At 37.7% G+C, this 72,089-nt stretch overlaps 1 long non-coding RNA gene across 1 annotated transcript; it reads left to right on the forward strand.

Annotated features, from left to right (window-relative positions):
- Positions 1-15,300: 15,300 nt before the first annotated feature.
- On the forward strand, positions 15,301-51,111 carry LOC123598895. Its single transcript, XR_006712863.1, has 3 exons — positions 15,301-15,507; positions 32,890-32,973; positions 51,055-51,111. It is a non-coding gene; the product is annotated as an uncharacterized LOC123598895 (long non-coding RNA).
- Positions 51,112-72,089: the final 20,978 nt, after the last annotated feature.

The following is a 72,089-nucleotide window of genomic DNA, read 5'->3' on the forward strand; positions in this document are numbered from 1 at the left end:
ATGCCCACTTCTGGAAGTTCTGTGTACGGTTTTGGGAGAGAGTCATTCATCATTGCCTCCTGTCTTCTGATGTACTCTCTCCTTTCTTCCCTCCCCTCCCATCCATCCTACCTGACTTTTCTGAGCTCAGATTTATTAGAATTCTGCTTTGCAGATTGTTTTTCTTCTAGACTGCAGTTCCTTGTGTATATATTCTAGGATGTGGTTTCTGTTCATACGACTCGTCTCCTGTTCTGTTATTGCAGGTATATATATTGTATTGTGTTGTTCTTTAGATATGCATTCTCCCTACTTTTTGACATCTCTCAAGTCACAATGTTCTCAATTGATGATGTTTTAAAATAGTTTAAATATGTATATTACCTTTAAAAAAAGTGAGGTCTTAGGTACATAAGCAATTAACGCACATGCTTTGTGTCATATTTTGAATCAAGCAAGTTCCTTTGGTTTCCATGTTTTGAAGTTCCTAGCAAAACAGGTAGCCGTGTATTCCCAAGTCACTCTGCTTGTGACCTTTGTCATAAGTAAGGGTTAACATAGCATCGTACGTTTAGCACTTTTTATGTTTTTATTTATGAAGGAGTTGAAGAGAAGGAACTATAAAAATAGTAGTAGAATATTATGTAGGAATTACAATTACTAATGTAATTAATTGAATAATGATACTATGTGGAGAGTACTCATGCAGAAAATGACGAAAATTTAAATGAATGAATTGAAGGAAAAACAATTATTTCTCCTTGTTAGTATGATGTGTGTATTTTATGTGTTGGGACAGACAAATTCTTGGGAAGTCCCAATCAGTGTTCCATGGGCTCTTACTCCCTAGAGCTGCTGTATTTCTGCATCTCTCTCATTCTCTCTAATTTTCTTTGTGAAATAAGTTTGAGAAACATGGCACGTGTTTGTCTTGGAAGGTCATAAAATTCATTAGCATGTTAAAGGCTGAAAGTCTGATAGTTACGACACCCATTAACATTGCTTAATCCAGTGTATCCCAACTTTTTGATTATAGAAATTAGTTGTTCTGACATTACATTATAATCCCACAATAAAATTCATGTTTCAAGAAACATCTTTGGATAATGCTGATATAATTCAATAAGTAAACCTTGGTTTCTAGGCATGATCCTGGCATAAAATAATAGGCTTTTGTCTATAGTTTATATTTTGTCCCTGTTTCTCACTCTGCTGATTGGAGTTTATTCTCTAGACTCTAAATCTAGACTCTCTTGGAGATCTCTTTTTTTTTCTTATTTTCCATTTTTCCTATCCTATCTATCACGTTAGAATGATTTCCAGAATTCTCTGTGTTTGTCCTTTGCTACTTAAAAAAAAAAAAAATCTCTTTAGATTTTTTTTCCCACTGAATTCATCAAACATTTCCATTTTGCCTTGCTTAAAGAATCCTACGTTTTGGGAAGTATTTAAATATGCTAGTCACCTAAAATAAATCAGTAGGCAGTGTTTCCTTGCTCAATTTGTTTTCTATTAAAAAAGAGAAAATGGGTGAAACAATGCAAACAAGAGATATGCAATTACATGACCCCTGTCCTCTTTCTGTCTCCAGCAGAGAAAAGTATCCATTTTGTTGCTTTTTATTTTCTGAAAAGGTATTAAGACCTTTGCCTCAAAGGTGTAACATCAGAATGACAAGACACCCTCTGTTGACTTCAGAGTGACCTTGGCTGCATATTCTCTTCATCCTTTAGGAGAGTGAGCTAAATAGGCTGCTACATATTGTTCTCTATTAGGAGATACTTCCTGGAATCCTGTAGTAAGCTTTCAGAGGGAAAAGGCAACTAAAGTCAAATTTCCCTGTGGAATGCTGAACACAAGAAATATGTTAGTAGCACTTTTGACTTTTTTCCCCCAGAAATTTATCAGTTATTGAAGTAGACACATTATGCTGTCTTTCTTTAAATTGTTAATTATTCTCAATTATTCCCAGTGATGTTGGGCTGAATTCATTTTAACCAGATTTCTTTAAAACAGAAAGAGGGAATGCTCTCCCTTCTCCTAAAAAGAACGGATTCTAATGTGGCCTTAATTTCTTGTCTTCATATGTGAATGATCAAAGTGATTAGTGATCATAAGCGATTCCATCATCCATCATGTGAAGTTAACAAACAATAGGTCAGAATGTGACAGAGTAACTTATCTGCCATTGAGTAGCAATATTTTTCTGCTATGGTTACATTGTGAAGCAAACTAAAATAAGCAAATCTTCATGCCAGGGTCTTAGTTAATGTCATTTGGCTTGGCTGAGAAAATCTGAAACATCTCTGAGAAGACATATTTTAAGAGAGCATTAGGACATGCATATTTTTAGGATGGTAATAGAGCCTATCACCCTCTTTGGTTTTAGCTGCCAGAAATTATGATTCATCGTTCTTGATAGCATAGAACAGAAAACATTGTAAAGCGAAAGAAATTCTAACAGATTGCTTAGGAATGATTTCTAAGTGTCAGTTAATCAAACATTTCTATTTCATCCCTTCAGGAAAATGCACACTTCTGTTTTGAAAAATGGATCTAGAAAAATATTTATTTTTGCTTTCTAATAGCCCACAATTATTGGTGAATTCTTAGTAGTATTAAGAAAACAGGATGGTGAAAGAATATTTAGAGTTATAATGATTTATAATAATAAAATGACATAGCTGAAAAGTTGCCTGTGAAGAATGTTTCAAAGGAACAAAGGGTGTGTGTGTGTGTGTGTGTGTGTGTGTGTTAAAGATTCCAGAAAACACCATAATATTATGATATTACTCCTACTATTTTTGTTACTGTTCTAGAGAAAAAAGCCAATTATAGAAGTATTTTTTAAAATTTAAAGTTTACGTATTTATTTTGAGACAGGCAGAGACAGTGTGAGTGGGGGAAGAGCAGAGAGAGGGAGAGAGAGAGAACCCCAAGCTGCACTGCCAGTGCAGAGCCCGATGTGGGGCTTGAACCCACGAAACTGCAAGACCATGACCTGAGCCAAAAGCAAGAGTCCAATGCTTACCCAGGCACCCCAAAGAAGCACTTTTAATAAAATTTTAAAACTTACTTTGAATGCAAAATTTCAAAATATGTGGCAACAATCTAAGTCCATTGTGTTATGTTAGAAAGTTTTGGAGTAATTTATACTGGGGGGTTGAAAGAGAACTACTTGCTATTATTATAATTGATAGTCAAAGTGTCCCGCATCAAGAAACAACTGCAGAAATCCTAAGTTATGCATGGTTTTGATTGTGGTTATATATTTTCTGAAGCTACTGGTTCTTTATTAAGGTTGACCTTACTTATGACATAGTTTTCCCTCAAATTCTAGTTGTTTGGACTATTATTATTACCTGTTCACCTTAATAGATTTCTACTCCCCATTACTTATTACAGCACATTTTGAAATATATCGGAATGTGAAGAGAACACTATTGCCATTGACAAACTTGCGGTGTGATGGTTATTTAGCTTTTGAATGGGCTTTTACATAAAAGTAACTGCTTTGTGGGAATTTTCAGGTATGAGAACATGTCTTACTGACAGAAAAACCCCCTTTATCCAACTGATCAGTGGGCATTAAAAAAATGCATGTGTGGGATAGTGCAGACTGAAGTGTGCAAAGCATTTGCGTGTTAATTAAAATTTTAGAGGCAAAACTCATTCACATGAATTAATAGCAAGATTTTTAGCAGGTTGCATAAACGGTGACAAAATTTACATCTTTGTATTCAAGAAGGGTATGGAGTTACTTGGTGAAGATCACTACATATGTTAAATCCTTTCAACATGTGCTATAAATATTAAAGATCTGTGGCGATTAAATTACGTGAGAGCAAATGACTCATGAGTAATTACAAATACCTGTTCTGCTTCTACTTATCACTTATTTTATGAAAAGTAGCATGGGAATGAAATGCAAACATAACATAAAAGAGTATAACTTCCTGTTAAATGATGCTTTATCATATAATGCGATATTACTGGCTAATTCAGTGCAGGACTAAACCAACATTTGAAGAAAAGGAGAATTCCTGAAGCTTGGGAGCCTCAGGACTCTGAAGTGCATGCCATTTGCATGTCTCTCTAAAAACTTCTGTTTTCTTTTTTAATTGTTCCTGTAGAATAGACAAAGATTTTAGATTAAAATGGATTTCACAAATCATAGAAGTCCAAAGAAGCAAGAGTGTAGAAAATAGCAAAAGGCTTGTACAAAAACTGCCTACAGAGCTGATGAATGAAATGAAATAAAAGTTGGCTCTGTCACAGTTTTTATTATCAATCAAATATATCCTTGGTAATTATTATCTTTTGTCTTTTAAGTAGGGGGAAGGGCAATGATCCTTATCCCCTCACCTGTTGCTTTTTGCTTTTCTTTCTTTCTTTCTTTTTTTTTTTTCATCTGACATGGATAAACAATGAGCCTGCTTCCTTCAATCTGCTGTCAAAGGAAAGCACCACTGACTGATGCTTGGACACACGGACACTTTGTCACTAGGAAGTGAGGGTGACAGAATGTTGGAAATGAAGAGACTGCTCCTTTAGAGCCTCAAAATTCCAGGCCTCCCCAAAGGTCACTTAGCTATCATTGCTTTTATAGACTGGCCTTCCAATTCAGATCCTGTTTGAAAAATGATCCCACTGCTTAGAAAAGACCGCAGACTTCCAAGAGCATATTGTCATTTTGTAGGTGAAGAACTACCATCAATGACTAGAGAAAGGTACCGAGATGCTAAGGGGCCTCACACTTTTCAAGGTACACAAAGTTGGAAGTGACCTTGGCAAACTTCTCAGGAAGAATAAAACTCATGCTTTTTGATGACTTACAAAACATATTCTTTTTTCATTATCAGGCTTGATCCCTAGCGGAGATCAGACCATTCACCAGAACACATAGTAAACGAGTAGTGTGACCAGGAAGGGACATGAGCTCATTTTGAAACCTAGGTCCTGTTCAGGGCTATTCCTGGTAAGCCAGCGTATGCCATATTCATCACTCCTCCTGGAGTAGGAGCAAATTACCTTATCTGAGGGTGACAGGGGCCTGGTATCTGTGGCACTTGATTCCTATCTGAATAGAGCAAAATTAAAAGAAGATAAACAGCGGGGATTCCGTCCCTGTCTTCCTGCCTGCCTTGGGTTGCCGTGAGGGAGTGATCCTGATGGGCTCCTATGCCTTTAAAACCTACACTTTTCCTCCACTGAGCTTTCTTTTCCTAAGGCTAGAATGGGGATGGCCTGTGGATCCTAGGGAGTGTTAGCCAGACTTTAGACCACAGATCTGAAGCCCACCTCTCTAATCAGCCTTATTGATCTCTGGCAGGCTGGGTTTTGTTTGTTTCTTTTTTTGTTTTGTTGCTTTGTTAGATTTTTTTTTTGTCTTATTTTTCAATTGATTGCAAATCCCAGGGGAAAGAAAGTGGTTACTTACTTAACTGTCTAAAGACCCCAGATTGTATCATATAAACATAACAACAAGGGTAGGAAAGACTCCTCAAAGAACTAGATAATACAAATGCTACCTCAATCTGCTCTTCAAATTTACTTAAATTTTCAGCGAATTCACACTTCCCTGACCACTCAAACTAAAGTTCCCCTTTTTCTCCACTGTTCTCCTTTGTAACACTCTGTTCTTTTATCACATACCACTTGTCAACATCTTCAATTTATTTGTATATTTACTTGTTTGCTTTTAACTTGAAGAAAGCTCATCTCAAACTATTGATTAAGTAATTGTGTTCAATTAGCTAACAGGTAAGAATATTTAGGTATGGATACAGGTATTATACTTAATTAACTTAGGTGTAGTTATGGCTGTAGCAAATATCTTATGGTAACAGTTAACTCTTACTGTCTAGAGTACTACTGAAATTCTTAGGAGTAAACAGAGCGGGATCTAGGTCTAGACCAGGTCCTCTTCTTTGTCATCCTGGTGTTATGCCTGCTCTGCTTCCAAGTCTTGCCCCATCGCAGATCAGAGCTAATGTCATCTACATCTATCAGCTCTGACCCAGTCACAACCTGAATCAGAGCAGTAGTCACTGTTAGAAAGGTCTCGGGCTTTTGGCTTCAGTTGCGCCAGGACGAACTGTTCAAATATAGGGATTTCTGTTATCTGCCTATTGCGCTGGACATTATGTTCTTATTCCTCAGTGTAAAAATTATACATTACTGAAAGTGTTAGTGGCGACACTCTCTGCCAGTGCCTTCTGCAAAATCCCTGTTGCCTGTCAACACCCAGGAATCCAGGAATGCTTGTGGGAGAGAAGGTTTACAGTCCTTCCTGATTTGGGGTATAAAGAGGGACACAGTTCTGGAAAGCTCTCTTCATTAGTTTAAATACTTTTCCTCTGTGAGTGGTTCTTATCCCCTGAAAACCAATGTTACTCTGCATATAACATTTTCCTTACCTGAGACCACACACTTAGGATAGGAGTTTCTGCTTAACAATTTCTGGCCTATGTTGTTGACTTATTTTTAAAAAGATATTTGGGAACCAATGTCCTAAATCAAGATAAAAATTGCCTCAATGCACGCATGCGTGATATTGTCCAAAAGGCTTGTTTTTTGCAGGCAAATGCTGAGGCTTGTGAGGTGAGATATTATTTTGTTGTTAAAAGCTAGCACTTTACTTATTTGTTTATTTATTTTTGGTAGAAAACGAACAATTTCTTAAAGATTAACTCTGTTCTAGGAACGGTGCTAAGCATAAATATTAAAATGTAATGCTGATCCCAGGGAGGGAAGAAACACGTCTGTCCAGGTGCATTGGCAGAAGTAGACTCAGCTTTATATTTTAGTGAAGCTTCCCTTTCTTTATAAAGTTGTGTTAAAACCTAATGTCTGTAAAAGTTTCAAACTGAAAAAAAACAAAACAAAAGAAAACACATAGCTAATGGTTCCCGATGTCTTTTTCCAACATGTCTTGATGATGGGCACATACTGGGGGGAATTGAATGTGGTCCAGTCTGGTCCTTCATCTCCCACTCTCAGAAGCCTGATTTCAATTACTCAAGAGTGAATCCGTTTTTCAGTATGACTGATATGGAATCAGAATGCCATCTGATTAGTTTAGAGTGAAAAATGTAACTCACAGACCAGCCTTATAAGCACGCTCCCTCACTTTGGGCAGCTCTACCTGGGCATCTATTTATTGACAGAAGTGTGCTTGGTGAGCCTAGAATGAGAAAAAGATGAATCCAATGGTAAGTGAATTTAATTTAGGTTGACATATCTACCTCACAATAGAATGGGAATTTCCAAGCTTTTGGCTAAAGCCTTTCATAGACAGAGCCGGAGAGCATTGTCAATACGAGCCTCTGTAACTTTTCTAATGGTTTGATGGCGACCGACTCACTTTTGAATGTGCACTTTTCCCCCTTTTGTTTGTTTCATTTTTTATCTCTTAAAATGGTCCATTCAACTACAATCAGTTCCTGCAGAACTTGCAGTCATTTCTTCCCGTCGGTGGCTATATATGTCTTATCTGGTAGATCGTATATAATACCAGATTAAATTTCTCAGAATTAAATCTGGATTTCAAATACTAATAACACTATTCTTAAGCATATTGTGCAGGGGCACCTGGGTGGCTCAGTTGGTGGGCGACCGACTTTGGCTCAGGTCATGATCTCGCAGTTTGTGAGTTTGAGCCCCACGTGGGACTCTGTGCTGACAGCTGGGAGCCTGGAGCCTGGAGCCTGCTTCGATTCTGTGTCTCCCCCTCTCTCTCCGCCCCCTCCCCTGCTCACACTCTGCATCTCTCTGTCTCTCAATAATAAATAAATGTTTAAAAAATTATAAAAAAAAGAATATTGTGCAGATCAGCATTAAATAATCATTTGTAGGCTAGCTGGTTAATATTAGATTTCAGCCAATCGTAGAAGGACAAAAAGCAATGTTGGCAATAACAACCGAGAAATTAGAAAAAGAGGAAGATGGGGCTAAAAATAAGGATTGTTGTTGTTCAAGTGTACCTTCTTAGGTTCTATTTGCAGGAGTAATTGATGCTCATTTGCTTGCTTCTTGCTTAGCCTGCACAAATTCGCTGGTTTGCTACAAATTTGTAAAGCTGAGCTGCTCTTTTTTCAGATAAAGTACTTTATATCAGAGCTCTTGATTTCAATTTTGGGTGGGAAGTTTTAAATTGTCTATTAATGTTTATTTATTTATTTGTGATTTTTGTGTTTCAGCTGGCTAGCCCACATTAAACGCGAACGTTACTTGGCTGACACTCTACTTTGTTGTTCCGCTACCTGTACAGAAGCCCTGTTGGAGCTTCCTTCCTATGCACTTGTCTTCTCATGGGTTGTGTTTTTCACATCAGGGGAGGGGAACAAAAAGCTGCAAGATTACCTTTCCGTATGAGCCATTCTGAGGACCTTCTATTTCTTTTCTACAATTTCACAGAATTCAAAGTCTGAGATCACTATGCATGTAGGGCACGGGAAAATTGGGGGCAATTCATGTGTGTGAGATCATTATTGGGAAAGAATGGAAACAGATCGATTAAGAAAGAAATATTTATTTACAGAACCAATGAAGCTATTTTTATTCCTTATTGGAGATCAAAGGACTGCTAAGAAAAAACTGAAATAAACGAAAAATTAGACCATTTACAAATAACTTAAAATCTACAGTTTAAATCTGGAGTATGCTCAGTTGCAGGATGTTTTCAATGTTTTATATTGAATCAGATGATTGTTGTTCAGGTTTTCAAAATAAAATACTTGCCTTAGAGTTAACAATCTGAATGTCATGGTGAAGGCAGAAAAACAAGATCATCGGGTAGAACTACCTGTCTGTCCTACAGACACACGTTTCAGTTTTAGTAGTATATATTTATCATTTATTAGGAAATTTATCTTAGGCATGGCAGATCAGAGGCTTATACTATTATGGACTATGGAACATGAGCAAGGCAATTTTTATTCCCATTGCTCCGAATGTCATAATAAAAGATCTTGTAAGATAGGGGAAACTTCCATGTTTTGGCTAAATATATAAAATAACAATTATATACAAATATACAAATCATACACACTTTGTTCTCTTCCATTTAATTTCCATACATTATGGAAAAACCTTAGTTTATAAGACTAACCAGCCATAGATTCTTATTCTGAATCTTAGGGGTTAGGTGCTGGGTTAAAGGTTGCTGCCCGAAGTTTTGTTTAAAACAAAGTACCACTACTGCTACTACCACCCCTGATACTACCACCACCACTACTACCACCACCACCACTACTACCACTACTACTACCGCCACCACTACTACCACCACTACTGCTACTACCGCCACCACTACTACTACCACTACCACCACTACTACCACTACTACTACCGCCACCACTACTACCACCACTACTGCTACTACCGCCACCACTACTACTACCACTACTACTACCACCACCACTACTGCTACTACTATTACTACTACTACCGCCACCACTACTACTACCACTACTGCTACTACCACTACTACTACTACTACCACCACTACTGCTACTACCCCTCCCACTACTACCACCACTACCACTACTAACACTACCACTACTACTACTACCACCACTACTACTACCACTACTGCTACTACCACCCCTGCTACTACCACCACCACTACTACCACCACCACCACTACTACCACTACTACTACCGCCACCACTACTACCACCACTACTGCTACTACCGCCACCACTACTACCACCACTACTGCTACTACCACCACCACCACTACTGCTACTACTATTACTACTACTACCGCCACCACTACTACCACCACTACTGCTACTACCGCCACCACTACTACTACCACTACTACTACCACCACCACTACTGCTACCACTACTACCACCGCCACCACTACTACCACCACTACTGCTACTACCACCACCACTACTACTACCACCACCACCACTACTACCACTACTACTACTGCCACCACTACTACCACCACTACTGCTACTACCACCACCACTACTACTACCACTACTACTACCACCACCACTACTGCTACTACTATTACTACTACTACCATCACCACTGCTACTACCACCACTACTACTACCACTACTACTATTACCACCACCACCACTACTACCACTACTACTACCACCACCACTACTGCTACTACCACTACTACTACTACTACCACCACTACTGCTACTACCCCTCCCACTACTACCAACACTACCACTACTACTACTACCACCACTACTACTACCACTACTGCTACTACCACCCCTGCTACTACTACCACTACAACCACCACTACTACCACCACCACTGCTACTACCACTACTACTACCACTACAACCACCACCGCTACTGCTACCATTATTGTGACTACTACCACCACTACTATTCTTCCTCCCACTACTACTATCATTACTACAATGACGTCTACCACTACCACAACTGCTACTACTACCACTACTATTAGTACGACCACCACTACCACTACTGACACTACTACAACTACTACTACCACCACTACGACTACTATTAAAGAAAACTCTGGCATTGCACTGATGGTAATCTTTGAGGGAAGTGACTCTTCTGATGTTGCTTGTGCTCCTGCAAGTTCTGGTGGAGCTGGGAGCCCTGCGCTGGGTGGAGAAAAACTCCTTTCTAATTTGTCATGAGCGTGCTGGGCACCCTTTACAATGGGCTGGATAGAAAGATCTGCTCGGGTATCAAGGAGATCGTAAGCAGGGTTTTCCTAGAAACCAGATAGGAGACTAAATAAACACCCTCTGAACAGTGATTCTCAAATACTGGCTGGTGGACTCAGGCTGATGTGTGATGACATTTTAACTGTATTGCAGGGAAAGAAGATATTCAAGGAAAATTGTTTTTCGTCAAGTGCATTCTTTTTGTGGGATTATCCTTTATTGAGAGATTCTGTACTTTCTACTTTTTTGGTGTTTGTGTGGTATCATGATATAGTGATAATGGATGTAGTTTTAATATTCTTTCTTGGCAACGTTTTGAAAAGTAATGGTAACTCCGTGAACTTTCTAACATTTTGAGGGATTTCTACTGGTTCAAAAAAATCCCAAAGTCCAGGGAGCCCAGGATTAGGAGAGTGTTAGCCTGCTATATAACAATCTCTTACTTTACTATTCTTCTTGCTTAGCTTTTACTGTGACATTATGAGCATTAGAATTGGTGACTCTGTCCTGATTTTATCTGAGATTAGAAACCAGATACAGGGGTGGTTTTAAAGCTGATTAACATTACCCAAAGCTTAAGAATTTTTTTGAAAAATTTGGCCAATATAGTTATGGCCTAAATATTGTTAACAGAGGGCCACTGTCAGATTCTGGAAGTGTCTCATAAACAAATATTACATTTTATACTGGCACAGTTTGTTTGTTTGTACATTATTTATGCTTAACTCTGACAAGTGATAGAAACAAAGTGGATTCTGCACCTTTAGAAAACATGTTGCCCAGTTAACAAGAATGTTTTTGGTAGTTTACATGCCAGAGCTAATCTGGGTTTCCATACCTTGCGAGCATACCTCTAAAGACGAAGCCCTTCCTTAATTTTGGCTGCTGTTGTGCACAGCACAAGCCCAGCATCGAGGTGGCTTCTTAAATTGTGTGAATGCGCTGGGAAACCATGACCGGTACTACTCACTAAAATGGATACCAAAGTAGATGTATTTATAAAATTACTGAATATTTGGATGAAAGAGACTTTGAGTCTCTGTAAATCAGCAGTACCCAAACTAACTTGTGTTGCATATTACCAACCTATCTAAATTCTGTACAATAGACTCCAGACATGGCATAGATGAGAAAATAGAAGACGTGGGTGGGAGGGAGTAAGCTTGAATAAAAATTTTGCATCATTATTCTGACCCAAACTCCATCTGCTTACCAAGACCTTGCTATTTTTCTAGGAGGGTCATTTTATTATTAAGCATTAAAAAAACTTCCATGCTTCGGTTATCTTAAACAACAATAGGTTCTATTTAAAAATTTGATATCAATCTTTATTTTTAAAGACGTTTAAAGGTATATTATTATATTATTCCAATAAATTCTTGATGTCAAAAGCAAAACTGAATTATTTAGAATAATTTTCTTTTACTAAGGATGATAGGAATGCAATAATCATATGTCTACCTATATAGTTATTGCATACAACTATGGCTGCACGTTAGTACCAACTGAGGAGTTTTATTTTTTCTTTTCTTTTTTTTTTTTTTTAAATTTTTTTTTTCAACGTTTATTTATTTTTTGGGGGACAGAGAGAGACAGAGCATGAACGGGGGAGGGGCAGAGAGAGAGGGAGACACAGAATCAGAAGCAGGCTCCAGGCTCTGAGCCATCAGCCCAGAACCCGACGCGGGGCTCGAACTCACGGACCGCGAGATCGTGACCTGGCTGAAGTCGGACGCTTAACCGACTGCGCCACCCAGGCGCCCCTATTTTTTATTTTCTTAAAGTTTATTTATTTTGAGAGAGACAGAGACAGCGCAAGTGCAGGAGGGGCAGAGAGAGAAGGAGACAGTGAATCCCAAGCAGGCTCCCCCTGCACTGTCAGCACAGAGCCTGATGCAGGGCTTGAACTGAGGCAACCTGGAGATCATGACCTAAGCCAAAACCAAGAGCCTACCACTCAACTGACTGACCCACCCAGGTGCTCCTCAACCGGGCGATTTTCAACCATATTGGTGTCTGGGCGCACCTGGTTTGGGGCTGGACCTGATAGTTAAAAAAAAATGTTTTAGAAATATTTATATTTGAGAGAGAGAGAGAGAGAGAGAGACAGAGAGACAGAGAGAGAGACAGAGAGTCAGAATCTGAAACAGGCTCTGTGGTGTCAACGCAAAGCCTGATGTGTGGCTCAAACTCGTGAGCTGTGACATCGTGACCTGAGCTGAAATCAAGAGTTGGGTGCTTAATGGACCAAGCCACCCAGGTGCCCTTGGACCCAACAATTTTTAAGGTTACCCAGCTGACTCTCATAGCTCTGGAGAAGCATATATTCTATCCTAAGGCAGATGCTTCTGAGAAGCGGTGACTACCCAAATGAAGGGTTTTCTTCCATATTATCTGTCCTCATACAGTTTAGTTCCCAAGATTCAATTTCAAGCCGGTTTGTTCTTAAGGAGTAGGTTTCCAGGGGGAAAAAATGGAAAGAAGGTATTTTTGAAGGGAACCTGGGTACTTAGTTTTTTTTCTTTTTCCTCCCACAGTCTTATAAAATACCGTCTGCATATATCATCTTTTTATTTATGTCCTTCTTCCTCTTCCAGAGCTGATTCCCAGCTCCTACCACCGTGAGCTCTCATCCAGCAATGAGCTTATATCTGCCATTCTGAGTATGCTTTACCTTCCTTGCATATGTTTAATTCTTGAAAACCTGTTGGAATTCAATGAAAGACCAGGAAACATAGGAATGATGCCAGGAGACAGTGTGGCGAGTGGAGGAGGATCTTTCCCCAAGGGACTGGAGGTATTTTAGGATCAGACTATGTATATACATATGCACGCATTTATGCAATAATACATAGATGTGCTCTAGATATGCATTTATATGTTTAGTATCTGCTGTTGTGTTACAAGGGTGGGGGGGGAGGGGAAAGGACAGTGAGACAGTATGTCTCTCTTTTTCTGTGGTTCTGTGTGTTGCTCAAGATCTGGCTGGGGCAGGTTGAGTTATTTTGTATCCTTAGCCTTGCCCGGTGGCTTCCATATTGGAGCTCAGTAAAGGTCCATGAAATGAACACGTGTTATAAAGAGGGAAGGAGGAAAGGAAGAAAGAGAGGAATCAAGATGCACTTAAGATGGCGTTCTACATGACATGACAGAGAATATGCAGTTTTGATGTTTTCAGTTGTGTGTACGTAGGTCAGGGAAGGGAGAAAGGAGACTATTTAGCAGAGAGTGGCCCGTGGAGTTGCATGCATAAGCACTGTCTCTAGAAGGCCGTGACCTAGGATCCTTCATGTCTTCAGAGGAGCCTCATGCTTTCACACGGGAGCAGCACAAGGGGTGGGTAATGGGTGGAGAATAGAAATATAGATCCAAAATAGCTTCACTGGTTATGGAAATAGCTTTCCAGTGTCCCCCATTTCCCCCTGACTGGAGAATTACACTTCTGTATTTCTAGATGTCTTCTAAGATTGCTTAGAAAACAGGGTGGGATCTGCTGGCTTGTAGAAAAAGAAAAAGCCTCAAGAGCAGTGAGATTTCAGGGGACCCTTAGATTCTGGCTTCTAAGAATTAGCAAGCAATCTGGGCCTGCATTGTGGGGAAGAAAAGGGAAATGAAAAGAACCATGTTTCGATTAACTTTTCCCGTAGTTGTTTGTCTTTTCTTGTTTTACTTTTTCTTTTCTTCCTGATTCTCTCGCTGTTCCTCGTGTGTTTTAACACCTTAACTGGATAGATTATATTTCTTAATAGTGAGAAACTGAGGCTGGTCGCAGAATTTTAAAGTTCGCTATAATTTTGTACATTCTTATGTTTTATTGTCATAATTTTGTATATTTTATATTATTTTGTTTCATAATTTGGCTTCTGTTTTTCTTTGAAGAATAGTTTGGTATATGTGAGTGGGGGTGTGGGTGAGGGCATATACAGACATGTTTCTTATCCTAGAGTACTGCAAATATTGCTTCCGGAAAAGAGACCGTGTTTTCCTTCCACAAGGTCATTAGCAGTTTGTATTCATGTTAAGAACTGTTTCTTCTCCACAATTAAATATTCAAAGTCACCTATGCTGGTTATCTTATGACAGCCCTTCCAGGCCATTGTCTCCCTGAGAGGCTGATTGTAAGCACTGCTCTCTGCTTTCTGGCTGGTCTCTGTCACAGTCTCAGGACGATGGTGGGGCAGAGGGTGGGAGGAGAGTGGGGTCTATGTGTTAGTTCTCCCAGCCCCCTCCCTGGTGAGCGGTGGTGAGTTGCCTGTGGCCCTCTATCCAAGCAGTGGCCTCTGTGCCAGTGAGTGGTCCTTTGCAGTCACCTCTCTCTGGGCTCTGATGACCATTCCTTCCTCTCGCCTCTCAAGGCCTCACGGTGTAACCGGCTCTCTGCTGTCACTGGCCCCGGTGCACTCCATTTCTCAGCAGTTTCCCTACCGTATTTTTGTAGAGTGTCCTTTTATTAAACTCTTTTCAGCCTCCACGCTAGAGTGTGTCATCTGTTTGGACTGTGACCCTGCCTGAGACATCACCTCAGGACACTTATCCCAGGCCCACACCAAGAGGTCAAGGTGCCCTTTTTCATTCTTGGTATGTTTGGGGAGAAATCTGTTTCTTGCCATTGGTCTTTCACTCTTCCTTTTTCTCCAGGGAGGATTTTATATTTTTAGTTCCTCTTAAACTTGTCCCAACTGAGAGTATTTAAGTATCAACAGATTTCCAGGGACACGGAGAATATGAGCATATCAGGGAATGTATGCACTCTCAGACCTACCCTGGTGTGGGCTCCATGGTACATCCTCCGTGGAGGATGGATTGAGATCTCAGGGTCCTGGCTTTATCTTGAAAGTAGACATAGGTAAGTTGTTTCTGCTCTGCTGTGTATTCTCTGACGTTAGGGAGGTATCTGGAATTCAAGAGAAAAAAAAAATTCATTTTATCAAGTCATTGAAAGTAGTTTCTTATCATTTATTTAAAAATGAACTCAAAATAATGATTTCACTATTTTTTTTTTCCTTTCAAATTTGTATATGCCTTTCATTTGCTTTCCATCCTTTGAATAAATTCCACGCCTGCATATCATCCTGGTAAAAAGTTGCTCCGTTTTTTCTTTCTGTGAGCTGGGGTTAGATGGACTTTATCAATCTTTATAAAAAACAAAACAAAACTAAACTAAACTCCTTTAATAAAATCAATCAACTACAAATTTTAAGATATTCTTTAATGGACTTAAAATACTTTATTCGTACATTATATCATCGTTTTATTTGAAAACTTAAAATTATCTGCAGAGAAAGCATAGGAATAAATGCTACCTTTTAATCTATTGTGAGACATATGTAACATGTTGATGGATTAAAAAAAAATAGGGACTAGTTTATAAACCTGCAATCATCAAATAAGTGACATGTTTGAGTCAATCATTTTAAGAGGTTACCGGTCCACTGATGAAACCATTTGAAGAAAATGTGCTGTTTGATGTTACAGAAGCCAAAAGCTGAATAAATGTGTCATCTGTTTTTCATTTTAATTCACTATTTCAGAAGTATTTACTGTGTATTAAAAAATCTTTTTACCCTTTCAAATCATTTGGACAACCTGGAAAAATTCAGAACAGTTTAACATATATCTATAAAAGCACATTCTCAGCTAAGTTATCTTGCTCGTATGTGATATTAATAACATATATATGAACTTTTTAATTCATATAAGAAAACCATCATCTTATTATGTAGATGTGGATTTTTAAACATAATCTACAAAGCAATATAAAAGATAAAGAATTTTAAGTTCAGAACAAAAATTAATTCGAGGGTTTTTTAAGCTGTGCATTGTAAATCAAACTGAAAAGTATTTCTAGGTTGGAACGAAAATGTCTGGAAGTGTGTTTCCTTTAAAAAATAAAAATGTTTTGAAAGGACAAGCTCTGTTTTAAGAAACCGGATTATTTCGTACTGCTGTCCATGAGAAAATGTTGCTAAATTTAGAGATTCTCCTAATTCAATTCACCCCCCCCAACCCTTATCCTTCCCTTGCAATTAACACCCAATTACTTTTTCCTTTCCTTTTTTTTTTTTTTTTTTAAACCTCTTGTCCATAATCCCTTTTTAAGAAAGATCCCTCTCTTCTCTCTCCTCTGCTCTCTGCCTTCTCACCCCAGGCCACTCCCTTGAACCTGGGTCCATCCTGCCCTACATCTTGACAATGTTAATTTCCTCTTCTCAGTTTGGCTACTAAATCTTACGCTCTCCCATAATCTGGCTACTTGCGATGCCTCTAGGTATCCAGAATACACAGCCGGAAACACTCTGAATGCCACCTTCCCTTAATTCACTGATTTCTAGCCAGAAGCTGGGAGGAAGCAAAGTATCAATGCTTTCCTTTACAGCTATTGTCTTCCACTGGTTTTCACTAAAGGGACAGGAGAATTGAATGTAAAATGTAATAATCCTCAGGTTTTCTTGACTTAGTCTCTGGGAGGGAGTGTTTTTACCCAACCATGTTCAGGCAGCAGGGATGGAAAGTGATGAGGAAAGGCGACAGGGTGTTGGAAGTCCCTACGCGGGCTCCTGTAATTTCTGGAAGAGAAATAGTTCCGCAACCAGGAGACGTGATTACATAAGCTTAATTAACAGTTCAAAGTATTGGGGAGAATTTATGGTAGGATGCATGTTTCTCATTCTTTAATGAGTAAATGACCTATTTGAGTGCAGGAGCGCATGTCAGAAGCACATGGTGATGAAGAGGATTGGTGGTGGTAGATGTGATCAAAGTTTTTCAAAACCGACTCCAAGTATTTGATGAAGACGATTAACATGGAGACAATTTACCAAACAAATACAGCATAAAGAGCCAAGAGACCTTCTAAGGGACCTCAAGGCTCCAGCTTGCCCACATAAAGAATATCATTAAACAGAAAGAAAACAAAGACGAGAATAAACATCGAGAGTGCCGAGTCCGTAGAGTAACTGAACTGCCAGTGGATGATTTTTTCTGTTCTATTTTTAATGTCTACACCAGAGGATGTTTTCAGGTTTTAAAAGCAAACAAAGCACATGCGTTTGACCTGGGTTCTAACTGTGCAACTCTCTTAAGTGTTCTAAAAGATGTCTGGACCAGAATTGGTTAATTAGCGCTTTGTGTTGCACTGTGTTACATATGACCTAACCAGAGATAAAAAGGTTTAAAGGTCTCTTGTAACCCTGCAATGCCATTTGTAACACAAAAATAACCCCCTTTCATTACTAGCATGCCACTGTAGCACGCAGGTTATTTTTTCCCTTCACTGCAATAAGGGCAGCTTTCGCATCAGAAGAATTCTTGGCAAATTAATGCGCTACCTCTTGGGCTAATTAAATTAGAAAGGATCAAAAATACAGAGCGGCTTTTGTGGTGGACACAATGTCGTGCTTCATGCATCTTGCTCAGACAGGAATTTCTGCCATTTAGCCCCCTTTTGCCTCTAGCAGTGTTCTGGACTCTCGAACACAGTCAAGTTCCTAATTTGCCTCAATGAGAGAGAATTATTAACTGATAATAAGAAAAGGAGCATTCACAGCTCCAGGCTGGGCTGTGTGGAAAAGGGTGATCTACCCAGCACCTGAAGCGCATGCAATTTTTATTAATTCCTGCCTAAAACAATGCATTCAGGAGTAAAATTGCTGTGCAGATGACAAAAACAATTACGCCTTTGATTCATTCATTCTAAAAATGTGAACTACTTTAGCTCAAATATAACCAGATTAAACAACTAAAGCGGCTGCTCACCTCTCTCGAAATCCAGTTTGGATTGTAGCAAGTGTGTTTTATGTTGAGAATTTGCCATTGCCACTTAAACTGATTGTCCCTATTGAAATCGCTGAGTGCACAAGTGATTTTGACTATAATTAATATTGTTCTCTCTGCATTGTGGTCCTTTGTTTGGAAGATGACACCGAGGATGGTGCTGATATCTTTACGGGCATTAATCCCACAAAGAGAGATGGAGACTACTGCAGTCAATCCTCGCGTGACTCTGTGCTTCTGGAGACTTTCGTCCCTTGCGGCTGCTGGTAGAGCCTGGCTTGCGGGGCTATCTCTCTGCCACTCAAGGTATCACGGAGCTTTGGTCAAAACAAGATACCTCCATTCCTGCTTGCGGCCACGTCACAAATGGCCTATTGCTTCCCAGATACTATTTCACAAGGGAGCCAGAGTCTCCTCGATTGGTGTTTGCAGAGCGCTTCCTCCTGTTCTTTGCAGGGGACTGTAGATACATCAGTGAACCCTGTGGTCTTCCAGGTTCCAAGCGCCCGCAGTTAACAGGGCTTGGCCTAACCTACACATGTGACAATGGTAAATTGAGTGTATTTCTTTGTATATGAATAAAGAATACAGGTGTGTTTGTTAAAAAAAAAAATCGGAAAAGGTGTGGCCAGTTATGCCATAACCATACTTGTTTTTTTAGGTAGATCATTGACTTGGTCATCATTTTTGTTGGTTACAACAGAAAGTCAAAATGAAAAAGTTGCATTAGACTGTTGTTTTGTATGCGTGTTTTATACATTTTTAGCTTCCTTCCGGTGTAATAGAAATTAGGGATTGCGTTTGGATATTCTGTTAGGATCTTTGACTTTTTTTTTTCAACATTTTATTTTTATTTTTGGGACAGAGAGAGACAGAGCATGAACGGGGGAGGGGCAGAGAGAGAGGGAGACACAGAATCGGAAACAGGCTCCAGGCTCTGAGCCATCAGCCCAGAGCCCGACGCGGGGCTCGAACTCACGGACCGCGAGATGGTGACCTGGCTGAAGTCGGACGCTTAACCGACTGCGCCACCCAGGCGCCCCGAATCTTTGACTTTTTAAGAGATTTTCACAGTATATGCAAATGCATGACTTTATTTATTTATTTATTTATTTATTTTTTATTATTTTTTTTTTACTTTCTTTTTTTTTTCAATATGTGAAATTTATTGTCAAATTGGTTTCCATACAACACCCAGTGCTCATCCCCAAAGGTGCCCTCCTCAATACCCATCACCCACCCTTCCCTCCCTCCCACCCCCATCAACCCTCAGTTTGTTCTCAGTTTTTAAGAGTCTCTTATGCTTTGGCTCTCTTCCACTTGCAAATACATGACTTTAATCTGTTTCAACACTTCCGTGGTGAATTGCTGTCTTTATGGTAAAAAAGTCCTTCCTGTGGATAGCCTCAACTGGTCCCCAATTCACTAGTAAGAAATTCAAGGGCCATTTGTAATATATGCAGTGTGTCAAACCAATGAGTTCTCTGAAAGCCAGAGAACATTCTAATGTCATTTTCAAAATTTTGCTTTTTGAATTCCAAAATAAAGTGGGCAACTAATTCGTTCTATTCGAGTCTGCCACCTTGCCTGTTCCCCCGCGCCCCCAACCATTTTTTGGGTCCTAGGAAATTGTTCTGAACTAGGATTCTCTATTTTGAGAATCTTATCAGTCATTTAACCATGTAGCAGTACATTAAGAAAACTGAACTTCATTTACTCTATCTAATCTATACTTCCTCTTTTAATACTCACCTCAAACACTGCCTACAAAATTTTTTTTCAGATTATTCCATAGCACACTCATAACATAATCCCTCAGTCTCCCTAGAATTTAATTCATGGAATACAAAGATGTGTGATTGTTGGGTAGTAAAGAGTCGTGGTCTGGCCTCTTCCATTTTCATGCATAAATTTTTTAATTACTTGAAGATTGATATCAAGTAGTATGTTTTCTTTTATTGCCCATAGCATCTAGGTTGGCAAACTGCAGATATTCAATAAGTTTTTTGCTTTACTAATTGATTTCTTTAATGGGTACCAGGGATCAGATCTACTGGGAATGTTAAATGTTTGCCTAAAAGAAAGAAATGAGAAGAAAAGAAAAAAAAAAAAGATATGTAGAGAGTCTTATCTGATATAGCTATGAACACGTTTCTAAGGTCAGTATATAAGAATAAAAATTGTGTTCAGGGCACCCGGGGGGCTCAGTGGGTTAAGTGACTGACTCTTGGTTTCGGCTTCGTCACGAGCTCATGGTTTCATGAGCTGGCAGCATGGGCCTTGCTTGAGATTCTCTCTCTCTCCCTCTGTTTCTGCCCCTCCCCTCACTCATGCTGTCTCTGTCTCTCTCAAATAAATAAATAAACTAAAAACAAACAAACAAAAAGGGATAGACAAAATTACCTTTTTAGGAAGCTGCCATATTGGAGACCAATGGAGTAGATAGTTTTTTTGTTTTTGTTTTTTCGCTTGTTTGTTTGGTTGGTTTGTCTTTTTGCTTGACCATAAATAAAGTAGTTGGCTTGTATTTAGGATCTGTATTGTAGAAAACAATGGTTATCTGAGTCACCCTACAGTGCTGGAAGCTGTTTAATATATGAAAGGCACATGATAACTGGTATTGGCTAAAGGAAGGGTGGCTTCATGTGTCTTATTTCATGCTCATTCTGTGGAAATAGCTGGCAGAAGTGCCTTGATGCATAAATAGATTTGTCCTTGTTTATCTTTTTAGCCAAATTGCATATAGTTGTGATCACGTAACTTCAGTATATGTTATAATGTGGCTCCATTGTGCAATTCTTCTCTTACTCCAGAAAAGTGTTCCCTGCTAGATTTTGAAGACATGCTCAGTGCATGGACCTGGCTTATGAATGTCGTCTTGGGGCTCTTTTTTTAATGTCACACATACTTTGCATTCTTTTGTCTTCATTACAGCTAATTTCATGTGGTCAGGCTACATTTGATGTGCGATTCTTCCTATGGAGAGTTTGCCACTCCCCTAAATCCCAGTGTTGTCAAGGAAAATGCGGTTTAGGGAGGTGAATATCTGCCAGATCAGAAAACAATGACAACAACAGAAACAAAACATTAATGAGCTTTCTCGCTGTCCTCAAGGAGTACTATAGAATTTTCTCATTGTTAACTGCAAAATAGAGAAACAAAAAACAAAACAGGTATAATCTCCACCACTTTGCTTCATGCTGAACTCTCCAACATTGCAGTTAACATTTGTCTTGGCTCTTACAAGAAGGGTAGGGAGGGTCAAACATGCCTTCTAGGAGGTCCTTATATTCAGAAAAGAGACATTCAAGGGTTGGATTTTCAGGGTTTTACGGCAGTCTTTACCTTGAAGATCATTTCCACAAAGTTAGGGCCGGCTAAAGCATAAAATGACATTGACATTGATAAATAGTTATTCTCCGGACAAACTACGGAGAAATTTTTTTTTTTAATAAATGGATTTTTTTTTAATCAAATATATTTTAGAATGGCTGAAATTTATCAACAACTTCTCATCTTCACATAGTGATTGCACATGAAGTACAGGCACTTTTATACACACACACACTTTTAGCAATGGAATGCACATTCTTTCATAAACTTGAACATTAGGTAGGTGGACTGGGTGAAAGATGCCATTTTTTTTTTTTTTCTAAATGACAGTTGTAACATTTTAAAGTAGTTCTATGATCTATTCTTGATCTTCCCTACTTTTAAGCTCTTACTTTCCCTGAATGTATATATTGGACCCAGAGAAGCAGAACATGCGTATTTTCCTTCCAGTATATGAGAGTGCTGTGTTTGAAAATATCATCTGTATGTGCTTTATTTTTATTTCAACCATACGTGCTTTTATAAGTATTTGAAAAGAAAATATTTTAAAGATTTGAAATAGGAAGAAGGGAATATATGTGAGTTAGAGCAGCCCCAGGGTAACAGTATCTCACACACTAATGATTCATATGGAGTTTATGTGTCTATTTATGCTGTCATTTATTTGGGGGAGGGGTGGCTAGAGAAAGAAAGCTGTGTATAGTATATTCCTAAATACCAGTGGTTTCTGAGAAGAAGAAAAAAAAAAAAAAACCCTGAACATTATCCTTATTTAATTAGGAGCAATCGTTACGTAATTATTCACATTAATTCAGCTTCTTACAACAGTCTTACACTTATTGGCACTTTCTCTTTTCCCCCTCTTTGTTCTAAAAGAAAGGAGGAGTGTTTTTTATTATTTGAAAGGGAAAAGGTTTATTTTCTAATGAAACGTATACAAAAATATCCACATCTAATGTGGTTCCTCGGGTCACGTGGTGTCTGATTATATACTTGTTCCTGGACTTTTCTTTACTTATTATTCCACATTCAAACAAGTAAAGGCACCTTGAAAGAAGCCAGAATACTTGAACTCAGATCTCTCTCATAAATGTAGGATTTAAACCATCAGAACCTCGTTTCTGACATGGAGGGAATGAAACCAGCATCTAAAGGAGCTGTATGTGATGGCTTAAAGCTAACATTACCGGGGGGGGGGGGGGGGGGGCACTGGTAGTGAAGTCAGAATGATTATAAGTGAGTGAAGGGCGACGTGAGTGAGTGCATGGAACACTATTATGTATTTTTACCCAGAATACATATTCATACACTTTAGTCAGAAAATTAGCTTTCCGAGAGATGCTGTATATAGGAAATAAAACAGTAGTCTTTATATATCTTAGTAAAGTCCAGAAAATGATGACACTGTACCTAGTACATAGATTAACTTTGGCCATCATTGCAGACCTGAAAGCAAGGTCAGACGAGTTTGTACAAATTTTCAGAGGTCATCTTTTTTGGGGTGTGTGAAGGTGAGCTACTTAGAGGAGTAAACGGAGCAAAAGCTGGGGAAATTAACTGAAAAATTATTAGTTCTTACAATGGAGGGGCAAGAATAAATTAAAGCAGATGCGCATTGGAAAGTTTCCTTTCCACTTTTACCCACACAACCATTTCTTTGCCTTTTACAATTAAATAAAAGAGGAGAAAACGATTTCCAGGTGTCTTCACTGTCTCTCGGTTTCAGAAATATCAATATATGACTTTACTACTGACAGGGGACGGAGAAAGAGACTATCATCTCTTCTGATCCTCTGTTACAAATATAGTTACAAAATGGTGTAAAATAGTTCTTTTGAGTTCCAGATTCGCAGCTACAAAAAATCGGGTATTTCTTTCTTTTTCTCTTTGCTTGAAAATCAAGTCCACCCTGTCTCGACCACATAAATAGAACAATTTTCCTCTGTGAACTGCTTGATGAGGCTGTGGCCAGATTCATATAAATGTCATAAAAACAGAGTACAGAATGGATTATTTTATGATTAAGATCTGTATGGATCTTTGTATGAATGCAACGTGCTTTGGCAGGGCTCTGCTGCACGCACACTAGTTTTAGTGTGTGTGGTGGAAAAAATGGCCTGCCACACTGTCACTTTAATGTCTTTCTGAAAAGGAACAAAAATCACTGGGCTCCACCAAAGGTTACAGCAATCATACAAAGGTTTGGTCTGCTAACCAGTACAGTGTGTGTTCTATTTCTCATTGTGATAATAATGAGAGTACAATTCAATAAAATGCCATAATATGTCTCAGCACTTTGTCACTAAATGACATATTGACACCTAATTGTAATAGCAAGGTGAAACTTTCCTCTTCCCTAATTTATGTAATAAGATTCAATTTTCTTTTTATATCTTTGATTGTGCAAAAGAGCTGAAATCTTTCTGTTTTGTATCTTCAGTTAGGATATTTGGGGGAGAGAGAGGCTTCATTCAGATATATATAGATATAAATATATATTTATAAATATTTATATATATGTATATACTTACATATTTTACTTATAGATATTTATATATGTATTTATATATATTTATATCTATATATCTATATTTTTGAAACATCAGACAAGCTTCTATCAGCATGCGGGTGCCAAGATGGTCCGTTAATGAAGAATTGTGGTTTAAGAATTTCAGCCAAAGGATTAATGTATTAAAGTGAATAATAGCATCAAGGCAGTAGCAAAGATGATGATCAGAGTTGGTGAAAGAGAGATTATTGATCATCTGGCTCTATCAGTCACAAACAGGGAGGAGGAAAACAAAAGAGAGGGAAAGGAGATTACAGAAATGAAATATAGTTTAGTAATGCCAGTTGATTCTGTTGTTAATTATAAATCTTTGGCAAGAAGCCTTTGGTTGCACAGTGACACTCCTCTTATCTGGTGGTCAGATTTCCAACAATCTTTACCACCCGGAGCACAGAGGAGTTCCTGGAATTGTACGTCTCAAAACTTTGACTATGTAACTTTATATGTACAGCAACTTTATTTGCTGGAGATGTTCTGCTATCTCTTGAAAAGTTTATTGAATTAGTTTTGTGTATATATTTAAGATTGCTTGTTTACTATACCTTGACGTCTGGATTCTTTTTAAGCCACTGTAAGTTTTTCCTCAGGATATCAAGAAACGGGGTGGTAAGGAGAGGGTGGACAAGCACCGGAAGGAGTAAAAATGTGCAGCATACATGAATAACCATTGTTTGATAGGAGACAAGTATTTTAAAGGAGGACCTGCTAAATTATCTTGACTGTTTAGAAGAACAAAAGATAGCTCTTAGCTGTGGAGCCCAAGAAAGTCTTCATGGAGAAAGGACATTGGTATTGGGCCTATTGGTATTTATAAGATTTGAAAAGGACTGGAAGATGGGCACTGGGGAAGGCATGGAGTAATAAGAGGAAAGCAGAGATATCTGGAATCATTAATGAAGTGCTGAGACCAGCTCAATTTGGTTGAAGTACAAGGTGACGTATGAGAATTGTAGAAAATGAGTTTGAAATTGCAGTAATCACTAGGCTATGGAGAGTTTTGAATGCCAGACTAAGGCATTGGTATTGATAGCATCCAGGCAGTAGCAAGGATGATGATCAGAGTTGGTGAAAGGGAGGTTGTCGATCTTCTGGCTCTATCAGTCATAAAGGAGCAAAGGAGGAAAACAAGAGACTTCATTGTAGACAACTGGAGCTACTTAAAATGTTTGCTCGGGGGGGATGCATCAGAGTTAGGCTATAGAACATGGAGGGTCAAGAAGGGTGCCCAGACTTCTGGCTTGTTTGACTCTATAAAGTGGTGATCTCATTACCAAAATGGAAAACCCAAGAAGATAGGCATATTGGGAGAGTGGAGGCAGTGGCGTATTTTGTACGGGAAATGTATGTGTGAGCTCATGGGCAGCCAGCACATGACTAGCCTGCTGTGGAGGAGCAAAAGATTGGGAGGCTGGAGAGATTTGAAGTCAGTAAGCAGAAGGAAACACAATTCAAAGGTAAATATTTTAATTTGAAAACTGGACGGAGTTATTAAGAGTTAGAAGGTGAAGAATGAAAGAATGAGGAAGAAGGACAGATTCTTAGAAGCCATGGTGATGGGAGAACCGTAATGGAAGAGTCTGAGAAATTACAGTGTATGATAATAAGAAAAGATGGTCATAGACTGTAGTATTGTGGGAAATGGAACATGAAGGGTATAAGAAGAAGGGGGGAGAAACCAACACATACTGAGCATTAACAATATAGCAGATCTTGGGGTGCCTGGTGGCTCAGTCAGTTAAGCGTCTGACTCTTGATTTTGGCTCAGGTCATGATCTCATGGTTTGTGAGTTTGAGCCCCACATGGGGCTCTGTGCTGACAGTGCAAAGCCTGCTTGGGATATTCTCTCTCTCTCTCTCTCTCTCTCTCTCTCTCTGTGTGTGTGTGTGTGTGTGCCTCCTCTCTTTCTCAATAAATAAATAAACTAAAAAACAAGAAACAAAACCAAAAAAAACCCCAAGATATCAGATTTGGATGTGTACAATACTATTCACTTTTCTCAGGCATCCTATGAGACATAGTATATTCTTGCACTTCCTTTACAAAGGAAGAAATTGAGGTTGGGTAACATGCCCAAGGTTGCACAGTCAGCAAACAGCTCTTCTCAGCCCCATTCAACCCCAAAGTGCATGCTTTTGCACTGTTCAGTGCTGCAATGAGGTAAAGCATGTAGAAGGGGAGAAAGGGTGTTTGATTTGTTGACCTTCACTAGAGTTGTGAGAGCAGAAGACATATTTTTAAAGGATGAGAAGTAAGTGGGTGAGGGACTTGATTTAGTTCATGTGCTATTTGGTGGGCATCTGCTGTGTAACTAGGACCAATTCTAGCTGGTGAAGATACAGAGATATAGGGCCTAGCCCTTACTCTCGGAAACTTGCTGTCTGGAAGGAGCAAAACCCACATCTAGATTATCTTTATATAATGTGGCATCTGCTCTGAGAACACAGTTTACTTACCCTTTCAAAACACAAGATGAAAGCTTGATTAAAAAAAAAAAGTGAACTGAAAAAAAAGAAAAGTAAAATAATGTTTTTCTTCTTTTTAAGATAATGTATGTGTGAAGATGTTTGCAGACTGACTGAAGGATCTAGTGGTGAAGAGGTTATTGAAGAAATTAAAACAAGAGCAGATCAGAGAAGGTTGGGACCAAGGACATAAGAAGTGGGGTGGGTGGCTGTAGTTGTCTTGAGAAAAAAAAAAAAAAAAAAAGAGGGAATAATCCAATATCATCCATGGGTCTATTTAACACATGTCCTTTCCTATCTTATGCCTATGCAATGGAAAGAACTAGGCTTGAGAACATTAACTTCAAATTTTGTTTGTGATTAATGTTGCTTATTAGGCAGGCTACCCTGCCACTTTTGACCGCCCTTGGATCTCCATGTGCAGAGGGCATAAACTTCGGGCAATTAAGATTAAAGTAGAGAAAGGTACTTGCACCCAGAAAGTGGAAGTTGAAAACTGCATCCAGGGTAGATAGAGAAGAGTCTGAAAACAATTAGGTAAGTTCCAAATTATGGCTTACTTTCAAACAAAAGGCAAGTGAACAGATCCATGCATCGTCTAGAAAAAAAAAAAAATCCATTCTGTTCGGTCATCACTGTTCTAATTCTAAAGGGTAAATATTTTCAGTACATTTCAGTACTGTGATTAGAGGCAACACAAGTTATGTCCAGAAAAGGCACTTGTCTTCCTCACCAGAGACTTCTAAGAGGAAAAACAAATTTTGTGCTCTTGTACTAGAACAACTTTGGTAGATTGCTATGTAATCTTGTTTAAGGGCTGTGGCAATAATCAGAAAGCTTGTCTTCACCGTGTTCTCTATGGGTTCTTCTCCTTCCTAAATTGTATTGTACTTTCCACATTCACCTACGTATTTGCACTTTTTCTTACGTGATTGAGGCATGATGATAATGATGCAGGCTTTCTCTCTCTCTCGTTTTTTATTATTTTTGATACGTTACCATTTCTTATTAGCATCTCAACTTTTTTTTATTAAATTTTTTTAAATGTTTGTTTATTTTTGAGAGAGGGAGAGGGGGGGGAGGGGCAAAAATGGAGGGAGATACAGAATCTGAAGCAGGTTCCAGGCTCTGAGCTGTCAGTGCAGAGCCCGATGAGGGGCTCGAACTCAGGAATTGTAAGATCATCACCTGAGCCAAAGTTGGATGCTTAACCGACTGAGCCACCCAGACGCCCCAGCATCTCTACTTCTGAAAACAAGAGTTTCAATAATGATTTTTAAGTTTTATTTACTTATTTTGAGAGAGAAAGAAAGAGAGCACGAGCAGGGGAGAGGCAGAGAGGGAGTGGGAGAGATAGAGAGAGAGAGAGAGAGAGAGAATCCCAAGCAGGCTGCACACTGGCAGTGTGGAGCCTGATGCGGGGCTCGAACTCACGAACTGTGAGATCATGACCTGAGCCAAAACCAACAGTCGAACACTTAACTGACTGAGCCACCCAGGCGCCCCAATAATTGTTGTGCCAGAGCATTAAGTGCTATTAGATGCTTAAAGTGGAAGGAAAGATAGGTGTGAAACTCAGGGTGCCCCAGTATTACTAAGAAGGCACCTAAAAAGAATGATTTGTGCTTGCTAACTTTGGACACATCAAATATTGAATAAATAATTTCTGCATCTCATTGGTATAAATTTTTATTAGTTCAATTCTAGTAACAATGTAAAATGTGTGAGCAGTTTATTTTTTAACCATGCAATAACCATACAATGGTCTGCAATACCAGTAACACAGGTTTGTCAGGTTAGTGGAAAAAACAATGGCCTGACTTTATTTAGAGCTGTGTTAAAGGGATTAAGTCCTTGATGGGCCTAGTTTAGTTGTTCATCTGGTATTGAGACTCTGCGACTAAAGATTCATGCATGGAATTGAGATTTAAAGCAGCCATAAATTAGGTGTCAAGACAAGTATCTGCTCGTTTGTAGGAAACATAACCGTTTCTTTGTTAAACCCAATGTTTTATGAATATAATGTTTGGTCATTAACGCCATCATCTTTCTTTAGTACCCATAGCATTTTAGCAAAATCAACTGATGCTATAAGGATTTGCCTCCGGACATATGGAAAAAAAGAGATTAAGAGGTCAACACTGATTTTTAAAAGCAATAATAATCTAACAGTGAATTCCAAAAATAGCAATGACATTTTATTTTTGAAAATGTAAGCTTTGTAACCTCTGCTATTTCAATCTCTGATAGGGTTAGACCCTCTCACCCATCCCAAAATGACCCACAACCCACACGTTATATTCTATGTTTCAAAACTCATGTAATGATTTTGGCCTTTTTTACTGAATCGCACAACTGTGGTCCATTCACATTTTATCCTAGTATTATAATACTGTAATTCAACTCAACAGAGTGCTATAATAATCTACAATCTTTTACCATATATGATAGCTTTCTTCATCTCTTTCTTCTTGGTTTCAGTGCCATTTTTCTAAATTGGGGATTATTTTCTCCTCATTTTTCCACAGTCTTCTCAAATTACCTCCTTTTCACTTTTCTCTTTTACTATTTCCCTCACCCCTGCTTACTCATATCACATTCCTTAATGCAATTTTATTTTATAACACCGTAATAATGCCATGTAGTCTCACTAAGTAACGCAATTCTTGAAGTGTGGATTCAAGAGAATACTCATTAAAAAAAATCACATGCCTACCATTGTGTTGGTTGATGGTACTGATTTTTCTCACTTCCATTGTTCACATGTATCTGTCGCCAAATGAAGGCAAGCGCCTTTAAGGAACGTATTTCTTTCCAGAGGTATTTAGGTTGGAACTCTAAGATATATTTCAGGACCCTACTAAGAGGCTTTAACCAGGGATTGTGGTCATACGTCAGACCGAAGCCCAAGGGCATAGCCACATCTTTATGACAATAGTTTAAGTTGTTAAGAAGCTCAAGGACCAACAAGTGAGAATGTAATTCTCCATCAAGATTGCCAGCTGTTTTTAAGTGTCTAGAGACCAAGATGAAGACCACAAGAATCAGTGGCAGATTGTCAAAGCAGTGATGCAGAAGTCTACCATTACCATTACGAGCCACAAGAGGTACAATTGTGTTTCCTGCGATGATGAAATCGTAGTTGAGCTCATTGAGAGCTTTGGCATAATTAGTTTGTGAACACTTCTAGAATCTAAAACTTTTTTTTTTAAAGGAAGAATTATTTGAATATATAGCAAATGAAATAGTGTCTATTTGTGAGCGAAAACTGGGATAGAAAATCATTTGCACAATTCTCTTGCTGGCTCAAACATTCTTAATTAGATTTGTGGGTTATACAGTGGAATTGGTAAAGGGGCATACTGTGAAAAAGAAATGTAGGAGACAGAAAGTTTTGCTCTAAAATGTTTTATTTTAGAGCTGAATGTAGATATGTGTTTCTCTACTGGCAAAATTTAACAAGGCAGAAACATTTATCAGAATTCTTATTTTTAAATCTACCTCCATTCAAGGCAGTTTTAAAAATTATGACAGTAATCTGAAACTTGAATTTTATGCAAATCTGTCTAAGCTTGGAATAGTTATGCTAATTCTGGAAGAAACATATTATCACTTTTATTCATCTTACTTTTTGTATCTTTTAGTGAAATTAGACCCTTTTTATTAAATAACAAAACTCTTACTTTCAAAATGACAAATAGAATCCTGGCTTAAGGTGGGCTATTAAAATAACCCTTGCCTAAGCAACAGAATTATACATATTCCACCCTACCTTATATAATAGTTTTCCTCCTAAAATAGTCTTTCTAGACTCTACTAGGAGATTCAGTGTAGGGTTCCAACAGGAAAGTTATATATAAATAAGGCAGTAGTTAGGAGTATAGGCTTTGAAGTTGGAAACAAATGGGTTCAAATACTAGCTCTTACATATACTAATAATACAACCTTAGATAAAAAGGCTAGAGTCATTTTTTCCCTGAAAATATGAATAACATTATCTAATACCTTGAGTTGTTGAGAGGATTACATACGATAATAACTACAAATTTCTTAACACACTACATGACATTTAGTAAGGATTCAAGAAATAATAACTATTACAATCAGAATTGTTGTTAGTCTTTAGTTATTCTGATTCCCTGCAACTCACACAAAGCTGCCCCTCCCTCTTTTTTAAATATAGGTTTACCATTTAGTAGAGTCAAGGTAATTTGGGATACCTCTATTTGAAATGGTTGGTTGAATTTGCCATGAATGATAAGGTCTAAGATGGCTCTCATTGCACAATGTTAGATAATTATCTGTTAATTTACATTACGTGATGCTGTTTTTCCTAAGATATAACCTTGGTTTAGCTTTTTTAAATAGACTTCGTGGAGTCAGAAGCCATATTTTGGTAGCCGTATTTTGGGAAGCATTTTGTACATGGTAGAAAGATGTACTAGTCTAAGAATAGCATTGGATGTAAGTGAAGAGATTGATATTATCACCTGGGATCCACAAGATCATCTTGTATAAACATCTTATCTGGCAGATGATATCACTGGGAATCAGAGGAATACAATGATCTGATAAAATGACTAGAGCTGTAACTGGAATACGGGACTCTTGACTTTTGGTTCTGTAGCGTATGGCTCCTCTTGACAATCCTTATTTCCTTGACTATTGTATGAAACATCCATTTAAATGTGCCCATATAAAAATTTCTTATATTGAATGCCGTTTCCAAAGGACAAATGGTAGGTATACTAGTCTTATTTGAAATATTTCAGATACTATTCAGTCATTAGAAACAAGTGTTTGACTCTATAAATTCCTATAAAAAGGAGGTCTAGTCTAATGATTAGTGATGAGACGGTCTTCTTTCCGACCTTGATGGCTGTCTGGGTTACTCCTAACTTATTTTTCTCATTTTAGCTTACGTTTTAAGTCATTCTTGGTTACTCAGTACTTAGGAAATGCTAAATGTCTTCAGAGTGCCATCAAGCATGGTTCCATCAGCATATCTGGAGGTGGCCCAAAACCCCAGCTCCCTGCGAAAATTGCCATGATATCACCACCAAGGCTCTATCTCCCTAGGATAAATAGTGAACTTCAGTTTCCATTGCTGTCCGTTTAGTGCCTAAAATGAATGGACACACATTTTTTAATCCTAGAGTTGAAAAGCAATGGAAAAAAATACTTAAGTAGTCCACTGCTGAAAACAAGAGGTTTATACTTAGGGTGGAAACACATTTCTGGGATTTTATTAGAGGTTATGCAACCAATTTTGACTTCAGTTGTATCATTTACTTTAATGTTAACATGATACAAAAAAGATAGGGTTGAATAAGTGGAAAATATAAATCAATGTACCTGGCTATTTACATTGTGAGAATAGAACCAGGATTAATATGCTAAATGGTGTTATGTAAAACCAAACTATTGAAATCACACAGATGATTTAAGTTGGGTTAATATCTTGAAGCTGTGTTTTTAGTGACTTATTAGGGCATGAATTATTTTCACCATGTTAATGACTGACAAGCTTATCAACAACTATGGCGATAGAATGGGAAAATTTCTTGAGGTGGTAGGAAATGAGATAAGTGGTTTTAGGTCTGTTGAATTTGTGTCAAAATTTTTTGAGTATGTATTTTGTAGGGTGGGTTTGCATTCATATTGGTTGTGTTATTTAGAATGTGTTTCAGGGCTATGCAGGTCTCATATGGCACATCGCATTCTATAATAATGTGTCTCTCATTTCATGACCCAGAAATCCACATAAAAGCCCCATAAATCACATATGAAACTGATCTGGGCACTCTCACAGAGGTTAGGGTATTGTATATAATACTACATAGTATGAATCGAGACCCTGTAAGACCTTTTTTCTTCCAGTAAAATGCATTGTCATACATTGTGATCAACACCTCAAATGCTAATTCCTTGAATATAATCTTCATAATAATCTAACAAGGTAGGCCTTATGCCCATTTTATGGAAAAAGGAAATCAAGGCATCAGAAACTATCAAGAAATCAGAAAGTATTGTAGACCAACCTGACACCAAGGCCTATTCTTAATCGATGCTCTATATTGTCTGTTACAGGTATCAAGCCTTAACTCCTTCTGCATTTAAAAATCCTTCTATCTCATTGGCTACCTTTGCTCTCATTTCTAATTGGAACTAAGGGTAAGTGCCCATTCTTCATTCGGCTATCTTGAAGGAACAGGCCGATTTCTTACCTTTGAGCCTAGCTCTGACCTTACTGTTCTTAAAAGACTCAGAAACCTTGTGTTAGAGGGACCTTCTATTTGTGGGGTTGTTATTGTTGTTTAGTTGATTTGGAGAGGGATGTTGATCACTTTTCTAATCAATTGACACCTGGGAAGTCAGCATGACAGAGTAGCACGAGCCAACGTACAGGGTAAGGTGAAAGCAGATTCAAATCCTGGACCCAGTACTTGTGGCATCATTGCTTCCGACACATTTCAGTGTCTCCCTGAGCCTCCCAGAAGATATGATTTCTATAAAGGTTCAGGGAAGGAATACGTACCAAGATAATTGGGAAAATTGGTTTCCGTTCTACCTAATTGGTTCAAAGCTTAAAAATGTTATCTCTGTCATTATTTATCACTAACTACTTATTCTACCTGTACACACATAATCTACATCATGGTGTATTTGAACCAGGGACCATGTCAGACTTTCTGTGGCTGTTGGAAATGGAAATGACACTAAGACCATGTCCAGTATGACGGAGAAATTTAGTGTCTCCAGAATATCCAATCATTCTCCTCCATTCACCTCCCTTCATAATCCAACAGACCCATCTGACTACTTCTGGCCAATGGGCTGTGAGGGGAGTTAACGTGATCTCTTCCAGGTAAAATGCATTTAAGAGCTGGTATGTGGTCTTTCAGCTCCCTCCCTGGATGTTGATTGTTCCTCCTGACATACCCGCAAGATAAAAGTAGCCCAAATTCCTGTGACATCAGTTAGAAGCTACCAAACCTACAAAGGATTTAGTCTGCGCAATCACTAAACCTGTTTAATGATCCTGAGATTCTGCGGTGTGTTTGTGATTGCCACACAGCCTAAGCTAATGTTACTAATTCACACAGCCTCGGGAGAAGTCTGTTTTTTTTTTTTTTTTTTTTTTTTGATGTGATAGGGATACATGTAGCTAGAAAATATTAAGAGGAGTTGTAATAGATTGCCCAAGTAGTCTAAGTAGACAACTAATAGGAAAAGTCACTGTTGCCAGGAATAATGTGGTTCTTTAGAGACAGACAAAAATTTTTTTTCTAACATTAAAAAAAAGTATTTTTTTTTTCTTGAGAGAGAGAGAGAGGAAGAGACAGAGTGCGAGCGGGGGAGGGGCAGATAGAGAGGGAGACACAGAATCCAAAGCAGGCTCCAGGCTCTGAGTTGTCGGCACAGAGCTTGACGCAGGGCTCGAACTCATGAACCGTGAGATCATGACCTACGCTGAAGTCAGTAGGTCGCCAAACAAACTGAGCCACCCAGGTGTTCTTTTTTCTAACATTTTTAAAGCAAACCTTTTATCATACTGAATATTGTGCTATAGGATTAAACATTGATTCAGAGCAGCCCATGCTTGGTATACAACTCTTCAATAAAAAGAAAACTAGTTACATCATAATAGGTGAAGTTAATGCTTTGTCTAATCCAGGATCCACATCTTGTCTACGGTCAAAAATAAATATTTTGAAGCAAGAGTGGGAACTCAAGTGTAGAACTGTTCATTACTGCATGTTGTCTGTAACAACAATTGAATTTACAAAAAAAAAATGGTTTATGAAAGTTTTGTAATTCAGTTATTTCATTTACAATAATGACAAAATTGGAGTAATGGCCTAGCCACCCAACCAACATCGTAGCAACTTCCTTATCATCGGTGGGATAACTTGTATAGTTACTGGGCCCAGTAGGACAGTTGTATACTGGAATGCTTTAACTTCTCAGTCTTCTCTTAGTTTTCTGCCAAAATATTTGTATTTAATAAGTGTAGAGATGCAGATAAGTTTTGATTTCATATTCTCTATGATTTGATTTTGACTTTGCGGTTGATGACTGGATGACATTTAAAATAAAGATGTGATTCTTACTGATTACATTAATTTGATGACATTTTGGTTTTAATTGGAAAGGCCAAAAAGATATTTCACCTTATTCTTTAATTATACGTTTCCATGCCTAAAAGTTATTGTGGTTTTGTTAGTGATGATATGATAAATGAGCAGGATAATGGCAGAGTGGAGGACACCAGAAGGACTGTTGGGCTGAAAGTCAAGAGTCTTGTGTTCTGCTCCCGGCTTTCCTACAAATGCATGTGTTACCTGAGTGACCTTGGGCTGGTCACCTACTGGTTCTGGGCTTTGTTTTTCTTATCCGTAAAGTGAATATACTAGTAGTCTCCATAGTGAAGCTCATAGGGTCAATGTAAATAACAGAGTAGCTAAAGCATGTGAAAATGGCTTAATGACATGCAATGTTATATTTACATTTGTTTAAACTTGTAGACAAATATATAAATAAGTAATCGTTTATTTGGCAAGTCAATTCTCTTGGTTCTTTGTTTTCCAACTTCCGCTAAATCTGTTCCCAGTTTCCTCCTGCTGACATTTCCTGACCTTTCACCCCATTCCCAAATCTGGACCAAGTGCTCCTTATCTATGCCCCAGAGAACCCTTTGCATAACTGCATTATAGCACTTACTGCATTACATTGACAGGATATGTGTCTGCTTGTCTCTTCTACTCGACAGTGAAGTTCCTGAGAGCTGTTGCAATACACTTTTTATTTTTGTAGCTCTCATTCCCAGGATAATGCTTGGCAACGTTGTCCATACTCTTAAATGTTTACCAAACTGATCATAAAGCTTGCAGACACTATGATGACTACTATATTTTTAAACAAATATTCTCATTTAAAAATGTTATTCTACTTGCCTGGTTGACAATTTATAATAAATAGGATGTTGCAATTTCTAGTTGGAAACCTCTTAATTTCTTAATTAGCTTCATACGATTTATGTTACACCTAGTAGAAAGCATTAGGAGGGTAATTATTTTTTTTTTCTGCTTCTAATATTACTAGGAATATTTTTTGCAAAACACGAAAATTCTTTGCAACTTTTTCCTTTTCAAGTTCTACCAAGCAGTTTACAGAATGGCAACCTGCCAAATGGTGATCCATTTTCTCAAAAACATCGTTTGAGACCACGCCAACCAGGCACACTGAGCTTATCTACTGCATCATAGTAGAGTCACATAATTCGTGCAAAATTATGTTTGACATTAAATTATAAACCCTTAGCGTAATAATAAAAAAATAAATAACCCTAAAAGCAAATTAAAAATATGTTTTCACTGGAGCAGGTTATTAGCCCACTGGAAACTTGATCTGCAGCAGTCGATCCATGGGCATGCTTCCATTTCTGGAAGGGTTTGAAGTTTCTCTCTGTGCAGAGAAAAATCCCTAATTCATGAAAGGAAAATTAGCTAATAAAATAATTTTTTCCTCCTGAACTGCTCTGTTGATGAAAACATGTCCACTGCAATTTTAGAAATGAGTGACTTTTCAAATAAAGTAGTTCCTGTTGCCATAAACAGAAGGATGGTAAGGCCATTGCTGTTCTTTGCCAAAGGAAAGAGGGGCCAGCTGTATCCAGCTTTCTCTCTCTCTCTCTACTGCAGTACTCACATAGTCTCTTCTTGGGACTGTACTAGCCCACATGAGAACCCATCAAAGAGAATCTGGGTTCTCTCTGGATTTGTACATTCTGAAGCCTCACTCAGAAAAGAAAAAAAAAAAAAAGCACACACATGAAAACCCATAAAAAACTTAATGTGTTGAAAAACATCTCTATTTTATTATACCTACATTTCAATCTTTGTAACTGTTTCTGTCTCAATTGGTATTCTTGGTTGTTGATAGATTGCAGATTATAGATTACGATTTGAGTGGTATCTAAATGGTCATTCCTAGCTTCTGATATACAAATCCAGGAGTTTGTGTTCTGGTTAAAGTACAGCCCTCTGCAGTCTGGGCTGCCCTTAAGCTGGGATTAAATTATTATGTAGGCACCTTCCATGATCAACCACAATAACAACCATGCAACAACAACAAAGTTTATCTCCAACTTATTTATTTATGAGGTTTAATTTTAATTGGGTTTCTTATGAGTGTAATACTTATCCTTGCTTATTTGTAGTTAATAATTAGTATTGTTGTTCTTGTAGTTAAAACATATTTTTGCATCTGTATAAATGTTTATGAAAGATAACGTGCATTCCTTTATGAAAACATCGAACAGGGGTGTGTTTTCTTAAATGTTACGAGAAATAAATTGAAGCCCACAGATCAGACAGCCTGCATCGATAGGAAGATACCAGTCTACATTTTACCCAAGGTAAGTTTCAAAATGATTGCCAGGTGACCTGCGAAATTGTGATGTGTTCTGCCAAATTCATTTTAGCATTGGGAATTAATTTTTCAATGTGTTTTTGGAAGTAAGAGGTGAATTAATTATTGCAGGCACTATGATATCCTTGGAAGTCTGATGTTAGGCTGGAACCGGTAATATAATTGAACTTAGTGCCTTTATCTTTCAAGAGCTCTTTTACATGACAACACAGTATTCACACTGCTCCAAGGGATACCTTTGGCACTTATACAATTCTAGTTTCTTTCCATGCTTGCCTAGCTCGTTGTTGCTTCTTGGAACCCAAGTAGGATGGGGGGGGGGGGGGTGGTGGGGAGGGCGTGGAATGGAGCAGAGCTCAGTGTCTAGTGGCCTTCCTCAAGTAAGCCCCAGGTCTCTTGCTAGTTCAGCGAGCATTCGCAGGTTTCCCAGAGAAAGCAAGTGCTCTTCTTAATGAGGAATGCAAAGCTTTGCTGGGAGTTTCCATGCGACTCCGGAGAGGTTGAAGGTGAACTCACCCTCATCGAGGCACTAGGCTTGATCACGCACAGTCTCCTGGAAGAACTGCGCACACAGGCCTATGACGCATATGCCCAACGGTATCAGACCAGGAGAAGACAGAATCAGGTGGTTTCAATCTTCCCAACAGACAGGTTTGGAATGCTGTCTAGTAATACACGTTTGCCCTTGATATTAGAGATCCAAAAGACAATTTCAGCGGTGAAAATAAATCCCAGGCCTATAGATGGGAATGGAATCACAGTAGCTTGAAAGGCAGCATAATCGGTCTCTACTGACAGTTACTTTTCCTCTGTTTTTCCTTCTTTCCCTCAGTTTTCTGGTGTATATTGTGCTTGTCTTTTTTTTTTTTTCTTTCTTTCCTTTCTCTCTTTTCTTAATTTCATTTTTCAGAATAGATCAGTAGGTATAGCGTATTAACATTTATCTGATGCTATTTGTTACTATTTGGCTCACAGTGTGTCAGTTTTGTTTTGTTTTGTTTTTTTCTTTCCATAATGTTGGGTACAAAAGAAACTTCAGATGGTAACACAGAGGTTGTTTTAAAAGAAAGGCAGTAGCTTAAGTAGTGCAGATGGTTTTCTGGGACAACAGGCTTTGTCAGCTCTAAGTCTACTGGGTCAAAGGCTCTTTGGTTATGAGTTAGTGGCACTTACATTTGGCCTTTGAGTTTCAGATAGAACATCTCTCCTCTGGCCGAATTTTATTACCATGCAATAAAATAAAATCCAAGGTACTTAAACTCTTTTTAATGAGGACTACCAAAATATTTTTAAAGTTATTCTGTGGCTCTCCCTTTCTCCTCTCCATATTTTAGTTAAGTTTTGGGAAAAAAAAGAACAGTTAGAGCATGTCTGTATAACATTAATATAGTGATGGGGACATAAAAAATTCAAATCATTTCTTTTTCCTGTTGAATTGATCAGATTAACTAGGCGTTTGCCTCAGAATTAAGACAGTTAAAGCTGTTTTCACTTACACACTATTTCTCTTACTTGTCCTTTTATTTTTTTTCTATCTTGACCATTTGTTTGTTTTAGCCTTGGGTTTGGAGTTCCTTTAAAGTGTTCCTTTAAAGAAAATAACAAACAAACCCCAAATTGCCAATTCTAGTATTTTTTTTTTGGAAGATTTTTTTTTAAACTGGGGAATTGACATGTTAAAATATGATACTCAATTTATGACGAGAACACAAAAGTTTGGATTCTTTGCTGATATACTGAGTCAACTATTACAATATTTGTACACGGACACTTAATCTGCTTTGTTAAAGAACACCGTAAGCAGCAAGTTTGTTATTATTTTTGTGAACTATCCTATTGACTACTTGAGTACATGGTGATTCTGTCGTAGGCTTCCTCTCCACCATAAAAATAAAATAGACAAGTAGGGCAGGATCATAGCTGAATCAGGTAAAATTACTTTAACTGAGTGAGTGAATCGAAATGAATTTTGTTTTTTTCTTTTTTTTGAAATGACTCACTCTTGACTTTTCAACGAGAAACAGTATGGGCTCTTCTTCAGGCATTCTGCATGCAGTTATTTGAAATCGCACTAATTTTGTATCAGATAAAGAAAATTACACATATCTTCCCAAACTAACACACACAGCAGAGCACACTGGCTATGTCTCTTGCTAGCATATGGTATTCATCATTAGCAGTAGCAACAGCAGTCACCTCCTTTAGTTGACTGGTGGAAAATAGAGCTCCAACTCAAATCTCTGTCTGCTCGCCATAGCTTTTTCCAGTTAAATTGGTACCACAATCTGTATGGTTTCATCACTCCATTGGCAGTTTAATATAAACATCTGTTTCCAGTCTTTTATATCCTATCTGAGATTTATTCAGTCCCTCTGAGTTATCTGTCCTTTTCTCCTTCTCCATTTATTTCCCTTGACTTCTAAATGATGTTATATTTTCCAATATTTCCTTGATCTTTTGCTCGGATGTGTGCATCATTAAATGCCTTTAATTATCTTTTTTTTTTTTTTTTTTTTCTTTTCTTCTGGAGCCTGGACTATTTGTTTATAATCTGTTCCCTCCCTCTGCATCATGGAGCTCTTACTCTCACAGTGCAATTTTCCTTGGAAATAAAGTAACATGACTTCAGGTTTCAGTGATGGAGGTGATCATTTCGTTGTGATTGGCATCAAGATCAAACTGTGAAGAATTGTATTCAAGGTAAATGATTTTGTCTCTGCTCCTCCCCTATTTGCATTTACCGCCGTATAATGCAAGGATTTGAAGGTTCTGGTGCTAAGATTTCATAGTATTTTGCTTTCCCTTCTATTAAATTTATAATGTTGGAAAGTAAGGGCATTTCCTGCGAGGTAATAATCTATGGTAGAAGCAGAGACCCTGAATCAAAGACAGTGGAGTCTTTTAATTCAGCTATTGGTTAAATGTCAGGAAATGTCCGGCCCAGAGGTCATTATTGTGAAGTCAAATAGAAAGCTTTTATTTTCCTATCTCCTTTTGATTTTGGGAGCTGTTCATAAAGACTGATGCTGGGCAAGTCACTAACTACATGGAAATGGTGGAATTCAGTAAACAATTGGCAAGCAGAACTTTGTTCTTATTGTCCCATTAAGCTTAATATGAGGTGTTAAATTTAATGAAATGTGGTGAGTGAAGTGTTATTTTCCTATTGGTTACTGTAACAGTCATTAACAAGTAGGACACGACTAGTACCGAAAATAGAATACTGTCTCCATGACAACACAGAGTTCAGCTTTTCCATTTTCAGCAAATGGGGCAGCAATTACTTAATATTTTCTTGATTTATTAATTTCCTCACAAGTGGGAGTAACAAGAAGACTCTTGAACTGGGCAGTTAATAGCCCAAATTAGCTAAAATTTTTAGTTACATCATTTATATCATCATTTACTCATTCACCCATTCCCAGGAACATTTGTTGAGATTCTACTATATGGCAGACAGTGAGCAAACAGAAGTGAGTGAGACACAATTTCTGTCCACAAGGTATTCGTGGGCTAATGAACGCAGTGGTTCTCAAACTAAGGTCTCCGAAAGAGCAGCATCAGCATCACTGGGAACTTGTGAGAAATGCAGATTTTCTAGGCCTTTGCCAGACCTACTGAATTGTACACGCTGGGGCGAGGCCCGGTGATCTATGTTTTAACAAGCCCTCCAGGTGCTTCTGGTGTTCCCTAGAAGTTGAGAACCACCAGATGTGTGGGGAAATTAAACTATTTTCAACTATTAATATCTGGCTTTATATCCAAATGATTACAAAGCAAGAGGATACTTCCATTTAAGAGAGTTACAGTCATGTAGAACATCGAGGTTTTACAAATAGTAACCCTTCAGGTTTATGGCCACGAAGTATAGTATTGATTAAAATCATAATAAAAATTTAAGATCTTAATGAAAATCTTACAAATTCCATGGGTCTTGCCACATCTCTGTAGTGAGCCTATTGTTTCATGAATATTGAAAGACTATCTTTTAAGATAGAATTATATATTAATAAATGCTTGAAGGAAGTGTTACTATTGTATATATAGTAAAATCCAGAGTCTGCTATAATGCTAGACAGCTATGCATTCCATAAATGTCCAGCCCATTCATGGATTTAAATCTTGAAAAGAATCACTTAACATTTCCACTTATTTCTTGTTTTGCAAAACGAGGGTGTAAGTGGGCATTGTGAGGTGGGATCCTCTCTGAGATCTCTTTGAGTCTGAGTATTTTGTTATTCTGTCCTTGGCAGCCTGTGTTGATTAATGCTAGCTTCCCCCGTCCCTCTTATGGAAATGTCTATATATGCACAGACATACGTGTATACATATAATCAATTTCACTCTATTTCTCTATTACTTGTTAAACCTTGATTCTTAGTATGTTTACATCTGAGCTTTTCTGTACAATCACGGCCTCGAATCTTCGCCCACTCAGAGCTGCATGTGTGTTCTTCCAAGCCATTAGTCTATACCCGGAACTGCGTTCTCTTGAACACGCCACAGGATACTTCACCCTTTTACTCTTAGGAGCCCATCTGTTCTGTGAAGCATTCCAATGACAATAACCACCTACCACTTTGTGCTGTTATACACTTATCTTTTTCCTTCCTTCATCCTGTTGATCTTGAGAGTATTACTTAAGATGAGCACTTTTGTTCTTTCCTTGCTTTTAAATTGTAGCTGGTGGCATGCTTTGTAAACTCACAAAAGTAATATATTGCATAGGGACTTCCAGCATATCAGTTAAAACAACTTATAGCCATAGGACAGCAATATGAAGGGTGAGTCACGTGCAGGTAGGGTAATAGATTAGCTCGATGGTTTAGCATAGGGTCAAGTCGTTATAGTTCAGGTGTGAGTCCTGTGGGACCAGTTACCATATTATCTGCTATCGTTGAAAACTGCAGCTCTATAATACACAGACATTTTGAGAGGAAGATGACAGAACAGGCAATGTGGTGGGGAGGGGTGGGGGACGCAGAGTGGTAGAGTATAAAAACAGCGTGCAGGTAATTGGGCCCAAGTCTGAATTCCATCACCACTGTTCACCTGTTTTGTAACCCTAAACAAATTACATGATCTCTCTGAATCTACTTTCTCAAATTAAAAGTTACAAAAATAATCTTCATGTTGTAGGATTGCTCTGAAGTTTAAGTGAAAAAACACATATTTGTAAGAATGTACCACAGGGCTTGACATAAGCCAGTTCAACGTATGTCTGTGTCTGCACTCCAGACATCGATCAAGAAATCACAACCTACCTACCTACCTCTCCTTATGAATTGTACCCCATGTCCTTGGTGTCAACGTGCTGAAGAATAAATGCATGCCACCCCTCTCCTTGTAGTCTACTATTGCTGGGTTCTATCACTGGATGAATGGCATGGCTACTCAGGTAATATCTCAAGCTAGAAACTCTTCTACTTCTCACTCCATATTTCCAACAAAAACTAAAAACAGATGGCTTTTACCTGCCATATTTACCCCTACAACTAATACCTTGAATACTCAAAATATCTTGCTTGGATCAAAGTACAATGTCTTCAAGGCAGCCTCTCAGTTCCCAGGTTAGGATGTTCAATTCATTCTTACATGTTGCCAGGGAGATCTGTAAAACAAAAAGCTGGATCATGTTACTGTCTTGTTCCAAATCGTTGAATGATTTCCTATGATCTTTTAGATAAAATGCAAGCTTTTAAATGACACCCAAAGCACTCTCCAGTTTCAAGAATCATAGTTTCCCCTTCCCCCATCTACCCTGACCCCTCTTGTCACTACCCACATTTCTCTATAGACACCCTGAATAAATTACTTTTTATCTCGATTTAGGTTTTGCTAAATGCAGAGCCTGAGGCAAGGACTTGGTGGCAAAAAGTTTATTTGTGTGGTTAAATAAGGAAGGAGGAGTGAGATGGGGTGTTTTTATCAGGGTATGTTGTTGAAGTCCCTAAAACAAGGCTTCATTCCTTGAAACCGCTGAGAAGCCTATAACACTTCCAGAATTATCAGAAGGACAAGAGGCCGACTCATTCATCCACTGGTTAAAGGATGCCTTTGGGTGTAATACCCCAACACCTCAGCTGCATTTATGCGAGGGCTAAGTGGCTTCTAGAACTTCAAAGAAGTCCCTGAATGGGGAAATACTTCGGGATGCTTGCTGAGTTTGTGCAGAACTGTGTATCACAGCTCCTGCTGAAACCACAGATGGGCCAAGGGCACATGACATAGGGCAATGAAGAGATGGCTTCCCTCGGCTATGCTCTTGTGTCTTTGCAGGACTTGTTCCCATGTGCCTGAAATGTGTCCATTGCTTCTCTTTCTCCAAGTTCATATTGTTAACTCATATTGATCCATCATGTCGCAGTTCCAGAATCGGCCCTGCCAGGAACTATCCCCGGGTCACAAGTCTATCTGAAAGTCTTTCTTTTGGACATCCACAGCATTCAGGGTGGTGCGGCATTATGCCGTATATCATAATATATGGCACTTACTGCTTTATTTCTGCCTCTAGATTAAAAGCACCTCGAGGGTGGGAAATGTATCTTGCTTGTCTTTATTTCTATTTTAAGTACAATGTCTGGATATTCTAGATTTTCAATCAGTATTTGTTGAATAAATGAAAACATGAATGAACAGAAGAAAATGAATCCCCTAGACTAATCTTTATAAAACATCATTTCTCATGTCATCTTATCAAACATCCGCACTAACTGTACCCCACTGACACATAGTGACTAAATTCTTTAACTTGGCTTTCTAGGGTTTCTATCATATAATCCCAAGCTGCTTTTCTAACCTGATGTCCCTTTGTCCCCATTTATTATTTTTTTTACCCCAGACATACCGCTCCCTCACTGTCTTTTATATTACCTGCTAGGTTTCCATCATCATGCCTTTGGGCATACTATTCTGCTTGTTTTTTAAATGTGTGTCTGATTCTTACACATATTTTTGAGGCCTATTTTAAATCTGTTTTCCCAAAAAGAAACAAAACAAAACAAAACACAAAAAAACCTCCTCTCGACAATTAGCCTCCTGCGGTTATTTTCTCTCCTTCAAGCCCTTGCATTTTTTGTTGTCCAATAATTACAAGAGTACCACATGTATGTCATCTGCATGCACTGTATCTCTTCAATTGGATTTGATGCTTCTTGAGGTCAGATACCTTGTCTTCTATATACTTTGGGATGTCATTGTATTTCTTGGTATCCCATCTGGTGCCTAGAATGGGATGTTGCATATATTGCAAGCTCAATGCTACTTCTTAATGGATAGACAGACTATTCAGACATTTACTTACACATCTGTCATTTCAAACACACCTATGACTCTGAATAGTCAGAATAGAGTGGCATGCTACAAAAAACCACAGCCTTGACAAGACTGATGGGGCAAAGCAGGTAGACATTTGCTCAAAACTTTAATAATGGGGAAGCAGAAATCATTTAGAAGTGTTCAGGAAGGAGAGGATATAAAGAGGGATTATTTAACAAAGCAATTTGGAAATATTTTGTAGAACAATGACACTTGACTGTATGTGTGTGTGTGTGTGTGTGTGTGTGTGTGTGTATATATATATATATATATATATATAAAAGCAGAGAATTTAAGTTTACCTTTGAAACACTTTAAAACACTCCTGAATTCGTCTTCTGAAATTTATTTGCTTAACACATTTATTTGGTTTTAGAGTGTTTTAAGGAGGTAAAGTACAATGTGGTTAAGTGATCTTAAAACATACTAGTTATTGGGGCGCCTGGGTGGCGCAGTCGGTTAAGCGTCCGACTTCAGCCAGGTCACGATCTCGCGGTCCGTGAGTTCGAGCCCCGCGTCGGGCATCTGGGCTGATGGCTCAGAGCCTGGAGCCTGTTTCCGATTCTGTGTCTCCCTCTCTCTCTGCCCCTCCCCCGTTCATGCTCTGTCTCTCTCTGTCCCCAAAATAAATAAACGTTGAAAAAAAAAATTAAAAAAAAAAAAACATGCTACTAATTGATTATGGATATTGCACTTTATAAATTATTAATATTTAAAATATAGTGCATTTTATTTTATTTTTAAAGTTTATTTACTTATTTATTTTCGGGGGGGGGGAGGGAGGTGCAGAGAGAGAGGGAGACAGAGAAACCCAAGCAGGCTCCACATGTTCAGCATGCAGAACCCATATGGGGCTCGATCCCATGAAACAGCAAGATTGTGACCTGAGCCAAAATCAAGAGCTGGTTGCTCAACCATTTAAGTCACCCAGCTGCCCCCAAGTGTAGAGTATTTTAATTTTGGAAGAACTGAAAAAAGAAGAGGTAGGGATTTTGGTTTGTTTGTTTGTTTTGTTTTGTAGAGAACTGGGAGAGTGGAGGTTAGAGGTGGGTGTAGATTGTACTGTAATACCTCTGTATGCTCTCAATTACAAAAAAAATACTATGTAGTGTTTAATCAAAAATACTCAAAGTTTGAAAAAACATCTCTGATTTGCAACCCTTTAGGAAATGGAAGTGTAAATATGGACATAATATTGACCATTTAACTTCTTACTCTTGAGTAGCATTTAATATTGGCCCGATTACAAACTATGGAAATTATATATGTTTAAATAGACAATGGTTAAATCAATCAATGAAGCTGAACTAAGAGCCTATATTGAATGATAGGAAAATCATTTGTTAATATTTAATGAATTGAACAGGCAGACCTTTGTTTAAATGATGTTTTATAAGCTTTAATTGTAATAGAATTCTGACTTTTCAGCACAAGTTTACTTTGTGGTTTTCCTTGTTTTCTTTTTTAAATAAGATGAACAGAAGATTTGCTTATTGTATGTTAGAAGAAGAGAAAAGGAAGGATTAAAAAAATCTCACCCACCCCTACTTGGCTACCTTCCCTTTAATTCTTACATTAATACAATGTTGCTGACTATGTTATGTTGTTACTAGGTTGTGTCAAATCAAGAGAATAATTGGACATTAAGATTCATCTCTGAATACATTAATTAGATGATTTCTTTATTTCTGTCTTAAGTTACTAACGATTTCCTCTTCATAACTAGGGAAACTCTGTAAGAACTCATTATCCTTTTGGGACTCTATAGCTACGTTAAGATGGTTTTTGGTGGATATGGTCGTTCTGGTAACAGTAGACTCTATATTAAGTTCCAAAAATTAAAATTTCAAAGAGAAAGGGTACTATTTAGATTTAAAACGTTTGCCCTTCAGGAGGTTATTTCTTTTCAAATGGAATGTGTTCCACAACAATGGGACCTATGGCGAGTCATGAGGACCCCATGAATACTAATATGCTCATCAGGATGATTTTTGAAAAGTCACATTTTCTCTAAGTGCCAAGATTCTACAAATAACGCGGATGACATGGGCCATAATTCTCTTCAGTTCAGAGGTTATATGCCTTGCTGCCCTGGTAACTCATTGTGAGCAGGTTTTTGGTCGTGTTCATCTTTGTGTTTAGTGCCTTGCCCAGCGTCCAATGTAAAAAGCAGATCACAGAATTCAGTCAGGGATTACTGAACTATGGGATATATTGTGTTCCAGGCTATGTGGGTAGAGCCAGATCTTGACCTCACACATTTATAATTCAGTGCGAGAAACACAGAAGCATATGGATGATGATAACGGGAGGCATGGTATCAAAGAGAGGAGGGAAAGGTACATTTCTCCTAGGACTAACTTGGGATGATGTGGGAGACTATGCCTTTAGAAATGCCCTGGGCTTCAACAAGAAGAGGAAGCAGGTTACGAATACTCTTCAAAGTTCTTATGTTTTCAAATAACATACGCTGACATTTACCTATAGTAAGTTTGAGTTTGCTACATGCATACGTTTCTTTCTGTGGGGTGGGTTTTGCCAAAGAGCTAAAAATCAAATGACTTAAATTTTAACAGAATGGAAACTTTTACTGGTAACACTTACTGACTATGGCCCATAGACTAATGTTATCAACTATCAATATTTTAACATTTGATTTCATCAATTCCTCACTTAAAAATATTACTTTTGTTTGTTTCCTTGGAGTATTTTTAAGCAATTTCAGGCAAAACACCATTATTTTACCTATGGATACTTTAGTATATATTTCATCTGATAAGGCTTTTTTTGTTGTTGTTCATGTGTAACCATTATTATTTTTCTAATCAACCCGACAAAATTAACAAATATTTCTTAACAGCACCTAATATTCAGTTTATATTCAAATTTGTCCACTTACTTTCACGATGAATTTTTTTTTATTGTGGTTTACTCAAATCAGATTTCAACACAGTCCACATACTGTACTTGGTTACTATGTTTTAGGTCTTTCTTGCCTTATAAAAGGCTTCTTCCTTCTTCCTTCTTCCTTCCCTCTCTTCTTTTCTCACTCACTTTCTCCCTCCCTTTCTTTTCCTGTAGTCAATTTGTTGGAAATAGCAGTCATTTGTCCTAGGACGGTTGGATATTTCTTGAGTCAACAGTGAGCTTGTCTTTCTATCTCCTGTATTTCCTGTAAATAGGTAATTAGATCTAGGTTTCACTAATGATTTACTTAAAGCTTTTCAGAGAGCAGGCTTGCAACAAAAACCCCGGCACCCATGCTAGTGGTTTATTTGGGGAGTAACTCCACAAGACGGGACTGAGGGAGGAGAGAGAGTGAGCCAGGAAAGAAGGAAAAGGTGTTTTCAAGGTATCTGCTATAGATGGTGGGGCTCCATTCAGTGGGAAGCTAAGAAAATGCCTCTCACACTTACCACTGGTTCTCCTTTCCCTTTGGCTGAAGGTTTTCCCGGAAGGTGATGCTTGTATACAGTGAGTTGGGGCTATTCCCTGAGCTACTCCTAAGGTCAGAGGAGGCTAGAGGAGGCACCTGTTACAATTAGCTTCAGATTTTGTTTTACTTTTTCACACTAGAACATTTCATACGTGGTACTGTGTATGCCTTCTGTGTGAAGCATTCAATGATTGCTCCATTTTAAATGATTCTAAGCCTGAACGGTCATGTCACCTTTTTAAAGTTCTCCAACAATCTTCGATAATGATTTTACCTTCATTGATGATCACTGCCTGTGTTCATCATTTATTTCAGGGTTTTAAACTTGTGATTTTTCTCACTCCATCATTCTCTCTGCATTTACTTGTTGGAATTTTTCTAGAAGAAAAACTTTCTTTCATTAGCTATTTAGTTATCTCAAAGTAATGAAAGGCAGGATAAATTCTTTATACTCCCCCCGCCCTTTAAAAAATCAATTTACAGAGTAATGAGTTGCTTCTCTAACAACCTCCAAAGTGATCCACTGAATCTTATTTCTTTCCCTAAACAGTAGGGGAGCAGCTCTAGGCTCCCTAGAGCCTAGGAAAAAAGTGTTTATAGCAACATTATCAATAATGGCCAAATTATGGAAAGAGCCCAAATGCCCATCAACCGATGCATGGATAAAGAAGATAAAGAAGATGTGGTATGTGTTTATATATATGTGTATATATATAGACATATATACAGATATATATATATATATATACATATGTATATACACATATACATATATATATACACATATGTGTATATGTATATATACACATAAACACACGTACACACACATTCACACATATACACAATGGAATATTACTCAGCCATCAAAAAGAATAAAACCTTGCCATTTGCAATGATGTGGATGGAGATAATGTATATTAAGTGAAATAAGTCAGTCAGAGAAAGACAAATACCATATGATTTCACTCATATGTGGAATTTAGGACACAAAACATGAACAAAAGGGAAGAAAAAAAGACAAGGAGGCAAACCATAGAGACTCTTAATGATAGACAACCAACTGAAGGCTGCTGGAGGGGAGGTGGGCAGGGGATGGGCTAAGTGGATAATGGGTACTAAGGATGGCACTTGTGATGAGCACTGGGTGTCATATGTAAGTGATGAATCACTAAATTCTACTCCAGAAACCAATATTACACTATATGTGAACTAGAAGTTAAACAAAAACTTGATACAAAAATTTTCACCTTACTAACAAATTATCAGGCACTCATGCTTAGTAAAGGAGAGTACATGCATAATGGGGTGAATGGATAACTCAACAATAGGCAGGAGGCAAGGAAGGCAAACATCACTTCTGATTGTAGTGCAAGATGAGAACAGGAGGGAAAACAAGCAATCATCTTGGTATTGGCAAAAATTGCAGAAGGGCTTGCATAAATTTAGTAAGAAGTTTGAAGCCCTAGATTTCTTCTACTCGGGCGCATATGTCTCCTAGCTGAGTGGGGCGACCAACGCCTTCCAGTTTGCCCAGGGTTTTCCCAATTGTAGAACTCAAGTTTCCTCGTCTCAAGGGCCGTCTGAAGTCTTGTGCCAACGGGAATGGTTGGTCACTCCAGCTAAAAGGAATCTTTTTACTTATAAGACATGCATATCTTATGTTGACTTTTATAATTGAGGAGTGTAAATGCAATTTCCTTAGTTTCCTGATCCATTCTATTTTCCCTTTCTTGTCCTTTGTGACCACCAACACATGCTTATAAAGGACTACATGGGAAAGACTATGTTCTATATTCAAGGATAGAAACAATGAGGTCACCAGGCCACATGGGGATCGAAACATCACTGTTAGCATCACTAACCCCTGTTTTAAGTTAATCTGAACATAAGGGTTGGGAATAATGATGTCTACATAAATGTTTTTATATTTGTATTATATCTTACTGGGAAAAGTAATCTTCTGAAAAATCATTTTCTTTTAGGCTTGAAACTGAGTTGACTGCATTGCTAAAGATATACCACTCAGTCCTCATTCCACTTGGCATATACCTAGAATCTATGATCCTGCACATATCTTTGAACTATATCTTGGTAAATATTTCATTTTATAATTTTTAATACAATCAGGTGGCCCCAGTTGACTACAGGCAATTATTTTGACATATAAGAGGTTTTCTTTTACCATCTGAATACCTATTTATGGGATCATAGTATCCTGCCATGATCTCTCTATACATCTTACTTGGTTACCATTTTCGTTTAAAAACAAAAATTTAAGTTTATGTATTTATTTTGAGAGAATGAGAGAGAAAGAGTGAGTGAGCAGAGGAGGGACAGAAAAAGAGGGAGTGAGAGAATCCCAAGCAGTTTCCTCATTGTCACCACAGAGCTGGATGCGGGGCTTGAACTCACAAACCCTGAGATTATGACCTGAGTGGAAACCAAGAGTCAGACGTTTAACTGAGTGAGCCACCCATGTACCCCTCTTGTTACCATTTTCATGTGTGCCTTTGTCCTACTCTGATATGTTATAACCAGACAGATATATTTTTCCATCCACTGAAACTAGCCCAACACTGGTAATTCATTCTCCTCAGATCAAACCTCTCCACAGACGGGATGGAGAGAATGATTTTGCTGTTTCTCCGAATTCCTATCTCATAGGCAAGGATTTTCAACTGTGGCTGTGATGAGGAAGATTTCAGCAAAAACCATGCGGGAAACATGTAGGAAATTTTTAGTGCCCAATATGCAGATGATAGGAATACAATGTGCAGTCTAAGAAGGAGGGTAATTAACGGCCACACGGATAATTTTAGTTCATATTTTACAAATAACTTTGGGGACGTTGACTCACAAACTGAAGCCTACGTAAGACGCAAATGATATTTTTGGACATCAGCCAACAGGTATGGCAGTAATTTGTCCAAGAGAATGAAGAACTATTGGTGCTCAAGCTTGAATCTTTACATTAATTTGTGTTTCCTTTTGGATGGTAAACATATAAATGATGCCTTTTTTTTTTTTTTAATTTATTTATTTATTTATTTTTTTTTTTTTTGGGACAGAGAGAGACAGAGCATGAACGGGGGAGGGGCAGAGAGAGAGGGAGACACAGATTCGGAAGCAGGCTCCAGGCTCTGAGCCATCAGGCCAGAGCCCGACGCGGGGCTTGAACTCACGGGCCGCGAGATCGTGACCTGAGCTGAAGTCGGACGCTTAACCGACTGCGCCACCCAGGCGCCCCAAATGATGCCTTTTTTAAAAGACAGAGTTAAGTCACAAATTTGGACCATGGCTCCTGGGGAGCCATGGGCAAGCAGCACACCTCTCTGAACTTGGGTTTCCTCATCTTTAAAATTATTTTGATGTCCATTTATTTTTGAGAGTGGGGCGGGGATAGGGAAGAGAGAGAGGGAGACACGGATTCCGAAGCAGGCTCCAGGCTCTGAGCGGTCAGCACAGAGCCCGACGCGGGGCTCGAACTCACAGACTGAGAGATCATGACCCGAGCCGAAGTCGGACGCTCAAACGACTGAGCTCCCCATCTTTAAATGGATCACTGCTCAGTCTGCCTGATAGGCTCTTCATCAGGATCAAATGAGTTCATGTAGGAAAAAGGAATTTTAAAGTAATACATCAACCAAATGTTAGTCATAATCATAGAACTAATATGTTCTAGGATTTGAGGGATACTTTTTATTTGTTAATATACTTTTCATAAAAACCATGACAAATGAAAAAATGATACTCAATAGCATATTACACAGTGATTGGCGCATGACAGACATTCAATATGTCTATTCTTTCTTAATTTACTGGATTCCATCTTCATTTGTGCTTCCTTCTAGGAGGAAAATCATCCAGAATTGTCTCATATTTTCCCTTATCTGGACTTCAGACTCTGGCTAGGGTTCTCAAATCTTCTATCAACAGATATTCTCTGCCTTTGCACTGAACTATTTTAGGAGAGGAAACAGATCCTGTTTCTTCCTAATAGTGTAAATTTTACTGCATAAAATATAAGGATGCTACTGTCTTCCCTGTTTTAAACATTTTCCCAAGGAAAAATTTTTTATCCTGAATTAAAGTAGCTGTCTAAATACATTGACTCTTATCCCAAAGTCACTGAAATAACATTTTAATGCCACTTCAAAATATAATTTTTGATGTGGTTTTTGAAAGGTAAAATGGATAAGAATTTGAAGCTAAAAGTAAATGAAATAAAAAGGCATTTCACCACTAAAAATACAGATACATCCCGTTTGTTCTTTTTTAATTTAAGTAAAAAAAAAAAAAAAAAAAAAAAGCTACCGAAATACATCAACAATATATTTTTGTCAGGTTTTATTACATACAGATGACAATTATCAGATATTTTGAAATGGCCACTTATGGCCTTTGGATATGGAGCTTTCAGTTTGCTATAAGAGCATCCACTCACATTTGTTTGATTTAGGTTTTACTGCATCAGAGGGAAACACCCCACTTTGTCACAAAGAGGGAACCCAGGAAGGGATAGTGTTTTTTTGTTTTGTTTTGTTTTTTTCTTCCACTCACAGGTGATGGAGTTTGTATAAAGAACGCAGTGGATAATGGCTGGCTTGTCCTCTGAACAGATGGTGATGGTCTTGTTGCTAGGATAAGGCCTCAAGAATTTAGTTTTTAATTCCATATTATTTGCCTCAGTGCCGTGAATATCCCTAGGTTTCCTGAGGCAAAAACACAAGCAAAACAAAACAAAACAAAACAAAACAAAACAACCACTAAAAATCCACACAGAAAGAGCGACAGAGGGACAGGCAGAGAGAGGAAGAGAGAGAGAGAGAGAGAAAGAGAGAGGGCACACAAAGAGCAAACACTGGATCCAGGTCAATAGAGACTTTGGGGAAAATGTCTGCTCAGCTGTCTGCAATCACCTGGGTTTGAAAGGCAGGCAGGAAGGAAGATTGGTTTGGCAGAAGCACTGGGCCTTTGATGCCGTGGATACCACAGAGAAAAATACCCATTTCTTCCCATTAGAAGTCTGTTGACTTTCCTAATTAAGATAAACATGTTTCTGAAGGAGTTAGCTCATACAGCATGGCATTTATAAAACAGCTATATATACACTCAAGAATGGTTGCCAAGAATTTGGGCTGATGGTGGTCTTTGGAAGCATTTTGTAGAAATATTTTAAAATAGTTGTCGTATGTAAAAGTGAGCGACTTTCATTCCCTCCAGTCAATGAAATATCTAATTTCAACTCTAGGAGATAATAACTGAAGTATTTTTTATAAATGAATGAACAGTTAGAAAACTGTTAAACACATAGCCCCGAAGCATGAAAAATACATTCGTCTAACAGCTTTATTCTTTTATCGTTAATTTACTTCAGAGAATTTCCACTAGTGTAATTTTCAACGAAATACTGTTATTTTGAAGTCTCCTTTATTGAATACAAGAGCGATGTATGTGATTCTAGGCCAACAGTCTGAAGGCCTTTGGGATGCTGAACGCTGGGCTGTGAGCAAGGGTGTGGCTCTGCGTGGGCACAAGGTTACCTGCCCGGACTGTCAGGCCCATCTGCCTGGAGCTGGCACTCCAATCAATCATCCGCTATGTTGTATGTCCTCCCTCGCTTCACCCCTCCCGGTAGCTGACGTTAATTACTTGCCTCAGAACTATCTGGATGCAACTTTAATAATTCAGTAATTGGCTGTATGATTTCTATGAATAATGTGGCTGATGGCATCGTACCCAAGTCTTCCATTTCACTTTGTGTCTCCCTCTAAAATGTTAACATATGTTTGCAGACTCCCTACGCTTTGGTTCGGACTAAGATCAGGTACCTGCTAGTGCTGGGAAATCTAGACCTCACTCAAAATTGTCCCAGGACTGCAGCATTGGGAGCTGCCACCGAAGCCTGTATTATTTAGGCCGGAAGCATAAATTACATGCTGTTACTGTCTTTTAACAGCTGTCAATCATACTCAGGCTTTAATCGGTTGGTTGGGAGGGAAGTGATGCTATAGGCTTTCTCCCTACCACATCTTCTCTAACCTTCGCATTTACGACCCTCTGTAATTCTGCCTCTCCTGACAAACCACCCGGTGTTTTAGGGGCTCTTCTTGCAAAATGGCCTAACATTTGTGTTTTTTTAAATCCCTGCTCTCTTCAAGATTACCTGTTTGGTATTATATATACTCCCTCAGGGCCTTTAAGTAAACTATCTGTATGGTCTGATTGATTTAATTCAAGGTAAGGTGTTAATGACTTATTAATGGCTTCTTAGATAATATCCTGGCTTTCTGGTAAAGATTTTTAATGATGCGCAAAAATAATGACTTGTGATTAGAATTCTAAATGCTACAGGAGAAATGGTAATAAGAACATAGGGAATGGAACAGATATTTTTGGCAGAGATGCTCTTTAGTATTTCCCAACGCATGTCATGTAGACGGCTGCCTTTTCTACTAAAAGTCTGACCAGCCCTGTTTTAGAGAATTTTTGCCATATTCAACTAACTATGTGTGTGTCTGGAGATGTGATAGACACTATAATCTGGCTCCTTATTTCTACTGGCTAAGACATGTTAGAAAGTGTGTCCTCCAAAAAAGCAGACTTCATTTAAATAACCGATTGTTTTGGATGTGCCCAATTCCTAACTATTCATTTGGCCAAATTTACTGAAAAAAATATTATGTCCAAACTTATTTGCATGACAAGGTAGGAATATTTTAGCTCAAATTAATTTATTTCAAGATTTGCACTACAAACATTGAATCTTTACAGAGCACATGTCCTTATACGTTTTGCATTCATCAAAGAAATGCATGAATCAGTTTCACCTGATTGTTCAAGTCACAAGTGAATTTGATATAACCCTCTGCTTTTTGTTATTATTTCTAATTTTAATAATAGAGAAACAAAAGCATTGATACCTAATTTTATATATAGAAAAAAGCCACGTAAGTATTTTCAAATAAAATCCTGTACTCAAATGTCCTTGAAATGTATGTGTTTTTTTTTTTAATTTTGGTATATTTCACCCTGTAAGTATTTCACTTTATGTTTGTTATTTCCAATATTTCATAGGTGTATGTTTATATCTGTATATGATTTTCATATATATAACTAGATTTTTTTTAAAAAGGTCTTCATATCTCAGAGTTAACCAGATCACCAGAAAGCTGACTTTTAACGACTGTGAAGTCCTATTGAGTGTGACCTTAAATCTCCCCCTCCCCTTTTAAATATAGAGAGTTCACTCTGGCAGCAGACTTTAAAATGCTGATTTATGACTACTCCCACTTAACACTTTCAGGATTTGAATGACCAGTAAGGCAGCTTTGTAACCAAAAAGGAAAAGTGAAAGGTCATGGCTGTGGCTACGGAAATCATGTTGGGTTTTGTGGGACCAGTTACTTCTTGCTGACACCTTTTGATTGGCCAAGTTTATCAATGAGCATCAAGGGAAGGGATCTGTGGGGAAGAGGAAAATATTAAGGGTAGAGAAAATAACTGCGTGGTTTTTTTTAAAACTTTGTTTTCTCTACATGTACCCTCTTTATTTCTTGATTTTAATGAAGTGTATATATTTTCTGACAGCCACAAAAACTGTGAGTTACGGAGAGAAATGACATTGCTATTACTGGATGATTTCCTATCAGAACGCATCAGGGGGTCTGGGCATTTACAATGAAATTCAGTAATTGTACTTATTGCTTGGTGGGTAAGTCATACAGAAGGGAACAAACCGTAAAAACCGTGCCTGTTATTTTTTGGTGAGCATGTTATCAATCTGTTTAAGTAAACTTTGGTATTACCCAGAAGATTGTTCTCTGCTTATTATACTGCTAACACTGTGTTCAAATTGTGGGAATGTTCTGTCTTAAATGAACTCGCTGAGTGCAGATTTTGTAGGGATCTCTAAACAGAGGGTGGTTTCATTATACACCACAGCTATAGAGATTTTACATGCAGCCAAATGAGTTAAAGACAAAAGGTTTTTTTAGCATTGTTTACTTGGTCATGAAAGGAGTACACATTTATGTACAAGAGTGAAAGTATAGAGGATATTACTTGGTATTGTATGGTTTTATATCCCAGTGTAACAATTACTCTGCTGCTTTATATCTTGTCAATCCCTAAAGAGCTTAACATGGTACCTTGCATAGAAGAAAATAAGTGATCAATATGATGGATAGTAGATTAAATCTAAATCTAGCCCAACTTTGTTTCGAGTGAAAATTCAGCAAAGATGTTGGGGAAGAATTTGGGATTAAATTTTTTTTTTTTTCAACGTTTATTTATTTTTGGGACAGAGAGAGACAGAGCATAAATGGGGGAGGGGCAGAGAGAGAGGGAGACACAGAATTGGAAACAGGCTCCAGGCTCTGAGCCATCAGCCCAGAGCCCGACGCGGGGCTCGAACTCACGGACCGCGAGATCGTGACCTGGCTGAAGTCGGACGCTTAACCGACTGCGCCACCCAGGCGCCCAAGAATTTGGGATTAAAATAAAAGCAGGAAGTCCATTGGAATAGTTAGCATTTTATCCCAAATCAAAATTCTTCTGATTCGTGGGGTATGGATTAATCGGAAGGGTGACAAAAATAAGAGAAAGGGATATGTTCCGTTTACAGTCTGCAATTTCTTGACTTCATAGTTTTAGAGATAAGACTATAGGATGTGAGCGTAATTTGGGGTCATAGCGCACCAAATGAAATCTTTGGAGATTATGAGCAAGTGAAGTAGATTCTGTGAGTACTTGAGGCTATTCCCTGAAGGTATGAAAAGGAAGGAGTCGTTCTTCTTGCAGTGCTTAACCAAATTGGCAGTTGCTTGGGTACGTGGAGCATCTGACTCAATACAGTACAGATAACACACCCATATTGATATGTTATCTATATGTTCTGTGCTATTTTCAGCATGGCTTCAAAGATTACAGAGATTGATTCGTACTCTATCTTGTATTGCTTTTATCTTTTTCTGGAGAAAGGGGAGATAGTTCTATATTACGGAATATATATGTTAGTATTCTGCATGGAAAAATATAAGATCATTCTTAATGCTTTAAGAGGATGGATTATTTTGATTTCAATGCCTGCAGATTATTCTTTGTGACATTGTCTTTTGCTCTTTGCTCTGAGTTTAGTACTATAGAGATAAGGATGAGGCAACTGGCAAAATAGAGAAGAAATAATACACACACACACACACACACACACACACACACACATACCTTTTAGAAGAATACACTAAAGATTCTAAAAGTTTTATCCATAGTGGTTCAAGGGTTTGGTCAAACAAAAAAAATCTAGCCTCTTTTTGTCATTTTTCTCTAAGCCTTAGATTTTGGCTATGAAGATTATGATATTTGGTAACTCACTGAAGAATACCCAAAGGGACTCTTTAAGTTGGTACTTTTTGTAGAGAGCAAAGGTGGAGAGAATTGAGAAAAAAATAACATTCAACACGTAGCCATTTGCCAGGCTCTGTGCTAAATGATTTTAAATGCCTTTATATTTTCATTTATTTTTTACAAGAGCTTTCCAAAATAGCTAACATGACCCTGATTCATCATATAAGAATATTGATTCAAAGAGATTAAATAACTTTCCCAAGTTCATAAGTAACAGGGACCACATCTGTTTTTTTTTTCCTCACTATCCTCTTCTTAGTAGTTGACACTTCCCCAGTCCTCATGCGTATATTTTGTTTGACATTGCCTCCACTTCCAAAGCCTGTGCTCTCCTCCTCATTATTATTTTCCATACTCCGTAATGAACTATATGCAATGATTGAAATTTGTTTTGTTTGACCATGAATTATTTAGAGTTTGCTTTATATATTTGTGTACTTTAGTTTATCAGTAAGGTTTTGGTGATAGCCATAAGCCAGTCATTAGAAAACAAGGGACGCCTGGGTAACTCAGTCGGTTATGCGTCCACCTTTGGCTCAGGTCACGATCTAACAGTTTGTGGTTTCAAGCCCCACATCAGGCTCTGTGCTGACAGCCCAGAGCCTGGAGCCTGCTTCAGATTCTGTGTCTCCCTCTCTCTCTGCCCCTCCCCTGCTCACACTCTGTCTCTGTCTCTCTCAAGAAAATAAACACAAAAAATTAAAAAATAGATTTATAGAAAACAAGAGAAACCCTTAGCCAGTAATTGTCTCTGTGACCCATATCCAAGGCCCTGTTCCATCTGTTAATACCACCCAAGGGTAGGCTTCCCTCAAAACCATAGGATCAAAATAATCTGGTCAGCAGATCAGAAAATTCTTTTGGCTGGCTACTTTGACCCATAGTCTCCATTTTCCCCCAGCTCCTGCTACCCAATGCAGATCGATATAGATGTCAGCTCCTTTGATTTCCCTAGGAAGAAACGGGGCTACTCAGCTTTTCTCCATATTCTGGGTCTCTTGTATACACAGAGTTTCTTCATTTCCCCCCCTCTCTATTAGCTTGTAAGTTTCTTGCAGGTAAGGGTCAAATCTGAATGTTTGACTACTTAATTAGCAGCATCTAACACAGCACCCAGTCTGTAGTATGTACTTAATAGCTATCTTCTGGATAAATGAATAAGTGCCTTGCTCACTAGCTACTATTCACTGTCAGAAGGTAGTAAGCCTGCCCTGTTACTTCTCCAAAACTCACCAATTACATGTTATCCTTCTCACCATGTTTGTTACTTTACCGGGGCTGCCATAACAACATACCACAGACTGGTTTAAACAACAGAAATTTATTTTTTCACAGTTCTAGGGTACAGAAATCTGAGATCAAGAAGTTGGCAGGGTTGTTTCTCTAGAGGTCTGTCTCCTTGGCTTGAAGATGGCCACCTTCTCACTGTGTCCTTTTATGGTTGTCTCTCTGTCTCCATATTGTCTGTGTCCTAATTTCCTCTTGTAAAAACAAAGTCATATTGGACTAGTGTCCCCATATGAATTCACGTAATTCATGTTTCCTTAATTATCTTTGTAAAAACCCTGTCTCTAAATACAGTCACATTCTGAGGCACTGAGGGGTTAGGGTGTCAACTTCTGACTGGGGTGTCTGTGTGCACAATTCAGCTCAAAACACCATGGGATTGAGTGAGGAGCAGAGAGAAGCTTAAAATGCCTCTTCCCCTATTAATTTTCCCTTCTAGATTGGAGTGGAAATTCCATCCTCTGTGAAAATATGAGAACGGGGAACCAGTATCTCTCCCTCCGAATCTTATCTCCCACAATGTGTAAAATAGAAGGACCTCAGGAAATAAAACTTTCTTTCAATGTTTTGTAAACACTTCTCTCAACATGCTTGCAAATTTCCTTTGTGTGTGTAAATGCTCCTGAAAAGCTCTTAAGTCTATACTAGAGAGGTTTCCCACTTTTGAGTAAGATAAAAATATATTTTAGGTTGTGTGTTGTCTGAAAGATATGCTGCAGATTCCTCATAAAAAAGTAGTTTCTTTCTTTTTTTTATTTCTATATTTAGTTTGAGTAAGGCCATTCCAAGCCAGGACGATTATATGAACAAGAAATTCACTTTAATAGGGCTTATTTGTTTTAATGATCTGCCTTACCTAATTAAAATAGAAACTAGTATTTTGAAGTATATTGCTGCCATATCGAAAACTTAAATATGGGTCATTGGTTTATAATAGTTGGTCTTCAGAAAGTAATGGAACAAATATTGGGGAGTAGAAAGATATTGGAGATCTATGTTACACAGTGGCTAAAAATTTGGTAAAATGATTGCCTGCAACAACTGAGAAGGCAAATATACTGAGCCAGCTAGTTTAGGAAAAGTTGTTAGAAAGAGCAAGAATATTTGTGTGTTGCTCTTTGCTGCATTTAACATGGTATTATAAGGATGAGATGAGATCAGGAAAGAAAGATTTGTAAGTATAAATGACCTCCTAGGAATGGAAAGGCTGCTTCTGTACTCCAAACAGCAGGCAAAAAGGCTGGAAAAGACTTTGACATCAAAGCCCCAATAATGCTCTAATTAAAAAACGAACGAACAAACAAACAAACAAACAAAAACAACTGACTCACCACTAGAGCAAAGATAAAATTAAGGGGGGGTGGGAGTTCTACTTCTGGCATGGCAGTATAAGGAACTTCTCAGATCTTCTCCCCAGTAAAATAAGAGGAAAAATTTTTAAAAATTAGTCTTTGAAAATGACAGTGTGGACATACAGCAAATGAAGAAACATTTATTCAAGAAAATCTATTACAATTGGGGAGAGTATGTGGTCTTTGAACCAAGACCCATGCCCTCCCTTGCCTCTTAGCTCAGAAAGACAGAAACTCTACCCAGACTGCTATAGCTAAGAACAAAGGGCAGCAACAGAAGGTTCACATTATGGGAAGAATAGACTTTCCCTTCTATCTCCCAGTTGGAGGGCTATCTTCCTGGGCAGGGCAGGACATCAGCATTCCTTATCCTGCTCCAGTTACCTGTTGGTGAGGCTAAGTTCTGGGTAAGTGTGGCTAAATAAATCCCTTTCTGTCCAGCTTCCACGCATGGGCTGGAGGCTCTATCATGAATGTGGCACCATCAAGGACTCGGAGGCCCTGATTGTCTTGTCCTAGTTCATGTGGTGTGAGGATCCATACTCAAAGAGGCAAGCTGAAAAGACCGGGGGCTGCTACTCCCACACCTCTGCTGGATGCTAAGCTCCTGAAATGGAGATCTTATTTAGAGATAAGCATGTCATCATCCTCTCCATCCCAGCTATGGCTCAGAGAATTTTCTTAGGGGATACATGCAGAGGTAGAAGAAATAAACCATGAAAGAGATATCTCCAAATTTTATCTCCAATAAATTGACTTTATTTTGTAACAGAGTGTGGAGAGGTTTAAGGTTAAGGACACTCTTGAAATGATATAAATTGTGGTGAAATGAGGTGGATAGATTCTTTGGAGATGTAGTCTAAATTGTGGGCTGTCTAGTTTTCTGGAGAGAAATAAGGAAGGAGACAGCTGGGAAGATCCCTGCTGGGTGTCAGAACAAATCTCAAACACTGACCTAGGAACTGTCCCTTCAAACTGCCTGAACCTCATTGTGTTAGTTTGTGAAGCAATTTATCCCCAGGGCACTGTTGAAAACAGTAGAGTAATCAGACAGCAATTAGTGGAACTTAAGAGTGTGATCAGGGAAAAGATAGTCAAAGAGAGCTCTGACAAACCCAGTGACATCCTGGGGCATCCCAAGGGCAGATCCAAGGCTATACCCCTTCAGGAGCAACACTTGGGGAGTAGACTGAAAAATTCCACCCAGTCAGTAAACAAGTAAACGAATAAATAACAATAACAAGACCTGAAGGAGGAGGACCAAATACTCAGATTTGCTATAATATATAATCTAAAATGTCCAGTTTCCAATGATAAAACAAAACTGGCAACAGAATTATCTATGAGAAGAGCTAGATGTCTAATTTAGCAAAGATTTAAAAATAGACATTACGAATATGTTCAAAGAATTATGGAAACCATGATTAAAAATTTAAAAAGAGGAGGGAAACAAAAATAATATAAAAACAGGGAGGGGGACAAAACAGAAGAGACTCATAAATATGGAGGACAAACGAGGATTACTGGAGGGATTGTGGGAGGGAGGAATGGGCTAAATGGGTAAGGGGCATTAAGGAATCTACTCCTTGGAGTATATGCTAAGTAACTTGGATGTAAATTAAAAAAAAATGAAAATAAAATTAAAAATAAAAAAAATTAAAAAGAGGATATGATTGATGAGGGAGCATGAGGCAGGCTGAGGGGAAAAGCACAAGTTAGCACCCCCCCCCCACCCCACACACACACACAGGTGGGACATGTATGATATTCCTTGGACACTCCCAGCTACCCCAAAACAGGAAAGGACAAAAACAAACAAATGGTTAAACTGATAAGTGTCTCTATCAGTTTACCAGAAAAAGGCAATCCCATCATAGCCTAAAGTCCAGAAACTCCCTTCTGTCTTAATGTTAATGCTTTGCTAGAGGGAAAAACAACTTTAGTTTGAAAATAGCTAGGACTCCAGTAAGTCTTTAGCATGTAAAAGTTTCTTTGGAAACTCCCTCTGGACTTTTTCTCTCCTGACTCCATAAAATGCACCCCCCTCCAACCCTGGTACAGCTCTTCCTGCCCATGGGTCCTATCCCATGCTTTAATAAAATCACATTTTTTGCACCAAATGTATCTTTAAGAATTATTTCTTGGCCATCGGCTCTGGACTGCATGAATCCCGCATCATCCCAAAACTTCATCATGATGATAATGCATCAAATACAGAATATCAGTAAAAATATAGGAAAAAAAAAAGGATATACATATGAACCAAATGGAAATTCAGGAGTCAAAAAAATGTAATAACTGAAATAAAAATGTTTATTAGAGGGGCTCAGTTGTACATCTGAACTGGCAGAAGAAACAACCTAACACCTTGTAGATTAATAGGGATTATGCAAACCAAAAAACAGAAAGACAAAGAGTGAAAAAAATAGTGTCTTAGAGAAATGTGGGGCACCATTAGCATCCAACATATACCTCATGAGAGGACCAGGAAAGAAAACAGAGAGAAAGTAACAGAAAAAAATATTCAAAAATAATGGCTATTAGTTTCCAAAATTTACTGACATACATTATCCTGCACATCTATGAAGTTCAATGACCTCCAGTGAAGATCAACACAAAGAAATCTACAAATAGACACAACCATAGTAAAATGCTGACATGCAAAGACAAGGAAAACATCTTGAAGGCTACAAGAGAAAAGTGACTCCTTACTGCAAAGGGAACCCCAATAAGATTTACACCTGACTTCTCATCAAAAACAATGGAGGCCAGAAGGTAGTAGAATAACATATTCTAAAATGCTCAGAGCAAAACATTGTCAACCCAGAATCCTATATCCAGCAAACCTGTCTTTCAAAAATAAAAGCAAAGATACTCCCAGATAAGTAAAACTTTATTTATTTCTAGAAGACCTGACTTATAAGACATAACGGAAAGGATTTCTTCAAGCTGAAAGCAAGTGACTCTAGATGGTAATTAGAATCCAAACAAAATAAAGCAAAAAAGAGCACTGGTACAGGAAATGATATAATTTTAATAGACTATACAAATGCGTATTTATTCTCATTTTTTTCTTTTAACTGATTTTAAAAACAATTGTATAAAGCCATATGTATATAATATGTTGTTGGGCCTGTAACATATAGAAATGTAATATATTTGTCAATAATAGCACAAGGAGGTGGGTGGGAGCAAAGCTGTATTGGGCTAAGGAAATGACTCCAGATGGTAACTTGAATTCACAGGAACAAATGATGACAACCAGAAATGATAACAAGATTAATATAACAAAAGCGATAAATGCTTACTCACTTTCTTTTCTCCACGTAGTTCCTTGAAGAACATAATATTATATATAAAATTCAAAGTATTATTGGGTTTATAACATTTATAGATGTAATAGCTATAACAGTAATGCTCCCCAAAACGGTAGAAGTGGCATAGGGCTATATAGGAGTGGCATTTCTATATCTATCTCACTGAAATTAAGTTAATATAAATTTGAAGCTTTTTCTGCTATGTAAAGAGATATACAGCAAGCCCTAGAGCAACCACTAAGGAAATAACTAAAAGCAAAAGTAAAAAAAAAAAAATCATTAAATATATTAAAATGTTACAGTAGGAAGTGTTTACATAGTGCAAAAAGAAGCAGGAAAGGAGAGGTAGGGGAACAAAAAACACATCTGAAATATAGATAAAACATGAAATGGCAGGCATAAATTCAACTATATCACAATGTACTAAATATGAATAAACAATCTAATTAAAAGGTAGAAATTGTCAGACTAGCTGAGCAAACAAGACCAACTATTTTCTATCTATAGGAGATACACATTAAATGTAAAGATGTAAATAGATTGAAAGTACAGGGATATAAAAAAGTGTATCATGCCAGCTCTGTTACTCTGATATCAACGCCAAAGACATCATAAGAAAACTACAAACAAATATTTCTTCTGAATGTGAATTAAAATATCATCAACAAAATATTAGCAAACTAAATCTAGTAATATATAAAAGAATTGTACCATGACCAAGTGGAACTTATTCCAGGAACACAAGGTTGATTTAACATCTGAAAATCAATGAATGTAATACACCATATTAATAGAATAAGAAAAACAAAAAAGCCCCATGTGCTCATCACAATAGATTCAGAAAAAAGCATGTGACCAAATTTAACACTCTTTCATGACAAAAATACTCAACGAGGTAGGAAGGGAACTTCATTAACCAGTTAAGGGGCATCTGTGGAAAACCCACAGTCAACATGATACTTAATAGCATGAGTAAGATCAGGAACAAGACAAAGATATTCACCCTTGTTTTGGTTTCAACATTGTGTAGAGATTCTAGCCAGAGATAATTAGGCAAGAATAATAAATAAAAGATATCCATATTGGAAAGGAAGAAGTAAAACAATATCTATTTACAGATGACATGATCTTGTACATAGGAAATTTTATGGAATCCACTAAAAAATATTTAGAGCTAAGAAATGTGTTCAGTAAGATTGGAGGATATAAAGTCAATATAAACAAATCAATTGTATTTCTATTTTCTTGTTATGAATAGGATAAAAGGAAATTAAGAGAACAATTTCATTATACAAAAGCATAAACAAAAGTGTAGGAATAAATTTAATGAAATTTTTACTTTTAAAACTATAAAACATTGTTTAAAGAAATTAAAGAAAATCCAAATAAATGGGGGGAACATTCATGTTCTTGCATTGGAAGACTTAATATTGCTGAAAAGGCAATACTCCCAAATTAATCTACAGATTCAATGCAATCTCTATCTGAATCCCAGCTGACTTCTTTGTAGGAATTGACAAGCTGGTCCTAAAATTCATGCCGAATTGTAAGAGGCCCAGAATAACCAAAAACAATCTTTAAAGGGAAGAACACATTTGAGGGACTCACACTTCTCAATTTTGAAAACATACTATAAAGCAAAAGTAATCAAGACAATGTGGTACTAGTATAAGAATTAACATATAGATTTATGGAATAAAAATTAAAGTCCAGAAAATAAATGTTTCTATGGTCAACTGATTTTTGACAAGAGTTTCCATTTGATGGTGAAAGAATAGTTTTTCAACAAATGGTACCTTGGACAACTGGATAGCCATATGGAAAATAATGTAATTGGATCTTTACCTCACACTATATATAAAAGTTCACATAAAATGGATTAAACACCTAAATGTAAGTACTAAAACCATACAGCTCCTAGGGGAAAACATGATAAAAAATGATCATGATCTCAGATTTGTTAATGGATTTTTAGATATGACACCAAAAGCATGAAGGACTACAAAAATCATGGATAAATTAAACTCATTAAAATTGACTTTCTTTTTTTTTTTTTTTAATTTTTTTTTTTTCAACGTTTATTTATTTTTGGGACAGAGAGAGACAGAGCATGAACGGGGGAGGGGCAGAGAGAGAGGGAGACACAGAATCGGAAACAGGCTCCAGGCTCTGAGCCATCAGCCCAGAGCCTGACGCGGGGCTCGAACTCACGGACGGCAAGATCGTGACCTGGCTGAAGTCGGACGCTTAACCGACTGCGCCACCCAGGCGCCCCTACTTTCAAAAAAGTTTAAAGAGAAACCACAGAATAGGAAAAATATTTGCAAATCATATATATGATAAGGAACTTGTATCTAAAATATATAAAGGACTCCTACGACTCAATAATAAAAAGACCCAATTGAAAAATGGTTAAAGGAGCCAAATAGACATTTCTCCAAAGAAGATACTAAATTGTCAATAAACATTTATAACGTGCTTGATATCTTTAGTGATCAAAAAATGCAAATCAAAACTACAGTGAGATACCACTTCACACCCACTAGGAAGGCTGTACTCAAAAAGTCAGATAGTAAAAACTGTTGGTGAGGATGTGTAGGAATTGAAATCCTCATACACTGCGGTTGGGAATGTAAATTGGTTTAATCACTCTGGAAAACAGTCTGGAAGTTCTTCAAATGGTTAAACACAGAGTTATCATTTAACTCAATAATTCTGCTCCAAAACAAGTGAAAACACATGTTCACAGAATGGGTCGTACATAAATGTTTGTGATAGCATTATTTATAATAGCTAGAAGTTAGAAATAATTCAAATATTCAAGAACTTATAAATGGATAGCCTAAATGTGATATATCTATATCTAATGCAGAATTATTTAGCCATAAAAGGAAGGAATGAAGTATTGATGCATACTTCAACATGCATGCGCCTTGAAAACATTATAGTAAGTGAAAGGAAACAGTCATAAAAGATCATATATTTTATGACCACATATTTATGAAATATCCAGAATAGGTCAGATCTAGAGATGGGATGGTAGCTAAGGGAATGAAGTTTCTTTATGAGGTGATGAAATGCTCTAAAATTGTTTGAGGTTGCACATATTTGTAAATAGGCTAAAAAAACCCCCACTGAATTGTACACTTTAAGTGGGTGAATAGCATGGTATGTGAATTATATCTAAATAATTAAGTGGCTTACCTTCCCATTCAAGTCTATTGTTTTGTTTTAATCCCAGAGCAGCTGCCTTAGGTTGAGAGGAAGGCATGAGAGAAAGAAAGCAAACTAAGTTGATAAACAAACAAAACATTTAAACAAACAAACCAATAAAAGAGGCCCAAGTCTTAAATCCGAAAAAGAATTTAGTTGATTATTATTCACTCATAGAAATGACTGGAAACAAATAGAATAGAAGCCAACTAGGAATTTGAGGGAATTGTATTGCCAGTAAAACATTTCCAGCCTTGTAAAACTCTGTGATGATATAATGACCCTCAGCTCCCCAAACTTACATTAGTAGGAAATGGACAGTGATGATTTTAACCTCTAAAAGTGAGTACATTTTTTAGTGCTTACTTCAGATATGGCCACTGATGACAATGGGCAAGGAAAAATACCACAATGGGTACAGCTAAGGCATGAATAATAGCGGACCACAGTAGCTTCTCCTAGAGAGTTGAATCAGGTTCTTGGAACTTATAAATCTATCATGAATTGTGGCTTCACTATACCTGCTTAGCAGGGTTTCATCATTGCTATGACTGTGATTACTGTGTGTCTACCATTTTCCTCTCTTCACACTTGGAGTCTTTATTGGAGTTACCTTATTTCTTTTTTTCTTAAAGATTTTTTTTTTTTTTTTATGTATTTTTGAGAGAGAGTCAGAGAGAGTGAGCAGGAGCGGGGCAGAGAGGGAGAGAGAGAATCCTAAGCAGATTTCACATTGTCAGCATGGAGCCTGACACCCAGATCGAACTCATGAACCAAGAGATCATGACCTAAGCCAAACGAAGAGTTGGAGGCTTAACCGACCGAGCCATCCAGGCGCCCCTGGAGTTACCTTTATTTCTACTCTACTATTGATGTAGAGATATGTATAGGGTAGAGGAAGAACTTTTCTCCTTAGTTTACAGCTCAAGGCCCACACACACACACAAAAAAACAACAAAAAAACAAAACAAAAAAAAAAAAAACCCTTTTATCTTAATAGAGAGTAATACAATAACTCAATAACCAATGGACTTGAGCTGGATGCATTAAGTAGATTGTCTCTTTTTAGAGTATTATTGAATGTTTGATGTGTGGGAAGAAGTGTCAACATGACTATGGTGACCAGAAGGGCAGACAGTGGCAGAAACCACTGACTCATTTTTAAAAAAGGAAGAAAATCCATAGATTTCTCTTCTTCATGACCATATAGTTATAGCATTTTCAGCCTCTGTTATGTTTAATTGTTGTCATGTGACAATGCCTAACCAATAGAATATAAGTGTAAGAGATGTGCCTCCCATCCAGCTCCAGCTCATTAAAAATCACTGCAAGTACTTTTCCATTCCTTTCTCCCTTACCTGCTGGGTGGAAGGGAGAGAATCCCCATAGCGACCTTACAAGCCATGTGTTGAATATGGCTGAGACTCTATAAAGTTAGGTCCTTGAGTAACTACACAGAGGAGAGCCCCATCAACGTTTTTCCTCTCAGTGCCACTATTTAACAAAAACTCTCTTGATTTTGTGCCATTATACATTTTCAGTCTTTTTTTTTTTTTTTAAAGCAATTAGCCTCCCCTGACTAATATAACTCTCATCATTGAATGCCTTCCCTGTACCTGCTGAGTTTAATAAATTGTGCTCACTGGGTATTCTTTTTTTTTTTTTTTTCATTGATTCATGCATACTCTATGTGGCAGTTTCAATGACTACTCAGACTACTTACATTCTATTCAAGGTGTATTTTCTCTTGTTGAGTTTTATGTCTTTCTTCTTGTATTTGATCTTATTGGTAGTTTCATTCCTGTAATTTTTAGTTGTACATGTGCTATCTAAAATCTGATTTTAAATAAAATGGGAAACATGAGAAATTTGCCCACGAAGAAGCTAAATCCAAGAGAATATAGACTGGCTAAACATGTATTATGGCTATCCCACTTGTCTTCCCTATTCCATACACCCGGAAGTTAAGATTCTTAAAAAAAAAAAATCTATATTAGGGGATACATTCATTTTTTTCTGTTTGAAAGGGATAAAATGTATTTAGGTGTATAGTTGTCAACCTGAAGTTTTAGCCCTTTTTTACAAGTTATCTGAATATCCAGTAAATTTGATGGATAACTGCTGAATTATTTGATAGTGGGACCCAACAGTTTGGGCTGATGATGATGATGTGTCCTTTATACAGCTTTAATTTGGCTCCTGTATCATCTTGGTAGTTAACTTGGACATTTCTTTCATTCTTCCCACCTTGCACGCTGAAAAAAAAATCTAGAAGGTAGAATATTAAAAAACCCAGAGTGTTGCTCATTTAAATAATTTATTTTTCAATCAGGGACATCAGTTTGAAGATTAATACACTGCATTCATTTTCTCCTTTTGAGAAATCTGGAACAAACAGGCTTGCACGGTGTATATATAATTCATTTAGGTGTTGAAGTCTGAGCCTACATTTGTAAGGGAACATTTCAAACGAGCCATAATTAATATGTCACTTTAGGAGGAGCAGTGGGATGAGGGGGTGGAAGTAAATGGATCTACCTGATGTTCGTGCAGTGTATGTGAGGAAAGGCGAAATTAAAGTTAATGCACAAAGAAAAGACCCGCTTTGCAAGCTCATTTCTTTGAGCTCATGCCAAAGTAAATAGGTATATCTATAGATATCTCCTTCTGGAGGTGTGGAAAGTGTAGGTTAAGTGTGATGGACTGCAGCACATTTCATGAGAGGAAGTTTGAAGAGTGCATTAATCTGGAAGGCCAATCTTGTTTTTCTCAGCTCCACTGCCATTTACAGGGTGAAATGTAAAAAGCCATTTAACATTTCCAGCTCACAATTTCTCTCTTGAATGAAGAGAACCAACAGCTGTCCCCTTTCTATCTTGCCTATTAATATGAAGTGATACATTGAAGGCAGAAATTCTATGCAAACATGCATTGTACTACATGCTTATATCTGTGTTCGATGAGGTTTTGACTCCATCACCAATTGTTCATGGGAATGTGGTATTTCACTATGGGCAACAAGGCTTTCAGATACTTTCAGGCTTATCTTCAAGTATTTCCAGTGAAATCTGGTGAATTCAGTTCTTCTCCACATACATAGGATAGGGAAGGGGTTTCCATTCTATCACTGTGATAAAACTTGTTTGAGCAGCTCCAAACAGATCACTTTTTTGACTTCTCGTTGATTTCAGGACCATCGCTAAAGGACTGTGAGGGAAGGGTCTTCTTTCCTAGTCTTGTTTTTGCAGGATTGCCCCAGAGGTTTCTTTCCTATTCAAAGCTACATCTCACTAATCCCAGAATGGAATTGCCATGGCTTTGCACATAACGTTAGAACTTTGAGGTGAAAGAGATTGGAACTAAGACTGGAAGCCTTACCATTCTTGGTCGTCAAGTCCTTTAGGAGGGTCCTGCGTGGTTGAGCACCCTTTTTAAAAAGGGACTTGAAAGAACAGTGAGCCTCGGGCAGGAGAACAGGTAGTGAGAGAACTTGATATATCCTTTCAGGGACTGCTGTTGCAAGATGGAGATGTTTAGTCTGGAAAGGAGATGCCTTATGGGAACCATGGTAGCTCAATGATAGGATAATGTTCCCGAGAAGAAAACAACGCATCAGAAAGGATGATGAAAAACAACACAGAACCGGTGCATATACATTATAAAAGTAGAGTTTGGTTGAATATAATGGAAAGAAACTTCCTAATATCTGTTGTTGCCAAATTATAGTAGGGAGGTCCATATCACTGAAATTATTCCGGCTGATATTAATAGTTCATTTATTAAGTAAGCTTTGGGAAGGAAGTTTAATTACTTGAATTTCAAAGTATACAGTAAAATTAATGGTGTAGACTCAGGAATCAGAGGGAGTGGAATTTCATCCTGGGCCATGTCCTTCAGTAGTTGGATGTCTTTGGATATTTAATATCTTTAAACTTAATTTTCTCACCTGTAAAATGCAGATATTCACAGTACTTACCAGATAGGGTTGCTGTGAATATTAAATACGACAAAGCATTGAAAACATTTAGTGCAATCCTAGATTACATGAGGTGATCAATAAATAGAAGCCATCTATTTTTTATTTTTAATTATTAGTGTATGATTTTCAGCCTAAAGAATTATGCATTGTGATATTCAAAAACTGTTGCAGCAGATTTTTCCTGTGGAAAAATATCTTAATATAACTAATACTTTGATTTTTTTTCCAATAGTTAGATACATTGCAAAAAGTGGTTATTACTAAGTCACTAACTTTTGCCTCTTATTTACAAGATAGCTGTTACTATTAGGCTGCATTCTTTGTGTAGAAAGTCCATTTAGCCCTTCCTTTTAAAAATGGCATTTACAAAGCAATGCTAGGGATGAGCAAAAGGAGACTGCCAGGGGGAAAATCAAATCACTGGTTTTCCTTAATAATATGTCAGGAATTTGTGTGTAAATTGAGAGTTCCTTTACCCTATACTCCAAGTGTTTCTCTGTAGGAAAGTCTATTTTATGAAAGTGGATTGTTAGGAATTAGTTATGTTGTCAGTTACTTGCTCAATATTAATAAGTCACTGAAAGTTTGAGGAAGAAACTGAACCCCGAATGTAGGTTTTTGTTACCGTCACCTGTGTTGTGAAGGTTGAAAATCCCACCTTGTCAAAATTAGAACAAGTAGCTAGAGATTTTATTTTTTGTAAAATAAAAATAAAAATTTAGGGGGGAAATTCACAATAATAGCCTTAAGTATCTAATGAATTTTGTGCCATTTAGCGTATATTCACATCAACGGGCCTAATTTTATAGGAGTTTGCAACTGGTGATGTAGGAGGAGTTGCAATTTCTGTGAACTCCTTGAGAACGCTTTCTACATCGTGCGCTCTTCTCCTCTCCTTTCATAAATTTTGGTGTTAGAAAACTGTTAGTCATAAAAAGGCAGTTATAGTTCAATATAATTTTCCTGCTTTTTCTTTTATTTTCTTTAAAAATAATAAAGCCCTTCCTTTTGTAAATCTTCAATCTTTTTTTTTTTCCTAAGGGAAGATTAATTTGTAAATATGCTAATGGATTTGTATAATATTAAACTTTCCCAAGAAAAATTACATTACTTCATATGAATGAACACATCTATCTTACTCAATTTATAAATGAATGGCTGAAAACCCCAGAAGTGTTTCCTACTATGTGTCTTATAACTAGAATGACTGCAGGCACAGCCACAAACTTGGCATTTTGCAGCAAATTTATTGGATGAAAAAAATTTTTAGTCCTTTATTGGGTTTTCCTCATTTAGCTGTATTTGAATTCTAGCTAATAAAATGCAGCTCTTCTTACAAAAAGGTGAAAAAGTAAACATTCCACTCAAAATAGAAGTGATTTCTAAACAGGAAGTAGACTAAAAAGAACAAAATGCTTAGTTTAAAAGTGATGCCGTAGTAGGGATGCTGTGATGGAGATATTCCCACAGCTAACTTTCATTAAAACAGCAGGGTCACTTCTTAGGTTAGGCAGTGAGCTAATGACTTGGTGGTTCAGTTGGGCCATTAT

This window comes from Leopardus geoffroyi, chromosome C1 (genome assembly GCF_018350155.1).
Source record: "Leopardus geoffroyi isolate Oge1 chromosome C1, O.geoffroyi_Oge1_pat1.0, whole genome shotgun sequence".
In the NCBI taxonomy this organism is placed as follows: Eukaryota; Metazoa; Chordata; class Mammalia; order Carnivora; family Felidae; genus Leopardus; species Leopardus geoffroyi.